Raw genomic sequence first — 72,089 nt, forward strand, 5'->3', positions numbered from 1 at the left:
GTAGTGTTTGTGGTGGCTACAATGATTCTTAATGTATACTACTACATGTATTTCTCCAAGGCTACTGCACCTCAGGCACCACCCCACAAGGCTAACCGCACTAGTTCAAATGTTGGAATCTTTGGCTTCGCATAGAAATTTATCAATGGCATCAATCCGGATACCTAAGTTTTGCTTGCTCATTATATTATACACATCGCATGATTTAATTTAGTGATACATAGTGCATTGTTTATTATGAATGCAACTAATCTTTCTCAACATCAAAAATCAGAATGCTACTGATTAGTACAAATTGAGCATCTAGAACAAGTATCAGAAGAAGAAATCGAAAACATAGGTCATGGAATGCCAGCAAGCATTATTGCATCATACATATTCCATTAAAAATTAAAAAACAAACAGTTGTGGACAAGGTCATGGAATACTAACTGGTTAATATTTGCCATTTGGTACTTTTTGCATCGTGAATATTGAATGTCCCTCAAACTATGAGATAAAGAGCAAAAGAATAACATGCTAACAAGTGCAGCAAAAGAATTTCCTAACCAATTTGGATTCAGTGATACTGAGTTAGCCAAATATTTTACTTCAGAGAGAATCTTGTTTTGGGTTTCATGGGATTCCAACATGATCTTCCAGGTATGAGTTAGTATGCATATTCAGGAGGATAGATGAAAAAGACACAAAAAATTAGAATGAAAATGAAACATAATCAATCGTGTTTGATTTTTGAAGGAAGCTTCCTTACCCTTTTAACAGTTCTACTATTTGAGGCTGTAGTTCTTCATCTCTTAGTTTCTCAATTCTCTTTGAGATGGACTCAACACTTCCAATTGCAACCAAGATCCTAGCATATAAATCTTTTACTGCAGCTCTGGTCTTATCCACGGTAAGTTCATCTCCTCCGACATGTTATTCTTTTGGCACAGACAAATACCTATTATTTATTGGCAGAAGAAACTCTATTATTGCATCAAGGAAAACCTTTAAAACTCAATCCTGAAACCTTAAGAAAAGGAATACAACATCTTTAGTTGAGGATGCAATAAACATTGAAACAAGAAATGATATGGATCGCCAGTGTATGTAGCTTGTGAACTTCATGATATGATCTAGTTTGCTCTTTGTGGCTAAATTTACTCTGCTTTCTCATTATTAGAAGAAATCTGTATCAAGTTAACAATTGGGAAGTTTGCATATCCAATCTGTGATTTAGGATTTGACAATTCAAGGACTAGCTATATATGTAAAACATTAAGTCATTGACGAAATAGTATTGTTATCTATGCTAGGAAGGCATAGCAGAGCATCACAGGGTAGTCATTTGTAAAAATCAAGCCTAGAGCATTGAATACTTTTTCTCACTAAATAGTCCACAAAGTTGCAAAAGTAGATGAATTCAAGCAATTTAATAAACCTTGACTTCTTCCTAGAGCTTCTTTTCCCAAGCATGTTATTCTTTTGGCATAGACAAATACCAAACCTACAAACTCTTACAGGGAATTCAGTTAAGTGAATAAGGGCCATTTGGTTAATCTTATTCTTTTGCTGTACTTGTTACCTTGTTCGATTGATAGATGTTGATCACTCTCCCTTCAGTGTTCTCGCACCTAGCTTATAAGAGACTAAAGGTTCGTACTGGTCGAGGGCAGTTATACAAGTTGACTACCACCCAGTTCTGCCATGTGTATTGGGAGTATAATGTTCTACGTGTGAATGATCTCTCAAAGACATTTAGCGGGCTTAAATGTCATTACAGGTAAGAAGGCATGGGTACATTTACTTTAGAATTGCATACAAAGGAGAAAAACAAATCCTTATTCTAGAACAAGGCATAGGCATTTCCAATTTATATCATCTGATTTGGGTAATTTGCATCTTGTTTTTCTTGTGTGATATATGTTCTTTCCTTTAACATAAGAAATTTTTATAAAATTTTGTCATTAACCTTAGCAAGTTGGAGCAATTTTGGCCTAGACAAGGATACATGGAGCAATTTTTGGTTCAGTTGGCCTAGATAAAATTCACAGATTCTACAGAGTTTAGAATGCAATAAAATTACCTCCGAAGGAAAATCAAAAGCAGAAAGGAGAAAATTGAAGAGAAAGTGGGTTTTTGTACCCATAGAGTCTAGGAGAAAGAGGTTGAAGAAATGACTGAAACACCAGTTTGTAAAATGGGGTCTGCTGTTAATGTTTGTAATGTTGGCGTGTGATCATCAAAATCTCAAATATGCATATATTGAAAAGAATAAATGCCTAATAATTATGCCCTATACGCCCAATAAACAACTTGAGCTTAGATGAATGATCATAGGAAAAAATAATAATAATATGAGAACTAGTCCTCTTGAAGTATACCAAAAGGTGTTTAAGCAAATTAAAAGGTATTTGCCTATGCTGTACCAAAAAAAATGTATGTCCTACATTAAAGGGGCATGTGAAGAACTGAACATCACAATCGGGGAAAAAGTCAGCATAATGATGCAATTTAAAGATAAATTAACTAGGCTTTCTTATAATAGGCTTGAGCTACATATGGATAGGCTACTAAATTGTATGGAACCTATGGCCAAAATTCAGCTCTCTTCCCTGTGCTCTTCACTTTCTTTAGTATCTTGTTTGGCTCTATATACCTACTCACTATTGATTTGCTTTGCTTTCTGTTCACATCCACTATCATTAAGAAAAAAAATTCATGAACTGTGTGCAATTAGTTCCTTAATGTACCAATTCAACTAATATAATTAAGTAGCTATTAACATTTAATAGAGGTAACTAGATTAGCCAATTGGCTCATTCACAATCTTTAGTTAGAGGTTGTGTTTGGTTTGGTGCATTTATGCTACAAATTGATGGATATTCTTAACAAGCAGGATAAAATAGATGTCTTTTTTACTATTCTCAATAACTAGATTACATATCAGTTTCTGTTGAAATAAAACTATACAAAGTCATTAAGTTGATAGCAACTTAGTAGAAGTCAAATTCATTGTTCATGGAGTATAGTGTTTCCTTAAATAATTGTGACAAAATATAAATAGAAACCGAATAGAAATGGCATTAATCCACTAAGATTAACCCATTAAATAGCATATTTACTTTCCTTCAAACCTTTAATTATCACAAATCTGAAAAATGAAGCCCAGATGCGTCAAAATTTTAGAAACCCAAATTTTATAATAATTGCAAATGGATACGAGAGGTTGAATCCAAAAAAGAAAAACACTAACCACGAGATAGAAAAAATGAGCTGCAATAATCGAAAACAGAATCAAGGCGGTAGGTGTTACCTCTTTCCGAGAGAATCCAACTGAGAAAGAACCAACCCAAACATCATTATTCGAAATACAAGTTTCAAATAGAACTCAGAAAAAATATAAGCAACAACCAGAAACAAGGGACAACAGGAATTTTAACTCACCATATTTGAAGCGAAGAGAAGGAACGAGAGGCGACATTGAGTTTTAGGGCTTTTTGAAATACGAAGCCTGAAGATGGAATCAGACTTTGAACCATGAAGCTCGTCGTAGTAGGAGTGTTGTTAGAGAGAACCATGAAGCGGCCGCAGTATGAGTGTTGAGAGAGTTAGGTTTAGAAAGAGAAGACACTGGGTTGTCCGAGAGAAAGAAGTCCTGGCAATGAATAAGTGAAGTGAGTACGGAAGTGAGCTAAGGATAAGGATAGGCATTATTTTGGTGGGAATTTTTGGAGATTTTTTTTTTTTTTTGACGAGGTTGGAGCCAAAAGTTTTAAAAAATTATTAAGAGGGCTTTTTAAAGTTTTCATTTTTTATCAATTTTTGTTTTTTTTTTTTGTTATTGTTAATTAAGTTTTACGCATGATTTTTTTTTATGAAATTTAATCATAAATTTTAATAGCTTTTATTATAATCATTAGAAAAAGTTTGGAGGAAGTGAATTAATTAGTGGAAAATTTTGCAAAAATCAATATAATTTTTAGTAGTACATAAAGTTTTGGCGCGAAATTTTGGAGCTAAAAATTTGAACATTAATAATAATGTTTTTAGGGAACAAATCTTATTTATTTAGTAATTGTATTTTTTAATTTTTATTTCAGATAAGGTGTAAAAATACTCCTAACGTTTGGTTAGTGTTTTTACTATTAACAAATATTTAGTCTTCAATTATATGTTTTATTTTGTTTGTATTTTAATTAATTAGGACCCTAAACTATCAAAATCATCAATTAAGTCATTGAACTAAGCAAAAATCATAAATTGAGTCATCATCCTACCTTAAAATTGGAAACTATGACTATTTGATATAGACTATAATAATCTATGTGTTGGTTCAAAATGGGTTTGAGAAAAAAGGTATGAAAATGTTCAATCGAATGATTTTCGAATGGGGACTCAATTGATGATTTTTAGCTAGTTCATGGACCTGATTGATGATTTTGATAGTTTAGGGTCCTAATTGATTTTGAAGCCTTAGTTTAGGGAGCCAAATGGGTATTATGCCTAATTTTTAATATATTAATTAATTGGAATACAATTTATTTTTTTAGTTGTTTTTTAAATTAGTTTTTTCTATTATTTAAGAAATATTATTATACTACTTTACACTATTTTTAGTCAATAAATACAATTATTTACAAACTATATACAAAACCCTTAATTAACAAGTGTTGAAAATAATTTACCAAATTAATTTGTATTTTTATTAAATGCAACGTTGGAATAGTATTTTTACATGGTATACCGTTGCTTTAACTAATTATCAAGTTAATTAAGGCAACGACATGTCGTAAATGTCATATTATTGTTGCCTTAGTTAAAATTAAAGAATAAAAGTAGATCAAAGGCAACAGTTAATACATAGTCGTTGCATTTGACTTTCATAAACATAAGCAATTAAAAGATATTGGATAATGAAACGATTTACAGCAACGATTTTTGAAAATTGGTTGCTATAGGCAATCTATGGTGTAGTAATGGTTAGGCCAAAATTCAAATAAACATGAGTTGTCACGAGAAATTTTTTGAACAGACAGAAGGGATTTAGTGAGTTTAGGAACAAGCAAGGCATCATTAATTTTCAGGCTATTTATATGTGAGTTTCCAAAGTGAGAAATTTGCAGACCTTGACCGTTGCCAAATTGAACCGTGTCATATCCTTGATATGGTTGCATCTGTTGAAGCTGAGCCGGATTGGCTGTCATGTGGTTTGTGGCTCCAGTGTCAGGATACCACGACTGATGAGGACCCATGAATGGATTCTGCGGTTATTGCCATGCCATGTGTGCTTGCGGTCCATGATTGTAGTTTAGATGTGAAAAGTTCTTCGGTCGTTTGCACTTATCAGCCCAGTGACTTGGATCTCCACAGTTGTAGCACTTGCCACTCATTCTCTTCTTTGAATTCTGTTTCTTTGACTGTGTTGATGCAAATATGGAGACATTGGCTTCACGGTGCGTAGGTATACCATCAGATGGAAGCAAAACTGTCTTTCTTGTTGATTGGATCATGCCTTCAACAGTCTTCAAACTATTCAGAAGCTCCTGATAATTGATATTGGTACCGCGCTGGGTGACAAGATTCTGAACAGTGGAGCGATACTCTTCTCCCAAGCCCTTGTAAAGCACTGACGGTAGTAAATGTTGAGGATAAGGATTCCCTGAGGCAGCCAGATCATCAAGAATAGACTTTACTTTTTGCATGTAAGCAGTTACCGACATCCCCCCTTGCTTAAGCTCATGTAACTCAATACCTAACTGAAACTGTTTGGTTCTTATGATAAGGCCATAGGCATCTTCCAAAGCTACCCAAATGTCATGTGAATATTTGAGATATGCTATATCAGGAAAAAAAATTCGGTGATGGAATTTAGGAGCAAAGTCCTAACCATATTTTCTAAATCATTCCATTGGGAAAAAGATGGATTTATGATTAAATCCGCAGCAGATGTCATAAAACCTGTTCGGGAAAGAAATTGAGGTGGAAGAGGTGTGATACTAATAATATGAGAAAAAAGATGATAGGTTTTGAGGGTAGATTCCATAGACATTCTCCAGGCTTTGTAATTGTGAGGGGTTAATTTGATGTTAATGGTAATATTTATGGGAGGTTGTCTTGGTAGGATGACAGAGGAAGAAACAGGTCCCGTATAGACAGGATTAACTGTATGAGAGGGATTGGAAGAAGGAATAAAATTAGGTTGAAAATTGGTGGAAGGAGGAACAAAATTAGGTTGAAAATTGGTGGAGGGTGCATCTAAAGTATTATGAAAAGAATTTGAGAAAAAAGATGAGGATGGATCACGGGTTGTTTGAGTATGAGAATTGTAAACAAACGCAGAGGTATTGGATTCAGAATTAACCTGATGGTGATTACTGGTTTCGGCTGCTTGATAAGCGACTAGGGCAGCAAGAACAGACGGGGAAAACAGTGTATGTGTTGTTGTGGAGGTCGGCGGCTGCGGTGGAGGAGCCTGCGTCTGTGGAGGGGCGGCTGCCGCAAAAGCAGTCATTACCGCGGCGTCAGGAGCAACGGCTGGTGGAGCTTGCGGAATTGCACCGTTCTGCGTATGCTGGACGTTGTCGCGGCTGGAGGCCTGGTGAGCTGCGATCGCCATGATGATCGAAGGTGGAAGATCAGCGGCAGCGACAGAAAGAAGCGGACCAGCTGCTGTCGGAGGTGGGCCTGTCGGTGGAACAGGGTCTGCGGCAGGCGGCGGCTGTTCGGTTGCAAAGGGAGAAGTAAAACGCCATCCAAAACTTGGGTATATGGAGTTTCTCGAGTCCGGTTCAGCAGCAACGGAGGTCGATATTCCAGCAGCGGCGGGTTGAGCGGCGGCGTCGGCGAAAGCGGGATTGTAAGAGGTTGATTGCGGATTATCAGAGGATTCGAAAGAAGCGGAAGTTGAGACTACTGATACCATGTTGAATGTATAGTTTGATATACAGAGATAATATAGAGATAGAGAGAGAAGTAATATACACAATAATGTTTGAATCACCTTGAATGGTATTAGCTCTAAGGCCTTGTATTTATAGTGAGACAATTGGAGTTTGTATAAGAATACAATATGTAAGTATAAGAGTATTGAAACTCTACCTAGCTAGTAATATAGACAAATTAAGACTCTAACTAGATAGGAATCTATTTACAGGATAATAGGAATATTATCTCTAACAAAAGTAACTAGATCTATTTCAAAGAGGAAAAATGAAGCTTGTTTTCTTTCTTATTCATATCATCTATGTGCATATCCCTACACTTTTGATGGTTACATTTTGATTGAAATTCATGTATTTTATCAAAAAAAAAAATTCTGTCTGATTGCATCTATTAACTATAATTTTTTTATTTATACCTTTTTCGAGTTTAGCAAAAACAAAAGCATTTTATCGATCTACATGATTGCAGAAGAAATAATCCGGGTTTGACTTTCTAGAAGAAGCTAAATGATAAAGATTGAATTGCAGCTGCTTTTTTGCGTTTGGATTTACGAGGAATGTGATTTGTGGTTTTTATTTTTACTTCTTCCATTTATAGCTTTTATTGTCCTTTATGCTCTTTTTTCTTCGATTCATGGATTTTATACCAACTTTAGTCTATATTTGTGTGAGCTTTTATTCCTCGTTTTCATGTCATATATTATTCTATTAAAAAAACATGCTAAATTAATGTTTAAAAGATCTGATATGACAGTTAAATAAAAATCAAATCAGTATTTTTAAATTTTGAGTAATATAATACTAAAATGAATCTTTGTTAGAATTAAAATGATAGTATTGTGAAGCTACACCTCAAAAACGCCTTGAAAATGGAGAAATTTTACGGTACTTCAGGAGTAATACTCCCGACCAATCAAAATTGGTTTTAATCCCACTACATGAGCATGATTGGTGGTAAAAAAAAAAAAATATATATATATATATATATACATGTGTCATGCATTGATTGGTAGGGAGTATTACTCCAGGAATACTCTAAAATTACTCTTGAAAATGAGCCATGAAGCAATGACATTTAAGGTTTTAGTTTGGATGTATGACTAGACCTATACATTGTACTCCCTTTCTCAAGCCTCATTTATCAAGCACTGGAGGAGGAGGACCCATTAGATAGCAACTTGTTATTTGATTAATACAATACCACATGTACTTAGGCAACATAATGTCCCAATCGGACCACATCCCATGGCTACTGTTCATTTTACAAAACAACAAAACTTGATACATCTCACCAAAAATTAAACTCTTAACTAATATTTTGTACGCCCACGACTTACTTAAAATATTATAATAACCTCCTCAATTTATTTAAAATATATTCAATTAATCACTTAATTAAATATATAAAAAATATATTATACAAATCACTAAATATTATTACATAATTCACAGAATAAATTACTACATATTAAAACTAAAGTTATTACTTACCCGCTCTAAATATTAGATTCTTATACTCTTGGTCATTTGATTTTTTTAAAACAAGTGCAACACAAAACTCACATACAACTTACTTCATTGCAACCAAATAATTAATTATATTTTAAAAAAAATAATAGAATTTTAAACAAATTAAAAAAACTATCGAAATATTTTAAAAATTTAAATAGCTAATCAACCTTTTCAAACAAATTTAAAGGACAAATGATATACTTTAACAGTTTACAAAACAATTAATTGTATTTTAATATATATATCGATTTGACCATTTCTATCTGATTTAACAAAAAAAAAAAAAAAAAAAAGAATTTATTAATTTTATATTTATTTTAACAAAAACGACAAGCTTAAAGTCTAAAAGATTTGGCCTAAAATGATAAAATTTTACCCAACATTCAAATCACTTTGAATTAAAAACTAATTTATTTAAATTCTTTACACGACATATACTACTGATTTAATATTTTTTCAACATAAATTTAATATGTAAAAAACAAAAAATTAATTTTTTTCTTATTTACCTACATATTAAATCTATGTAAAAAAAAAAAATTAAAAATCTTATTATATTTACATACCACAATGTGACAAAATTTAATAACAAAAAATTAATTTTTTCCTTATTTACCTACATATTAAATCTATGTAGAAAAAAAAAATTAAAAATCTTATTATATTTACATACCAAAATGTGACAAAAAAAAATTAATAAACCGGTTAATTTTCCATCCAAAATGGATTAAATATCAACTATGTGAATACTCTAAGGACAAATGTTATCAAATAACATCACATGGGCCAAATGACAAAATTTAGGATGCCACATGAGCCGAATAGAGATTTAATCCAAGACTATATCAATACCTAATGAACCAATTACTAAGAAAGCAAGTTCAAAAACCAAATAAAGCCTTTGTCCAGCAATTTATTCCAAGCGATTATAAAATTTACCATCTCAATAGACAAGTACAGCTACAAAATCCTATTTTGAAATAAATAGTAATTCTCAAACCAAGTCGAAACCACCAATAATATATACTACAATAGCATGAACAATTAGTGAAATTGGTGCATACTCCATCCTAGGATTAGTGTGCGTACTTGGCAACTACCAACCTGCCAAGATATGATACAGAGAGCACCACACAGTTCAACCTCGAATTAAGGATCAAATGACATCTGAAATTCACAGGCAGGATACGTTTAGCTCAAATGGAAGTATGAACTTAGCCCTACAGTTAACTATATTCAGTCAAATGTAATACCTAAAACTTTGTCAAATTCAGACTAATTTGTAAAATATTGCCTAACTTCCATTTGGCTTAAACTGGTCCTGACTGCCAACTTCAAAAGTCATTTTGACCCTCCAACTCAAAATGATCAATGGTGTACAAACATTTTTTAAGTAAAGTCAAGGCAGAGGGGGGAGTCTCCCAATTATTTTACGAGCCAAAATTCAATCATAACACAAACATAAGTGCATTAACGGGTATAATTTTGTAGACAGAAGCAGAGTATATTATGAGTTAGTATCCTTTTTCATTGAACATCAATTCCGGTGATGAAAAGTGCTTTAACTGAGAGGAGGAATAACTCTCATTCAAAGGAAGAAACAAAAAAATTTCCTCAATATGGGGACACCCCCCTCCCGAAAGCACGACAAAACGTTATTTTTTTTTTTTTTTGGAATTATATGATTGATACCTAGCTGTTATGTGATGCACAAGTGAATGCATGCGCTTGTATTCCTATTGATGCTAATGTAAGTAAAATCAATCTCCCTTATAAAGCAAAAGGAGGAGGATACAATTCCATTCCGTCCAGTATTCTAAACTCTCCATACAAAAAGAGGCAGTTTCCCCCCCTTTTGCATAGGAGACGCTCGATCTTACCTTCCCCTCGTACTCCTTTTTTTCTGTTCTTTCTAATCAAATGACCAAAGCGACTGTACATCTGCCGGAAATAAACCCCCGATATTGGGCCTTGCCCCAGATGACTTCCCAACACCTCCTGATCCTTGCACACTCCAATCCTTCCTGCCAGCACAAAAAAAAGGAAATGTTATTAGATATCGGTTACGATTACTAAATTCAGAATACGAATGCAAATTCAAATTCAAATAGAAGGCACAAATCAAACATCCCTACAGAGGGTGATGGATGGAAAGACTTGGAAACTATCAAATTATGACTATAATAGAACCAAGAGGTGATCTATAAACAAAACCAATGCAACCTCTGTAGACAATCTTTTGAATCACAAGTCAAAAAAGGTTGTGCAACTCTCACTTTCACATCCTTGTACTATGAGCAACCCATGCATAAACTGTGCGTGACAACATTTGTTTCACATCCAAATTAATAACAAACAAACAAAAAATGGGGGAAACCTCGTTATATTACTCATTCAAAAGCTATACAGTTAAACATTCAGAGAAAATGAACACAAAATGGTCAACAAAACTTCCGTATACTATAAAGACTGCCCTTTTTTCCTTCCATGAGCAACCACTTATCTATTTAATATTAATGAAAACAATGGCAATTTTGAACAGAAAATGAAGTTGCACTGCGCAAGTTCAAAGAGTAATTAATCACAATATAAAATATCATCATTTGAATTGCATTGCATAAATACTTTGTGCCTCCACAGACTTCAACTATGTCAATAACATTTTTCAACTTTATCAAACTTAATCAATAACTTCTAAGAGCATCTCCGATAGAGGTTGCTCTAAAGAGTGCCAAAAATTGACACATCATAGTAAAATATAATATTTTATTAATTTAGTAATCCACATCACTCTTGCCAACTTTTATTTAAAAATGTTCCAATAGTAAAGCAACTTTAAAAGTTGCCACAATGGCCCCACAAATCATTATTTAATATATAATTTATTTAATTATAAATATTGTCAACCAATAGTGAAATGAGAGAGAAATTCATCAAAAAGATGAACCAATAGTATTCAAGTAAATCAACTTTTTTTATATTGAAAAATGTTTGGCAACCTTTTGGCAACTTTTTTGGCACCCACCTTCACTCCAATAGTAGGCACCCTTTAAAAGTTGTCAAACTAAATGTCACATCAGCTTGGCACTCTTTTGGGCACCCTCTATTGGAGATGCTCTAAACTAATCTAGACTATTTTTTCTTTCAGCCAATGAAATGATCAGCTACAATCATTAAGTCATCCATTGTGATTCTCACATTACATTCATGTTCTACTTCTAGTCTTGAGCACGAGAACAAAAGGCAAACTGATCAGAATAATTAATAGGGTTAATTTCAAATTAAACCATGTGGTTACAAGTTTTTGCTGGGTTTTTTTGTTACAAACGGAACATTGTGGTTTGCAAAATTTTCATTTTGGGTTGACTTTGCCAAATTTGGCTGATAACGACCTCAAAATGAACATTTTCAAGAAGTAAAGTTGTTTAGTATCATCATTTTTGGAGTTTTCTCTCTCTAAAAGTTAACTTTCTCTCATAAAAAACCAACACCTAAATGGCCTCAAACCTAAAAAGTTGAAGAATTATAGTTGCTTAAAATATCATTTCTTGAAAATTTTCATTTTGAGGCCGTTATCGGCCAAATTTGGCAAAGTCAACCCTAATTAATAATAACAGGATATGTAAAAACTTGTAACCACATGGTTTAATTTGAAATTAACCCTAATTAATAATAACAGGTATAGCTGAAAAAATTAAAATAGAAGAAATGATTGGTCAAGATTATACAAAATATTCCAAATTAACTAGTACTTAGTGATCCAAATATTTACAAAGTGTACAATGACACTGTACTAATGTTATGATCACAAAAAGAGTGAAGAAACTCAGGTTGTATTAAGCAATAATAGAAGGAAAAATTAAGGGTCTGCTTGGATGAAGGTTTCACAAGGTTCATTAAAGGGAGGGGAGGGAAGGGGAAGGGAAGGGAAGGGAGGGGAGGGGAGATTATTTATAGAACCTCCAGATCCCACCAATTTGGTGGGACTGAAATTGAGGTTATTTCAAGGTTTTTGAACCTCCATTTAACCCTCATTTAACCTTCATTTAAACTTAAACTCCTAGCCAAGCAAGGTTAGAAAGATAACCTCCATTTAAACTCCTTCCCAAGCAGGGTTAGGAAAATAACCTCCCTTTAATGAACCTCCTCTAACCCCCATCCAAGCACTGATAATGATAGTGAAGCAGCAATCAGGTGTTCAAAATAAAATCTTTAGAATGTACTATATAGGTGACAACCAGCACCCTCAATAAACACTGAGCATAAAATAAGCATCATGTCAGTCATATGACCAACATGAGCATCTCAACTCATTACCTACCGAGTTCAGTAAAGTCAATCCAACTAGCTCGTGCCTAAAGCTTTATTATGATCATTTCATAGACTATCAGCATAATCAGTTGGGTAAAATGGCCACATCTCTACAATGAGGAGAATAAATCGCAAATGTATATATTGGCATAAAAAAATTTATGGTCGTTTTAAGGTACTTATTAGGATTTGTATCAGAGCACTATACTCACCAAGATAATTAAGAGTACAATTATATACAGAAATAAAGAGAGGACAGAGGTTAATAGAAGTTTGGACTAGAATTCAACAAAAATGATGGGGAAGAAAAGAGGGTAAGCATAAGACACATGCATCAGAGTCAGAATACAGAGATATATGGGGAAAAAGAGGATCAGTGAAGATGTGAATCTTTCATAGTTCAGGATTTCCAGAGCACAATAATGCATCAAAAGCTAGTACTATATTCCAAACCATCACAAAGATGTAACTTTGAGATATCCATTCCCATTCAATTATGGAGTACCATAATTGATCTTTTTAACAATCTCTAAATGTTTTAATCAATTTCAGATAGAACTTTTTATGTACCATACGACAATAAACATCCCTAGTAAATTTTTTGACATAAAGAAGAGTCAGCATAATGCACTCACTTGGACCAACCACTAGCTGGAGACATGTCAAAGGAACGGTTGGATACAGCTCCTGTGGGACTCCCATAAATAACTTCATTCTGGGCGATCTCCTCCCGAGATTTCACAGGGAAATGGTTATCATTGCCTGATAAAGGTGGAAAAAAAGTATTCCGTAACCAAGGATCATTTTCCTTTGCACCAGAGATTGGACTAAATGCCCCACCATTCTGACCATTACCAAGAAAAACCTTCTGCGGAGAATGGGTACCAGAAAGGATTTGATCCTCTTTAGTGAAAAGGGACGCCATGGTTTTCTGAGATGAAGGGTGCAAGACATCTTCCTTGATAGATCTGCCGAGTTCTGGAGGTAAAAGCCAGCTTCCTGGACTGCCTATCAAACCTATGCTGTCTTGACCAAGAGGTGCAGTATCCCACATTTGCCATGTTCTGTTATCATTCAGATGTACATCGTCTGTAGACATATTATGCTGCATATCTTGAGCCTTGGGAGTAGTAGAGAAACGATTAGACCCATTATGTTTTTCATCAGCAATTCGTAGTCGTGATAATGGAGACTCAATAGGAGAAGGCTTGCTAACTTCAGGAGATGCAGACAAGTTCTTCAAAACATGAGGCCTTTCAACTCCTACATCTGATGCAAAACCCATTCCCAGGTCCAATTGAAAATTATCAAGCGACTCCGAAACAGGCCCAAGCAATGATATTGGGTCAGGAACATAACATGGATCTTCAAAATGCTCTGGTTCCTCAGGCATAAAGTCATGGGGTCCTTCAACGCCACGAGCAAAAATGGGTTCAATGGGAGGTGAAAAGCCTAAACTAATGCTACTGGATACATTTGGATATGTAGAGAGAGTAAATGGTGATGGCAGCCCAAAACTGATTGGATTATCAAATGATTGTAATGTTGATAGTTGCCTATGTAACTGAGGACTTTGAACTTCTGCTTGGGGCTTTGAATTCGGCCTACTAATGACATTTGTGTTTGATGATGCAAGTGATGATGAACGTGTAAATAATTGCTGCCATGATTTTTTAGGTGCTATTCTTGGTGGTTGTTCAGAGAGCACCTGTTACAAAAATAACATCACATTGATTTTCTTCCACAAGCAGCACCAATGCAAAGGTAAATTAGTTTCCCAAGCATGGACAGCAAACCCATAATGTAGAAAACTTTCAATAATAAGCTAAAACTGTGCAAAGCTTGACTAGAGTGCCAATTAACATAATTGAGAAAGGCATTATATTCTTTTATAATCACTTTGAAAACAGATCATATAAAAAATTCCTATGAAGGGCCATACAAGTATATTATAAGATTACGTGAGGATAGCACATAATAGCATGGTTCCTGCATACCTTACTCCGGCCAACATGAACATAATAAAAAAAGGATTACCATAGGGAACACGATACTTACAGGACGGTTCACATGCTTATCATCTCCATTCATGTGTGATTTCCCAGCTACACGCTCAGGTGGATATGCATCCCTCCTATGACCAGAAATATGACCATAATCTACAGAAGTGTTGAATTTATTTTCTTTTGCAACATTAGTAGTATTAACAGTCTTCCCAAAGAAACCACTTCCAGTAAAAGCTCTAGAAGAAGACAAAAATGTACCCCTCATTCTATCCAGATATCTAGTTCCAGCATTTCCACGGCTATAACTCGCAGATGAATGCTTCATCCCATGACCTGACTCAGTATTATGGCCTTTCACATTGTCTGAACCAGATCGCTGATGTTCCCTACGTTCAGTCTCACTCTTCTTATCAAACTCCCGTTTCCGCTCACCTTCTTTACCAGCTTTCTTTTCCAATTCTTCAACATCAGAATTACTCTTACTAGACCCTTTGTCTTTCTCTTTCCTTCTTTCCTGACGCTTCTTCTCCGCTTCCTTCTTGGTATCTTTCTCCCTGGTGGATGGAGAAGATTTGTTTCTATCTTTTTCAGCATCCATTTTCTCATCCCTTAGCCTCCTTCGCTCCTCTACCAACCTTGCAACCTCCTCCCTTTGCTTTCTTTCTTCCTCCTCCAAAAGCTCCTTCTCTAACCGAGCTTGCCTTTTCTCCTCGGCTTTTCTGCGTGCTTTTTCTCCTCTACTCTCATGATAGATTGCCCCATTCTCACCCCTCTTAGTCAACATTCCCCTATGATCTGAATCCGAAGAAGCATCCTCAGATGAACTAATCCTAAAAATCTTTCTCCAAATCCATCTAATGCTCAAGAAAAAAGAAGTCAGCAACTTACAAGCAAAAATTGCAAAACCTGAATAAGATTTCTCAGCCAAACAATTCTCATCACCTCCAAAAATCCCACTTCCATTCTTCCTCCAGTAATTAGATTTCCCAGCAATGGAACTACCAGCCCAGTTACCATGTTCTAACCAATCTTGACTACATATCCATCCATTATCAGACCATGCCTTGCCATTCAAAATCTTTCCACCCTTTCCAACCAGATCCTTAATAATCCCGGAATTAGACATTCCCAATCCTGGGGGTACAGGCAAGTCCAAAACTGGCCTCTTTGAAATATGGCCACAATATGAACACATAAATTTACCACCACCTGGATTCTGATCTCTATAAGGAGTCAAGCAATTTCTACACCTCCTTGTAGCAGTCTTCCGAAGCTTCTGCAATTCAATTGCTTCAGACCTTTTTCTCTCCCTCAACCTAGCATTTCTACGAACTCGCCATGCTGACAGCTGAGGCATCAAAATCTCATACCAAAAGAGAGTAACTAAAAGCACAAAAACACAAGCGAGCCTGGGTGAGGTTATCTCAAATCGAAAAGCAGGTGGCAGAAGCTGAGAGAGCGCCCACAATCCTATAAGAGGAATAACTAACCAAGGCAGCATAGTAGCAACCCGGCGAGACCACTTCTGGATCACACACAATATACACATTATCCTCTTAGCCCACACCTATCTTCCCCGTGTTGGAATCGGAGAAAAAAACAAACCCTAAAAGATGGGAAGAAAATTTTGCACCACCGAAAATAATGCTCCAAATTGAAAACCCTAATCTGTTTATCCCCTTGTAAAATCGAGTATCAATGGAGAGCGATCCCTCAAAATGTCAAGAACCCTAAAAACCAAATAAAAAAATAAAGATTACCGAATCCGTCAAGTGAAAAACAAAAACAAATTGCTTAACCGGCATTACCGCTTCATCCATTAAAGATAAATCATAAACGACGAGGGTAGATAAACAAAAATTGTATTCAGGTATCCAAAAATTCGGTGGCGTACGGAGGTGGGAAAAAATGTATAATAAGATTTGAAGACTTACAGATTGGGAGTCCATGGCCGATTGCTATTTTGTGTATAGGAATAAATGGGAGGAAAAATATTTGAACAGAAAGTCGGACAGTGCGGCGGAATCGGGTCGAAGGCGGTGGCTGCGGCTCGTTCGTCCGTTCTTATCAGCGAAGAAACTGTGAGAATATGTGAGAGAAAGATAGATTGTGAAAAAAGATAAGAGAGATGGAGAAGAAAATGAGGAATTGTAATGGAAGTTAATTATATACTTGGCATTTTATCAGATTAGACAATCCTTTTAACCGGCAATTTTGGTTGGACCGTGTGGGTCCGGTCAGACCCATTCTTTGTTTTATCAAATAATTAATTAAACTAAGTTTAACTCATAATATCTATTTATATTACCCATATTCACATTACACCATTCCATAAAGTTATAGATAATAATGATACTACGGGGTGTTTGGTTGCTCCTTTTCACGCTCCTTTTGCCTTTTCACTTCAAAAAAGAGAGTTTCAAGTGTTTGGTTAGTAACATCATGTTTGCCTTTTACAATTGAAAAGCAGCATTAGGTGTTTGGTTAACGGTCTCCTGTTTGCCTTTTACACCCGAAAAGCAGCCTTTTACACCCGAAAAGCAGCCTTTTACAAAAGCAGAGAATCTCTGCTTTTTGGAAAAGCAGCTTTTTCCAACAGCAAACCGTAACAGCAACAGCAAACCGTAACAGCAAACAGCAAACCGCAACAGCAAACAGTAGGTAAAACAAACGGACCCTACTTGTTCATGGTTTTTGTTTATTTAATAAAATTCTATTTGAATAATTCTTTTTAAACTGCTTTAATTGTTTCGTTGAAGGAAGACAACTGCATAATAATGATATCACGATTTAAAAACTTATATATTCTGTGCGTATCAAAAGGGAAAAATGATTTATAGCAATTAAAATTGATTTAGAAAAAACGTGTGACAGATTACGATGAGATTCCATAGTCGACATATGGATAAAAAAAGGAGGAAAATGGATTTACAGCAATTAAGATTGATCTAGAAAAAACATATGATAGATTACGATGAGATTCCATAGTCGACATGTGGATAAAAATTGGGGGAAAAGGGTTTATGGCAATTAAGATTGATTTAGAAAATGAGTATGACAGATTACAATATGATTTTACAGTCAACGCATTACAAAGCATTAGCGTACCAGACAATTGGGTTTCATACTTATTGATACTTGTTTATTTAATAAAGTTCTATTTGAAGGTTCTAATTTTTTTGGAGTGTTTTAATTGTTTCATCGAAGGAATACAACTACATGACAATGTTATCATGGTGCAAGAAGCTATAAATTTTATGTGCACAAAAAAGGGAGGAAAATGGTTTATAGCAATCAAGATTGATCTATAAAAGGAATATGACATACTACGATGGGATTTTACAGTCGACACGTTACAAAGTATTGGGGTACCAGACAATTAGGCTATCCTAATTCACCAACGTTTTAATACTTCATCATTTCGTATTTCTTTTAATGGGGACTTGACAAACAACTTCACACCCTTAAGAGGCATCAGACAGGGTGACCCGCTATAGTCATTCTTATTCGTCCTAGCATGGATAGATGTCGCACCCTGATTCCTGGTCGGGGCATGTGGTCAGCTCGCTCCACCTTTTGCTCTTTTTTAGGTTTCAAGTCACCACCAATCATCTTTTGAAAATGTGTGTGTGGACGTAATTGGACGCCCTATTTATTTGGATTGATTCTGTATGGTTTAACTTTGGTAAGGATGGTCTGTGAAGATATTTAGGTTCGTTTTTTCGGTTACATGTAGGAAAGGGATGCAGTCTCACCCTACCCCATCCCAATATATTGGTACTATCATGATATCATGTGTTTTGCTATTTGTTATTATTCTGATTGAAATAGGAGCCACACAGTTTTACAGTCTGAATCTCGTGCATATTATATTTTAGGTTTTAATTTATTTTAATTTGGAATTATGCATATAAAATATGCATAATATTATATTAAAATTCAATTCAATTTGCATATATAACATCTATGGTAAAAGAAATCTGGATTTCGATAATAGGTACTTTAAGTGTGTTATAAGTGTTGTTTTCGCGTATTTGAGATTTGGGATTTAGAATTTGGATTTCTTTTAATTTGGAATTATACGTATAACATACACATGATTGTATTTCTTGAATTAAAATCCAATTTTTTACTTCACGCATATCACATATATAATAAAGTCTGAATTTTAATAAGGTATATTTTTATGTATATTATTAAAGTTAAATAATATTTTCATATCAATTTGAATTAATTTGATTTTATTGACTCAAAATTACATATTTTTTATTTTGAATCATGTATATAACATACATATAATCCTATTTATCAAATTAAAATTTAATTTAATTTTATGTTTATCACATATATGGTGAGCAAAAATATGAATTTCAGTGAGAAATATTTCTTTTTATTATGTTATCAATTCGAATGGTATTTCCATATCAATTTGAATTAAGTTGATTATTTTAATTGATTTGAAATAGTATTTCGAATTGATTTATTTTTATTCTGGAACTATACATATAGTATATACACAATTATATTTTGATCAAATTAAAATTACTTTTACATATGGTTTCAAAAAAAATTACTTTTACATATACCATATATATGCTAAATACAAACATGAATTAATAAAAAAAATATTGCAAATGTATAATTAAATTCAAATGAGAATTTTTATATTAATTCGAAGGTTAAATTATTCAGGACAACATCTCAAATTGATTTGAAACTACGAATATAACATACACGTAATTTGTATTTTATCAAATAAAATCCAATTTAATTTTTTATATATCACATATACGTTTAATGAAAATATAAATTTTGATAAAGAATATTATTAATATATTATTAAATTCAAATGACTTTTTTATCATTTTGAATTAAATCGATTAATTTTGTTGGTTCGAGATAACATATTGAGTCGATTTATTTTGTTTTAGAACTACATGTATAATATACATGTATGTTAAATAAAATATGAATTTTAACAAAAAAAAATATTTTGAATATATTATTAAACTTAAATGACATTTTCATATCTGATTAATTTAAGATACTACCTCGAATTGATTCAATTAACATACATAACATGCATGTTAAGAAAATAAATTTTATTACACATGATAATTTTTATATACAGGGATGGACATATTCATGAAACGAGTCTAAATGATAATTAATCAATTAATTTATACATAATAAAATTAAGCTAGTTGATTTAAATTATGTAAAAATAAAAATATGCTTTTAACTAGTTATTACAAGAAAAAAGAAAATGTGTAAAACGAAATAATATTGATAACACGGGGAAAAATCCTTGATCAGAGCACGTCCCTGTGAGGCGCCGTTGGGATCGGCCGGGGACATTCCGATGCCAAAGTCAGTAAGGAAGATCAAGAGAGCAAACTGAATTGACAAAGAATAAGTGAATGTGTGTACCTTGATAGCCTAGGGATGTAGGCTATATATAGTTGGGGAATTCGTAACCTCTAGGTAACTAGAAAGTCTCTATTAATGCTCATTTAATGACGGTTACAAGTTACTCTTAACCTGGTGGTTTAAGACTATTAATGATTCATTTAATGATCTTTATGGCCGAGTTGGCGGTTAGCCGTTACTGTGATAAATCAGGTGAAAGAGGAGATTCGCCTCATAGGTTCGCCAGCGGATCTCACTGAGCTGAACCGTGGAGATCCGCCATCTGGTTCTTCTTGCGGCGTTCTTAAGGTGAATATCCCTTTTGGTCCTTGGGATAATATTCTTTGATCCGTCAAGGCATATGTACGCTCTCCTTGAGAGATATGACGGGTCTCTGCTACTTGCTCTCATTGGGCGTATCTCGTTATGGCGTATCTCGCCATGGTCCACGTGGCGTGGCATAGTGCTAGAAACTCCTTCTTTTTCCTCATTATTTGCATATTCTCCCCTGCATTAATTATCATTAATGCCACATTAATCATGTATAAATATCTCTTTTAGAAGGAATAATGGTTTGCCAGAACTATTTGGAGATGAAGACGAGGCTTCATTACTTGGAGATGAAGACGAGGCTTCATTATTTGGAGATGAATCCCTTTGCTTTCCAGAACTATTTTTACTAATGCATTATATCTTTTAGCAAGTAATTTTCTAGAATCTGGTTTACGATTTCTCCGATTGTTTAGGGTAGGTGGCCAGCCGTACCCCAATGTGTGAACCTTTGTGAAGGTTTAGAAGCTGTTCTATTCCTTCTAGAGGAAGTAAAGCTGCCCAGGGGATTAACTTGCTACCTATCTTTGAGGTGAAGCGATCCGCCCGTAGGACTTGTGAACCCTTCTTTGGGAAGGGAGTGAGAGAGTGTAAAGTCCTTGCGTCCAAGGAATGTTTTAACTCGTTTATGGTGTCCGACCGAATGGTGTCCGACCGAATGGTGTCCGACCGAATGGTGTCCGACCGAATGGTGATCATCTAAAGATGGATCCGCCCATGAGAGTGTTCTCCTATCTTTGAGGAGAAAGTTGAGGGTGTAATGATCTCATGTTTGAGACGATTTTAACCTGCTTTTGATGGTGGTCAATCCTTTTCCTGTCTTTGAGGAGAGAGTTGAGCTTATTTGAAAGCTCCTGAGGGAGTGCTTCTTACCTTTATGGAAAGGGGATCCGCCCGTGATGGGATCAATTGTCCTATCTTTGAGGTAATTGATCCACTTGTGGAACTTATGATTCGCCAGCCACTGGACGTATATCAGCACTAAAAGCTAGGCAAGTGAATATAAGAAGTATGGCGAGAAAGAATAAATTATAAAATATAGGATACTATAACAGTTTAATGCACATATAAGAATATGTAAAAATACTGATTTTAGGCCTATGGTTCCGTCTTTTCTGAGCAACTAGAACCACATCCTTAATGATGTTTAACTTATGAGTGATCATATCTGGGCTTATTCCTGTACGGATCTCATTCTCCTATGCAAATAGGCTTTCAGACTCAATGATGTTTAATCCTTTGGCGATTCGTACCCGCTTTCCATCAGCAATAAGGAGCGTTTCTGTGTCGCCCAAAGCTGTAGTGACAAGTTTATATTTCTCACCTTCGTCCTCTTTGGATTGTGGGCGAATTGATAGTGACGCTGAGTAGGTCTCTTGAACCGTCTTTTGGTTCCCGCTAATCATTACTCCTCCTTTGTTGGTGAGAATGTACCTATGGTGATGATATTGCAAGAACTGCCCGTGTCTACCATTACCCGCCTCATTTCATCTTCCATCCTTCAATTGTCAACGCATCTGTATGTGGAGAGATTACTGGACCTGTTTTTGCAAAAGGAGCAATGGAGGGATGTTTTATCTAGAGCGGATATTTTTTGCTTTTTCCACGGGTGGCTGATACCCTGGTCCATCCGCCATGACATTAATGACACTTTTGAATTTATTTTTGGGATCTGTCTTCTGCTTGTCATCTTGTTATTTGTTATTCTGGACAAAGCTATCTAGTTTGCCAGCTCCCAGCAAGCTTCAGTGTGGTGGCCAACCAAAGGGTGGTAATAATCTTAGATTGGGTACCCCCTCAAATTTGACCACTGGAATATTTATATTACTTGTACTAAAGTCTTGTTTATGGAGGAAGAACCCCGATTTTTGTCTTTCTCACGATCTCGATTGTGAGATTCGCCTTTGGTTTTATGTGATGGAGATAACGATTTGCGGCGTATGTCATCTACCTCCCTGAATGCTTTGCATCGTTCAATTAGATTCGCCATATTGCGGGGTTTTCTCCGGATCAGATCCTCCTGTAAGCTTTTACATGTTGTATTTTTGGCCAATGCTTCTGCAGCTGATCCACCGCCGCCTGAACCGCCTATATGTAATCGGTCATGACCTCCTTGGTTTCCTACGGGGACATGACCAATGTCTCCTGGTCGGGAGGATGATGGTGGTGGGCCGGTACTCCGGGGTGTATCAATAGGCCTCTTACTACGTCAGCGTATTGGAGAGGGAGGTGACCTACCTCTGCGAGAAGAGCCCTGTCTTTGTGGCGAAGATGTTTTACGATGCTTCTCATTCGAAACTGACATTTGCACAGTTTTGTAGTTAGCTCAAGACATGAAAGTTTTGTTTATCCAATTTGGCAATTCATCAACCCATAATGGCCTTAATAGTTAGGGACAGTTACATGATGATCACAAATTGATTTAATATGTTCAATTCTCTTACGTCGGTAAAAGAAATTCTAATAATGTCAGATAAACAGTTTTTATATGAATAAACACATCCTTGTAAAAAAGGGAATGAAATAACTGTTTGACAAAACAATATTAAAAAATATGAATTTTTGATATTAAAAGTACTAAATAGGAGAAAAGCCATATATAGATGGTGAATTGTACAAGGAAAACCAAATATGATTTTTTGCAATTTCTTCTAATAGTTATATGCATGTTCACCCAAAAGACCGACTAGATCTAAATCCTTTGCAATTACATGAGCAATTTTATGATATTTTAATATCAAATGACAAAATCACATTGAATGGATGATTTTTTCCTTTTGTAAATCCCAAGATCACGGGTCTTATACATGCGTTTGTACTGGTTCAATGATAATATCATATTACACTTGTCATGCATAAAAATATGAGGGCATAGTAAGCATGCAAGGTTTAATGAAAGATTTGCGTCTATGACTTCACCTTTTACAATTTATTAGATTTATCATAATAACATGTAACGATATTCATAGCACTTTATAAGAGTGAGGGATCTCAATTTTCTTTAATAAAAAATGGAATAAGAAATGGGAGGAAACTTATCTTTTTCATCATAAAATTCCAGATTTAATGTAGAAAACTTTTTCCCACCAATATATGGAGAACCGTATCTTTGGATAGATTTGTTGTACTGATTGAGCCAAAGTTGGAGATTGTGATTTATATTCTGTTGACTCCATTGTTTTGTTCTTTGTGAAACTCTATACAATCAAGATTTTGTGATCTTCTGTTTGTTAGAGATCCACGCTCACCGCACCAATTGATAACACGGGGAAAAATCCTTGATCAGAGCACGTCCTTGTGAGGCGCCGTTGGGATCGGCCGGGGACACTCCGATGCCAAAGTCAGTAAGGAAGATCAAGAGAGCAAACTGAATTGACAAAGAATAAGTGAATGTGTGTACCTTGATAGCCTAGGGATGTAGGCTATATATAGTTGGGGAATTCGTAACCTCTAGGTAACTAGAAAGTCTCCATTAATGCTCATTTAATGACGGTTACAAGTTACTCTTAACCTGGTGGTTTAAGACTATTAATGATTCATTTAATGATCTTTATGGCCGAGTTGGCGGTTAGCCGTTACTGTGATGAATCAGGTGAAAGAGGAGATTCGCCTCATAGGTTCGCCAGCGGATCTCACTGAGCTGAACCGTGGAGATCCGCCATCTGGTTCTTCTTGCGGCGTTCTTAAGGTGAATATCCCTTTTGGTCCTTGGGATAATATTCTTTGATCCGTCAAGGCATATGTACGCTCTCCTTGAGAGATATGGCGGGTCTCTGCTACTTGCTCTCATTGGGCGTATCTCGTTATGGCGTATCTCGCCATGGTCCACGTGGCGTGGCGTAGTGCTAGAAACTCCTTCTTTTTCCTCATTATTTGCATATTCTCCCCTGCATTAATTATCATTAATGCCACATTAATCATGTATAAATATCTCTTTTAGAAGGAATAATGGTTTGCCATTATTTCTATTAATTTTCCCTTATTCTTTATTCAAGAATAATTTGGTTTGTTATCAAATATAATTTTAACTAATTAATTTATGTTTTTTTGACTTAATGAATTATAAGAATCTATCTATATATAATATAAAACATTAACAATGGAGCTTCCTTTGGCTGGGTATCAAAGACAGGCTCCTTACGAATGCGGATAGGCACAGAAGGCACTTGACTGAGTCTAGTGCCTGTAGTAGATGCAGAGGCAATGTGGAAACCTTATGCCATGCCTTGAGGGATTACCCAAATAGTAAGAAGATCTGGGAAGGGATCCTCCCTCATCACATCCTCCCTTCCTTCATGGCCTTTTCTGAAGGGGACTGGTTCTCTCAAGGAGCCAAGGGGAACTTGCTGGCCAACATGGAGCACGGTGCCATCCTCTTTGCTATTACTTGTCACCAAATCTGGAAGTGGAGGAATGAAGAATTATTTGCGGGTAAGGCTGTCCTTATTCCTGATTTACTGTTTTTCTTCTCGAAGAAGCTCTTTGTTATTACTAAAAGCTTTGAAAGAGATTCTCTTGTTCGCCCCTCCCCGGATAAAGAGATCCTGCTAGTTGGCTGGAGTAAGCCTAGAGAAGGGTTTGCTAAGTTGAATACTGATGGCTCCTGCCTTAGCAATGGCAGAATTGCTGCTGGAGGAGTTCTTCGGGATGCTGGTGGCAATTGGATGGCGGGGTTTACCCATAACTTGGGGACGGGCTCCTCCTTTTCTGCGGAGCTCTGGGGTATCTTGTCAGGTATTAAACTCGCCATTCGCATGGGTGTTAAAAAGCTCTCGGTGGAATCTGATAATCTGGAGGCTATTAACAGGATTTCAGATAGCCAGGTTGTTTGTCTGAAGAGCCAGAATCTCATCAAAGCTATTTTGAGGCTTCGTCCTGCCTTTGAGTATCTTAATTTCTCCCATATTTTTAGGGAGCAAAACCGCGTGGCGGATCGCTTAGCAGCTGCTGGGCATGGGAGAATGTTAGGTGTTTCTACCATATCTGTTCCTCCTTCTTTTCTTTTGCCTTCTCTCCTAGAGGATAGGATTGGAGTCAGCCTTCCTAGACTGATCCCGGTGTAGGTTTTTTGTTGGTTTTGTTTTTTTCCTTTCCTTTCTTACCAAAAAAAACAATGGAGCTGAGGTGTTAACTCCTCCTTATTTTACTGATTAAAAACTAATTAATTATGTTTATTAATATAAAATTAATTAGTTTGTTTTTTTTGAAGCAAAATTAATTAGTTTGTTGGTTTATTACTCTTAGTTTGTTGAACTTATCTTTTTACATTTTATTTCTTTTATTTCTTTTTTTGATTTATAAGCGTTTGTTTTTTTACTCTTTTCTCAAACTTTCTATCTTTTCACTCATCTTTATTAGCTGGTAGTCTTATTAAGCTAAACGAATTCATATCTTTCTCAAGCGAACGATATTTACAAGGTAATAATCTCCTTATTCTTTCTCAATAATATACATGGTAATCTCTGTTAAATATGTCAATATTATCTATATTCATTTCAGTTATGTAAATATTTTGTGTATCTCCTAGACATATCTTTCCTATTTTATAGCCTTAGATTAAGTTTGTAAATATGTTATTTATACTCATCAAATCAATGAGAATCTCAAACACAATTGCTTTCAATCTCCTCAATCTACCTTAATAGGTTTTCATTCTATGAATCTTTTTACCGGTTACTATCAATCTCATGCATTAGGCCATTTTCTATCTTCTTTCTTATTTGTTCCATGGCTTGGGGCTAGGGTTCTTTCGACTCTTTTTTGCTTCTTAACAAAGTTAATTTTTTATTCCTTTTTTCATATGGCATTTTTGTTAATTATTTTCATTTCTTCTCTCCTTTTTCTCATGGATTGTTGTTTTCATTTGGATATTCAAGCTAGCTGACATGATTAATAGGATTTTGGAATTATTTATTGACAATTTCATGGACTATTTAATGCTTTTGCAAGTAATCTATTTATTGAGATGCCTGTTGTAGACACTAGGGTTGGAGGATCTATGAAGCAAACCTTTCGATAAGTGATCCAAATCAGTCTCCAAATGAACGATAAGTCGATAAAAATAAAAGAAAAGTCTCAGTAAACTCTAATGACGTAATTAATTGATCGAACGATTAATTAACTGTTATCGTGACATGCACAGTTAATTTCAAAATTAATCGAACGATGATTAAATTCGTGCAACACCAAATTATTAGATGGTAGAATTATGAAAATTCTTGCGGGATTTCTATTTTGTTTCGTTCCTGTTTTTAATTATATTTTATTTTTATTTCTAAAAATCATTCCTTTTTGTTGCTATTTCTATTTCTAAAAATTCTAAATTTCTTCTAAAACCCATTTTATTCTAAAATCCATTGAAAACTTTTATTTTTTTGTTATTTATTTTTTTTATCAAAATGCGGGCTCAGTCGGGTGCTCGCAAAATTCTTCACGGGTCAGTGGGGGACCCATGACAGGCTAGGCTCGGGCTCGGGTCACCCGAGCCCAGTCTGCTGGGCCTTACACCTGGCTTGAGTGTAAGGCCTTGGGCTCTGTGCCTAAAAATAGGCACGGAGCCCAAAGCACGAGGAGGACGAAATTTTAGACCCCAAACCTCTGTCGAATTTTTTTACACCCGAAATCACATCGAAACACGACCAAAACGGACTGAAAACACATTCTAAACGACTGATTTGGATCGACGGTACCTCTAACATGTATTAATCCGAGGAACTAGACCCGATTAAATTCATTTCGTATTATTTTACACGTTTCTGATTTTCATTAAAGTATTTGGTTCGATTTTAAAATAAAAACTACGTTTTTATAATCCCTTTACATGAACCGTGGCCCGATTTGGGTAGTTCGGGATTTAAATGTTGATTTAGTATAGATTTAAACAAAAATAGAACAAATAAAGGACTGTTTTGGATATTTGAATTTATTTGTTACTAATTCATTTTAACCAATCTGTATGTTATATTTTATGTGTTATAACTTTCTAACTTTATCGTTATTATACAAGTGTTTTAGATATATATATGTATATTTTTTTGACTTTATATTCATTATGTTTGTAGTTTTTTTTTTTTTTTTTGAGAAACAAAACTTCTATTCATTATCAAAATTTGTGGCATCATTACAGATCAAACTCCAAACAATAGTGGGGCATTCTCAATTAAATAAATTGGGTTCGTTAAGCCTTTTGTCCATTTTGCAACGACGCCAGCTACCGAATTGCAGACTCTAGGTATATGCACAAAAGAACAACTATTAAAACTTAAAGCTATTGTAGTTATGTCTATGTAGAGTTCCTGAAGAGCCGTGTTTGGGAAGGAATCGGAGTTAATTGTATCAATAACCACTTTCGCATCAGATTCAATAATGATGGCAGAAAAACCACAACCACGCGCCTAGATTAAGGATTCAAGAACAGCACGGGCTTCAGCTGCTGTTAATGAAGCATTCGGGCCGATGGAAACACATGCATAAGCCATAACTGATCCGTTTGAGTCTCTTGCGATCAACCCGACCCTGCAATCTCGGCCATTATCCCCTATAGAGGCATCACAATTAATTTTTATGACACCAAGCGGGGGGCGACACCAATATTTTTTAGGATCAAGAGTTTGTTCGTGTGAGACACTATTGTTGGACGAATCATTAGCAACAGGCGCTCTTGTCTGATGCCAATCAGTGAGGAATTGCTGGGCTGTTCAGATGTGTTTATCGGTTCGGTTTAAACTGCTTACCAAATTCAACCGATTGAATTCGGGTTTTATTTTACAATTCAATTGAATATTGATTTCAATTTTAGGTTATTTCAGTATTTGGTTTGTTTTGATAAAAAAAATGTAAAAAAAATCAAATCGCACCAAATTATATATTTTTTATATATACACATATATTTAATTTTAGGGATAAGGTACAAAAATAACCATAACGTTTACAATCAGGAGCAATTTTACCTCTAACATCTAAAATGGTGTAATTTTATTTCTAACGTTTGCAGCGAAGATCAAGTTTACCCCAAACGTTGTAAAGTTGGGTTAATTTTAGAAATAATTCATCAAATTGTCTTCTCGATCATGAATCTTATCATCTACATTTCACATACGAGTCATTTTATCACTCATTAGTGACAAATCATAAACATATGATTAGATGTGAAAAAAATTAAAAAAACATACTGTCTATTTTACGAGTTGGACAAAAAAATCAAAATAGTTCACTAAATTAGTAAATATTAACCTCCAATTCTAGTATTAAATCACAGAAAATACGAATTCTTTTTTTAAACGAACCTATATGCAATTGGTGTAGAATAAGGAACAAAATACATGTGTTTTACAGTAATATCTGAAATCGATCCAATTTGTCAATGTTAGGGGTAAAATTGCTCTTTGCTGCCATCGCTAAGGGTAAAATTGTACCATTTTAGACGTTAAGGATAAAATTGCTCTTGTCTATAAACATTAGGGGTATTTTTGCACTTTATCTGTTAATTTTAGAATTTTTTTTATTGTTAAAATATAGAAATATTTTGAAAGTATTGTTTTTTTCTTTTTGTTGTGTTGAGGTAAATTTGATAAGGAAATATATAGTGATTTTATGTATTGTTTTTTATTTTTAACTTTCGGTTTTAAACCGAATTGAATATTTCGATTCAGTTATATTTTGATTTTACATATTATTCGATTCGGTATTGGTATCAATTATTTTAATGATTTCGGTATTCAGTTTTGAACCGATGCAAACCCTACCATACTTTTGTATTTTTTAGTGAAATAAAGAAAAAAAATTACTTAAAACTGTAGTGATAAATATATTTAAATTTTTGAAAAAAAAAGAACACCAATTAAAATTAAAATACTGTGGTTGATAAATTTTGTGCCCGTTTGGTTTACTTGCGGTTGCTGTTTGTTGTTACAGTTTGCTGTTTGTTATTGAGAAAAGCTGATTTTCCAAAAAGTAAGAATTTTCTGCTTCAGTTTTTGGTATAAAAGGCAAAAATGAGATTTCGAACCAAATACCTAAAAATCTCACTTTTTTTTTTTTTGCAATAAAAAGTCTCACTTTTAAAATGAAAAAGCAAACAAGAGTAGAAAAATGATTAACCAAACACTCATTTATTAATTATAGATAAAATTATTAAGAATGTTAAGAATATGTAATATAATTTGAATATATTAAATCTTATTTAACGGGTAAATAAACTCCAAAAATAATACTTTAGTCAACTGAGCCTATTTTTTGGTCTCTTCTCCGTAAGAGACTCTCTTCTTTGTAAGAGTGATGGCTAGGGTTTCGATTGTGTTCTTTACGTTCTCTTCCTTTCTCATTCTTAATTAATCGGAATTTGCATCTCGTGGTGCAGTTAGACACATCAACCACGAGTTAGACATGTATGATATGATGATTTGTTGGTATATAGTCAATGCAACATTCCAATAAACGTATGGTTGTAAATGTGAGCGGCTCAGCATTCGACTCTATAAAAGCTCGACTGTGTTCGGCTTGATCTATTAATAAGTCAAGTTTGAGCACGACAAAACTCCAGCCGCAAGCTCACGAACAGACTTGGTTATAGGTTCATGAACAAACTCGATTATAATGTTCATGAATACACTCGTGAGTAATCTTAGTTTTTTGGATAAATTCCAAAAAAAAACCCTGTGGTTTGATGTTATTCCAAAAAAACTCTTGTGGTTTGTTAATACAAAAAAAAGGACTGTGGTTTGCGCCGTTACCCGAAAAACGGAGAATGACTTAACAGTGTTAAAATGCTGACGTGGCACAGGGGTAAAGTTGGAAATTCGATTTTTTTATATTTTTTTATATTTTTTATATTTTTATCCCTCTCTCTCTCCTCTTCTTCTTCTTCCTTCTTCTTCTCCTTCCTCCTTCTTCTTCCTCCTTCTCCTTCTTCTTCTCCCTCCTACTTCTTCTTCTTCCTTCTTCTTCTCTCCTCCTCTTTCTTCTTCTTCCTCCTTCTTCTTCCTCCTTCTTCTTTTTCCTTTTTTTTTTCTTTTTTTTTAAGTTTCGGAAATTTCCAGATTTCTAGAAATTTTCGAGAGATCTGGAAATTTTCCAGATTTCCGACGGAAATCTGGAATCTTCTGGAAATTTTCCAGAAATCTGGAATCTGGATTTCAGTCATATGTAGTTTGTCACAAAATTGGAATTTAACCAGTCTCACAGTCCAAGGCTAATAAAAATTCTGAAAACTATTACCAGAAGAGATGATGACTGCTTAAGCAGTGTAATTGAGATTTGCTTTTGCCCAGGGTACCATGCGATTTCTTATCTTAGGGCTGAGTTTAATGTTTTAATTGTAACGCTAGTATAAGTAGCCTTTTTACTATTGAAAAGAATTATCAATTGAAAGCAAACACTTGCCGTTATTCTTCAATTCTACTTTAGTCCATAGTTCTTTTTTCCTTTAATTTTCTCCTGTACCTACTCTATCATTTGGTACTAATTTATTTTGAGGTTTGATACTGTTCTTTTGTCATGGCTGGACGAGGTATAGGACGATGAAGGTCAATCAAGCCTGACACGCAGAATTGGCTGAAGAATGATGTATGATTAAAGATTTATCTCGGAGTGTCCCTGTTATGCAGGGACAGATGCCGATGGGAGCCCATATGGATAATCCGGAAGGAAACCCTGCTTAGAATTTCCAGAAGAAGGACTTGAGGATGAACTTGATGAACCAGGCGATGTTTTCCAAATTTCCAAAATCTGGATTTCCAGATTTCTTCGGAAATCGGAAATTAAAAAAAAAAAAGAATAGAAGAAAAAAAGAAGAAGGAAGAAGAGAAGAGAGGAAGAAGGAGGAGAGAAGAAGAAGAAGGAGGAGAGAGAGAAAAAAAAAATAAAAAAAAATCGAATTTCCAACTTTACCCTTGTGCCACGTCAGCATTTTAATACTGTTAAGCCATTCTCCGTTTTTCGGGTAACGGCGCACCACAGTCCTTTTTTTTGTATTAACAAACCACAAGGGTTTTTTTGGAATAACATTAAACCACATGGGTTTTTTTTGGAATTTACCCTAGTTTTTTTAATAATAGTATTTTTTTTATAAATATAAAACTACGAGCTTTTGTGTAAACTTTAGTTTTTTTAGTTTCAAACTATAGTTTTGTGTTAAAAAAATTCACTTGAATATAATTAATGAGTTTTTCGTTAGCAAAGTTCATGAACATAATTAATAAGTCGTTCGCTAGCAAAACTCGCAAACAAATAAACTATCAGTTCACTAATAGGATATTAAGCTCGAGCTCGTCAATTTTCTGACAAGCCAATTGTAAATACTTATTGACTATGTGAAATGCCGATAAATCCTACTTCTTGAAGAGTCATGTTAGTAACCTCAAAATTATGGGGCCTTCATATTAGTAAAGGATTGTGATCTAGCCGCATTTTACGTGTTCAACCGGTGTTTATACTGATCAACTGTCATTTGGACTTTTGACTTCTATGTTAGTATACGTCAAATTCAAAGAGTTTTATGTCTGATTTTGGAAGTTAACTAACTATCAACACAAAAATTAGGGACCATATGTGTATTTTGCACAAAATCAAATGTGAAGTTGAGTCTCAAACTTTAATCACAGTTGGTGTATTTTAACTAGGTGTAGTCGAGCCGTTAAGCCGAACCGAGATGCTCCTAACGGGTGTTTAGAAAATTGATGAGTTGGAGCTCAATGATTTGTTCATAAGCTTCTCGTTTATTTGTTCAAGATTTTTGCTCACGATCTACTCGTTAATTTTGTTCATGAATGTTGCTTGCGAACAACTCATTAATCATTTTCATTTGAATTTTTTTAACACAAATCAACATAGTTTTGAAACCTATAAAACTAAAAATTCACATAAAACTATATATTTTTTTACATTTCCCACTTTATAGAAATAATAAAAATGGATAAAACATGGAAACGGACACAGAAACTCACACAAATCAACATAGTTTTGATCTATAAAACTAAAAGTTCACATAAACCTACATGTTTTTACATTTCTCACTTTATAGAAATAATAAAACGGACAAAACATGGAAACGGACACATAACTGAAAACTCGCACGGGTAACGTTATTTCTAAAGCATAAACTTTGTAAAATAGCCTCCTACAAACGAAAACAGACACAAATATAAAATGAACACAGGCACGAAACGTGAAAACGATACTAAAGTGACGTCGAAACGGACATAATTGGAAACTCACACATGAAACAATATTTCTAAAACATAACCGTTATAAAATAGCCTGAAACAGATTTGAAACGGATACGAATACAAATGCTACTAAATAGGAGTGTCCATGCAACATAGTTCATCTCAAACTTTAATCACAGTTGGTGTATTTTAACATTCATGAGCAAGAAAGATAACATTTTGATTTCACATCTATTCTCATCAAATTTCAAATAAATAAAAGTGCATTTTTTTTTAAATTGTGGAAAGTAAATGAGAACCCATTTTGGTGAAATCGCCTCTCTCCAATTATGTAAATCCAACACTCAAATGGTCAGCGTTGGAGACGCTCAGCATTGACAATTTGGATCGATTTTTGACGTAAACGATATTTTTTCTTAATTATAAATCTATTATTTTTTCTCCACATGTATGTCATGATATCATTCAGTTATAAATCAAAAACATGTAAAGTAATATTAATCAATGTCATATATACATATTTTTTTCCGTTACACTGATTATCTCCCATAAAGTGGTATATAGTATTATTTTAATTCCTTATAAAATTTCTCTGTAAAAACACACAATATCGTTTTCATTTCATTTTGTTCGAATTTTTACCATATCATCTGTATCTCTAGGAAGAAAATAATTAAAACTCGAATATTTTATAAATTTAAAGACATTTCATTTCTAGGGTAAACTACACCAATGGTATCTGAACTTTACCTAGTTTACACTTTGGTACCTAGATTACATTTTGTCCCAAAAATATACTTGAAGTAACGATGACCGGACAATTTAGTATATTTTTACCGGTTATGACCGGTCAACGCGAGTTTCATGAGTTAATTACATTAATGGTACTCGAACTTTACCATAATTCACACTACGGTACCTGAATTTTATTTTATCCTAAAAACATAACACAAGTAAAGGTGGCTGAAAGGTTTAGTTCATTTGATCGGTTAGTGACCGGGTAACATGAACTAAACATTGGTACTCACTATACACTCAATTAACATAAAATTATAATATTGTCATTTATGAGCTAAATTACAGTATTATAATTTTATGTTAATTCAGTGTATGATGGGTCTCAATTTTTAATTTAAAATGGTCAAACTCGGGTTGATCAATCACTGATCGGTCAAATATACTAAAATATTGAGTCATCTTTACTTGAAGTGTATTTTTTGGACAAAATGAAATCTAGGTACCAAAATGTGAATTCGGGTAAAATTCAGGTACCATCAGTGTAATTTACTCGTCAAAATCGCATTGACCGGCCATTTACCGGTAAAATATACTTAATTGTCCGGTCATCGTTACTTCGGGTATATTTTTGAGACAAAATGTAATCTAGGTACCAAAGTGTGAATTAGGGTAAAGTTCATGTACCATTGGTGTAATTTACTCTTCATTTCTAAGGGTAGCCAAAACATAAAATTACACTTAAAAAATACATATCTTCAGTTAAATTGTGCTTAAAATTACACCATCAAATAAACGTTAATTTAAACTTGCATTTTTCAAATTCGTTCCTTCTAAATTTATAACTTATCATTGTTCTTTTCTTCTATATAATATTGTAACAGTTTCATATTATGTTTTTTTGAAAGTAACATTGGTATTATAATACATGCTTTGATTAAATTTCATTTAATCAAATAATAATAACGGTAATTCATAGTTTCTATACTATCAAGCCTTATTAATATTGTAAACGTAAAATTTACATTATTATAATATCAAAGCCCAAATAAAAAAATCGTTCAAAATTTAAATAATGATCCGAACAACTTTAACTATACGGTATAAACTATCATAAAAAAAATGTATATACAAAACCAAAAAACATAAACTAATGTAGTAAATACCTATCCAATTATAACAATGTACTATGTTTATATACAGTTTCGGTTTTCACTAAATACATCTAAACTCCGAACAAAATTATCCCAATGAGAATACTACTGCAAAGGCTCTAGACAACTCTCTGCCAAGAAGATGCGGACTTAACTTTAAATCTATCCTCCAAATCAGAAATGATAATTTTTAGAGAAGAAATCTTTAGTTGTAGAAGATGCTTCTTTGAATCTTCCGTCACCATCTCTGAAAGTTTCAATAATCGTTGCACTACTAAATCAGTCGTCGTCGTCGTCATCTTATCGATTTCAGCAATTTCTTGTTCCAGTTTTGCTTTTCTTGCATCAGAATCTGCAACTGAAGTTTGATATCTCTTCGATCGATTGTCGAGCTGTTCTTTCTGTTCTTTGAGAACCCACAACTCGTTAACACGATCAGCCATTACCTTAACATCGAATCCAATCACTTCAAGCATGGCAAGAGCATCCACATAGCTGTCAAAACGACTTCTTGGATCGTCAATCTGTAACTTGGTTACCTTCTCCGCCATGGAAGCAAATGTCAGCATAAGACCGAAAGCTGATCCTTTGCGAGTCTCCTCGTTGCTATCCGATAAGAAACTAAAGTGTGGGTTCTGTGGTAGGATTCTGAAGATTTCTAGAGCATCAATGTGCTTCCACATATATAAGCTTTTCACGAAAGGCTGCTCATTCGTCGTGTCATCTACAGCAGCAAAACATCGGTTTTTCAATAAGTAAAACGAAACTAACACGCATCAGGTAAATATATGTGCAATGTGCTTACCTGCAGTAGGAATCTGATACCCCGGAACTTCAGCACTCGGTTCTCTTTTCCTCTTTTTCGATGACTCTGTCATTCCATCTTCCGATAGAGCTTCTTGTCGATGAGGACCCTGCATTCATAAACAAAAGCAATCATATCAATTTTTTTTGAAACTAATAGATATTCAAGAAGGATTGGATTGCCTGAGGTGTGCGGGAGCACTTACAGGACTAGTTTTGGGTGCTGGGATCTTGAGGTTTGTACTTGCTAATGTTGCACAGGAAGGGCTTGAATCCCATACCGGATTCTTCCTCGACTTCTTAACAGAAGATTTATCCTCAGCATGATTGTCTGCTGTGCTTGAATCCACAAATAAGGAAAAATCTGCTGATTGTTCATCAGCATGAGTTCTGCTCGGTAATACCTGAAACAAAGCCAAGTTTCTCAGTTGTCTAGATATAATTATGCTAAAGCAAATTATACAAATAATGCAAAAATCCAATGAGTTCCGTTCTGTTCATTATTTTCACTAGGGGTAGAGGTGTAAACTAGCCGAGTCAGTATTGGCTTGTTAATATCTCGACCCTAGCTCTCTCAAATCGAGATTTGAGAGAATCTGTCCGAGTTTAACCGAGCCGAACTTCAGATTCATTAGTGCTTGAACTGATCTCGACTCGAATAAAACTCTATCGAACAGTTTGTGAACTACCAAAACCAGAAAGACATAAATCGTGAGAGCAGTTGGCATTACAACCTATATCAAATATAACAGATGCAATTAAACCTTTCTTTCCAAATGAGCAGAAGCAGAGATCAAGAAGCATAAAGCCAAAAGGAAAAACATGTCATATATTCCACCTAATCAAGCTGCTGGATCCTTGACCTTGAATACATAATACATAATAAAAAAAAGGCGGCCCAGTGCATTACGTGTCCCTAAGCGAGGGTCCGGGGAGGGGTCTCACCACAAGGGTGCCCTGGAGCAAACCTTCCCCTGTCAATTTTTGACAAGAGGCCGCTCCTAGAACGGGAACCCATGACCTCTCCGTCACACTACAACAAGGTTTTAACAGAATAAAATTCTAATTGCCATTTCATTTCAGGATGGATCAGTCTCAGATTTAGGATGAAGCTTCCTTAAGATCAGAGATCAGAATTCAAAGTTCCATCAAAGAAGAAGCAGAATTCAAAGAACAAACATGATACTGACAAGTGCAAATGTTGCTTCATTCAAAGGAGCAAAGTTTGAAATGGGTCTGACCAAAAAAAGAAAACCTAATCTTCTCATTATGAGAAAAAGAAATGAACAAACCACCTTAAAAATTGATCTCCGCAGAGTGGAATCGCTCCCAACGGGAACGGCCAAGGAAACCTGCAAAATACAATATTATATCAACTTCATCAAAAATCAACACTTGCAAGAGTCTATCAGACATGAGTCCATCAAAAATCAAATTGAAACCTCAGAAAATCTCCATTAAAATTGAATGGTTCAAATGAGTTTGAAACCACCAATTAGATTACACGCAAATGAAATTGCAAATTTAAGATAGAAAATTCACCTTTTGTTTACGGCTTCGAATCCATTTTCTCCCAATCCAATCATGGTGAAACCTCAAAGCATTTCCATTATAATTGAATACATCACTTGGATTTTCAAATTCCACACTATACCTTCTCCTTAACTTCCCCCAACACATTCGCAACTCAACATTCCTCACCACTCCTTTCCACCACCCGTCGCGATGAAACACATCAACGACGTCGTCCACCTCATATATCTGATCAGCCTCAGACGGCGGAGGAAGAGGCCTGATGAAAGAAAGGTCGACAGTCTCTTTCAACAGCTCATTCGAATCCTTCTCGGAAACTAAATTCTTGTATTGGATTAAGAGTTTACGTTTCCGATTGAGATACGATTTGAGGATTTTAGCTTCGAACCAAGCTCCTTTAAACCCTTCTTCATCGCTGGTTACCTCCATGAGTGAATGGACGGCTAAAAATGGAAATTTCTTCTTCCTTTGCTCTTTGCCAATGTTCGGTGTGGATTTGGGACGTTGAGGGTCTGTTCTTCCCATCGGTGCCGGAAGAGAGGGAAGAAGATCGATGTCGGAAGAGAGGAAGAAGAAGAAGATCAGTAAAAACGCTGCTTTGCTTTACTCTAATGGTAAGTGAGTGAATTATGCCTAAGTTTTCCACTTATTTTTCTTATATAATAGCTTGAATATATAAACGTTTAGCCGTTACATGTAATTAAGAATCGTTAATTTCTTTTTTTTGGTAGAAGAATCGTTAATTTCTTAATTGCATTGTTTGTTGAATATATAAACGTTTAGCTGAATACTTAGTATTACATATAATTAAGAATCATTAATTTCTTAATTGCACTGTTTATTGAATATATAAACGTTTAGTCGAATACTTAGCGTTACATGTAATTAAGAATCATTAATTTCTTAATTGCACTATTTGTTGAATATATAAACGTTTAGCCGAATACTTAGCGTTACAGGTAATTAAGAATCATTAATTTCTTAATTGCATTGTTTGTTGAATATATAAACGTTTAGCCGAATACTTAGCGTTACATGTAATTAAGAATCATTAATTTCTTAATTGCACTGTTTGTTGAATATATAAACGTTTAGTCGAATATTTAGCGTTACATGTAATTAAGAATCATTAATTTCTATGTTTTTCTCTCCTTCTTTCATTAGAGAAGTTTTCTCCTTCTCATGGGAGCTATGGTTTTCTCCTTCTCGTGGGAGCTACGGCTTGTGGTTTGGTTATTTTGAGGTTTGTTTTCTCTCTCTCAGAACTGTCTTCTCTCTCTCAGATCTATCTTCATTCTATCTCGGATCTATTCTCTCTCTCTCAGATCGATCTTCTCTCTCTCAGATCTGTCTTCATTCGATCTCAGATCTATTTTCTCTCTCTCAGATCTGTCTTCTCTTTCTCAGATCTGTCTTCTCTCTCTCTCGGATTCGTCTTCTCTCTCTCAGATCTGTCTTCATTCGATCTCATATCTGTTTTGTCTTTCTCAGATCTATCTTATCTCTCTCAGATCTGTCTTCTCTCTCGCAGATCTGATGGCGAAAGACAGAGAGAGAGAGAGACCTAGGGTTAGGCGGACCTTGGAGGGGGACGGTTGTAGACACCGAGTCGGAGGACCTGTGACGAAAACTAGGGGTGAGCATCGGTTCGGTTCGGTTACTAACCGAACCGAATTGTCGGTTAACCGAACCGAAATTTGCTCTATTTTCATAACCGAACCGAAAAAGTTTGGTAACCGAATTTGATTTAACCGAAAATTTTCGGTTCGGTTCGATTACCGACAGAATAACCGAAAACTCGAAATATTTAAATTTTTGTATATTTTTATTTAATTAGTTTTCTTGTACAAAAGTTACAATTGAATAAATTAAAGGCTATCAAACATAAATATATATATACAAAGATAAAAATGTATTTTTTAGGATTGAACTTTTTATTTATATATATATGATAACACTAGTGAAACTTCTGACCGGATCACGTCCCTGTGAGGCGCCGTTGGGATCGGCCGGGGACACTCCGATGCCAAAGTCAGTAACAAATATGGTGAATAAACTGAATGGACAAAGCTTAGCGAAAAGTAAGTATGAGTGAATGTACCTTGATAGCCTAGATGTAGGCTATTTATAGTAGATAGATTTGTAACTTCTAGGTAACTAGAGAGTCTCCGTTAATGCTCATTTAATGGCGGTTACAAGTTACTCTTAACCTGGCGGGTTAAGACTATTAATGATTCATTTAATGATCAGTATGGCCGAGTTGACGGTTAGCCGTTACTTAAGTAAGTGGAGAGATTCGCCTTAGAGACCCGCCAGCGGATCTCTTAGAGCTAACCCAGGGGGATCCGCCAGGCGGTTTCCTATGCCACGTGGCATATTTGAGGCGATTATCTCTTTTAGTCCTTGCGATAATATCCCGATGTTATCAGAAGCCCCCCCCCCCCCCAAAATGCCTTTAAAGTCCTTTAGGGCTTTTAGACTTCTGCGCGCCGTCACACGCTTCCGCATTAATGAGCACTCTGTTCGAGGTTCTTTGATGGTTGACACGTGTAATCACACTGCCCTAGGAGCGTTTTAAAAAGCCGTCTTCCTTCTCCAGAGTTCTCTTTCTCCCTTGCTTTCCATTTTCTTCTGCTTTTCGGAGCTTTTTCTCAGAAACCTCAAGCTTCTGCATTTCCATGTAAGTGTTCGTTACATCATTTTTTGAATGTTTAGAAGTTCATCTTCGTCTTCGGGGTCAACTTCAGAACTTTTTAATTTGCCATCTTCTCCTCGCATTGAAGTAGATTTTAGTTGGTCCTCGTCTTCGTCTCCGTCGGAGGATTCCCAATCTCTCGCCGGAGAAATTAATTCCGGTTTAGCTGAGTTCAATAACTCGGCGCAGAGCCATTATCGGACTCGTTCCTCTGGAAATCCTTCTTTTCCTTCTAGTTTCGCTTCGGCCGGTGCCCGTAACCGGTTTCTGGGTTCAATGGCTTCTTCTTCTGTTCCTGTTAGGAAGAAGAAACCTCGAGCAGAATCCACTTCGTCTCGCATGAGTGCCGCGGATTTGGCGAACCTATCAGATCGCTTTCCGTGGATTAAAAACTACGAAACCCAACTCCCTGCTTCACATCAACGCCCTTCCAATCCGCCGACAGGCTTTTTTACTGTTTTTTGTAGTCATGTTGAGAGAGGGTTTCGCCTTCCTCTTCCCAAGATGTTGGCGGATATCCTCTCGTATTTTGACATCGCTGTCAGCCAATTACATCCTAATGGTTGGCTTGATATGGCCTTGGATTGTTATCTGGCGTCGAATTTAGGCGTAACGTATAATGGCCGTATCTTCAGAGCCTTTCACAAACCTTCTAAGAGGAAGTTAGAGTCCTATCTTACATTCGCCAAATTTGGTGTCTATTCGCCCTTCTACCACAAAATGTCTAACGTGCACAGCTGGGATGAGAGTTTCTTCTATGTGAGGATAAAGGAGGACGAGCCATTGGACTTTCCTTTAGTCTGGAACTCTCGTCCACTACACATGGCGGGAGACATGCGAATCTTAACGCTTGGTGATGAGGCTGTGGCGGATCTCATGAAGCAAATTAAGGCGGATGCCTGGACCTATGAGGATGCCTTAGCCTTCATGATGAGCGACATTCCTTTGATCCGCCGAGTGGAGGATCAACTTGTTTACTCGAAAATAACTCAATTTGATCAAGGTACCTTATTTATTTTTGGAGCTTTAATTTATTTTGATATCTTCTTTTGGCAGGGCTGCATCTAAGGCAAATCGTGCTCTTGCAGAGACGCGCAGGCAATTTCGAGAAGAGGAAGCCCGCAAGAAAAATCAAGAGGCTATCCCTCAAACTGATACGGGCAAACGCCCTATGGAGACGACTGCTGACCCGCCACTAAAGAAGAGGCGGCCCAATACCGTTGGGAGTACCAAGATAATGGCGGATGCCATTAAATCTGCCAAGACTACTGAAAAAACGGTTCAGGTAATGCATCTCTTAATTCTTTTTCCTGCTTGTCGGATTTTGAAGTGGCATATGGTCTTTCTTACTTGTGCAGACGGCGAAGCCCAGTACTGGCGAATCTTGGTCCGCCAAGTTGGCTGGACGAACTTTCGAGGATGAATCGCTTTTGAATAACCTGGACGAAGCTCTAGGACAAGTAGGAGAAGTACAAAGGGGCTATGACCAAATCCCCAGATCGATCCACGTCCAAAAGGGAAAATCGGAGCTTCTTTCAGTAAGTTTTTTGGAAGAGTGTGATGATTTCTTTGTTTCTGCTTTTTGGCTAACTTGTTTTGCTTTTCTCAGCTGTACGCCCGCCTACGTACCTTGGAGAACGGGCTGCTTCAGGATAGGGTTACTGTTGAGAAGCTGGAGAAAGAGTTGGCAAATGCCAATTCTTCTTTTGCCGTTGCCAATGCCAACCTTTCTTCTGCTAATGCGAACTTGGCCTCTGCCACAGCTGCTTTGATTCTCCGAGACGAGGAGATACAGAAGTTAAAGGCAAAGATAGCCTCCGATGCTAAAAATCATGAAGATGCTCTCGGGGAGGCGGAATACACGGCAGGCGAACAAGCATTCTTTTATGGAGAGATGCTTATGGCGTATTTCTCCTTAGCTCATCCCGGAATCGATTTCACAGATCCTGAGTTCGCCGTTCCTGAGCCGGAGGATGTGGCGAGGTTCAAGAAGATGCCTGATGCCAAGGGGTATCTCCGTGATTATGTAAGAAGATGGATGAAAGGAACCTTGCCTGAGGCTAAGCCTTCTACCATAGCTGTGGAGGATGATCTTCAGGAGATACCGTCTAAGGCTGATTCAGAACCAAAAGGGGACAAGGAGGTATCCCTTGGTGGCGAATCTACAACTGTGGAGAAAAAGGATCCTCCGGTGTGCCCTGCGGGTGAGGGAAGCGCAAAAGGGGATGCCCCTGCTATCATTTAGTTTTTGTTTGTATAAGTTTTTGTAAAAACCAGTATGATTCCAAACATTGCTATTTAATTCACTTTTACACTTTGTGCCCGATAGTGTTTTGAATGTGAATATGTTCAGGATTTTTGTTTGAAGTAGGTGGCCAGCCATACTTCACCATATGAACCTTTGTGAAGGTTTGAAGCTATTCTATTCCTCCTTAGAGGAAGTAAAGCTGCCCAGGGGTTCGTTTTGCCACCTATCTTTGAGGTGAAACGATCCGCCCGCAGGACTTGTAAGTCCTTCTTAGGGAAGGATAAGAGAGTGTAAAGACCTTGCGTCCAAGGATCGTTTTAACTCTATTGGTGACCATGATCTGCCAAGTGGCGGATCTGTTGTGATTGTGAGGAGCGTTGGATGCCTCCTTTTTATGACTGGAATATTGATATTGCAGTAGTGAATCATAAAAAAGAAAATGGATAATAAAACCAACAATCTTTATTAATGGAAGAAACACCTTATTACAGGAAATAGGTCTTTGCAAATGAGCCTCATTAAAACCTTTAACAAGAAAAACCTCGTGGGAAAAAGCTTGTTAAAGAAAAAAGAGTACTCAAGACCATAGGTGCATTTCATTCTCTGACCAAGTGTTTATGTCGGCTCAAGAGATTCGCCATGTGTGGTAATGTATTGTCCTCCGCATCATCCTTATCCACTGCTATTGTAGTGCATTCCTCTTCTGTTTCCTTTTTAGATTGAGGGCGAATCATTAACGAAGCCGAATAAGTTTCTTGAGCCACTTTTTGACAACCTCTAACCATCACTCCCCCCTTGACCGTAGGAATGTAAAGTGTTAGATGGCGAATAGAGATAAGGGCTGCAACTTCGGAGATAAATGGTCGTCCGAGAATAATATTGTAGGCCAATTGTCTATCTAGGACTGAGAACTCCAGATCTCCTTTCCAAACTTGATCATCCCTAGCAAGTTCGCACTCCAAAATAACTTGGCCTTTCGTCTGAATGGTATGACCAGTGACTCCCAGAATATCGACCATAGTTGGTTCCACTTGGACAGGATCAACTTTGAGTTTGATGAATGCTTTTCGAGTGATGACGTTACATGAACTTCCCGTATCAATCATCACCCGTCTAATTTCCCAGCCTTCAACTATCATTGTGACGACCAGTGCATCCGCATGGGGTGCAATCTCCAGACCTGCGTCTGAGAAAGGGCGATTTAACGATATCCTATCAAGGTTGATCATTTTTGCCTTTTTTGATGCTGGCTGATAACCAGGTCCGCCAGCTATGACATTAATAGTGCCCTTTCCTTTCTTCTTTGAATCCTCCTTGGATCTATCATCGTCTTTTCCTTCCGTTTGGATGAACCGATCCAATTTACCTCTTTCAATGAGTCGTTCAATTTCTCGAGCTAACTCCCAGCAAGCATCCGTATCATGGCCATTTTTCCTGTGATATTTGCAATAATTTTTAGGATCCTTGCCTTTATTGGTATACTCCCCCCCTTTTGGCTCGGGGTATGAAATGCTCCGTTTGTGCTGGCTGTTCTCGATCCACATAAGAACCTCACTTTTAGAAGCATTAAGAGGTGTGAAGGAGGTGACGAATGTTGATTTGTTCCTGGAATCTCTTCGTTTGTTTCGAGGAGAATCTTGTCGTTTCTCTCTGTCCCGATCTCGGTCTCGGGAGCGGGATTCGCCCTGATCCTTCTTTGGCGATGATGGTGAGCCTCGGCGAATATCATCTACCTCTATAAAATCTTTGCAACGTTCCATTAACTCTGCCATACTGGTTGGTTTCTTGCGGATGAGGTCTTCTTGCAAACTTTTACAAGTAGTGTTTCTCACAAAGCATTCCACAGCTACGGAGATATCTACGTCGACAATCTGTATACACAATTGATTAAAAGTGTCTACATAGTCTCGGAGGGATTCATTCGCCTTTTGTTTTAACTCAAAAAGCTTTCCGGATTTCACCACTGCAGGAATGCAACCGACGAATTTAGCACAAAATTCCCTGCTCAATTGATCGAAGCTGTTTATTGAGCCTGGAGGTAGGGACTGAAACCATAAATAAGCCGGGCCTCCTAACGTGGTGATAAACATTTTGCAAAGTACAGGTTCGGTGGCTCGATTGAGTCTGGCCATGATTCTGTATTTTCGAACATGAGCCTCCGGGTTGTCTTTACCTGTATAAATTGCCAGATTAGGGATTTTAAACGCTCTTTCGGTTTCCTCTGCTTCAATCCAAGCCGCAAAAGGCGAATCCCTGTTGGCGAATGGATTATGCCTAGCATTTTCTTCATTCATTTGAAGCACTAGGGCTCTGACTCTGTCATCGAAATTCTCCGGCTCCACCCTGGGATGATCTTTTCGTGGCGATCTGCTCGGAGAAGATGAAGAACTTGATTCGGACGATGAATCCGATGGCGAATGTCCTCCTCGCCCGCCTCCCCTTCCTCTTCCATTGCCTCCTCCCCCACTTCCTTTGTTTGGAGGATTCAGCTCGTTTCCTCCTTGTTGACCTCCTGCCAGAGTGTGTCCAACAGTTTCCGAAGATGGATGGGGTGGCGGTCCTCCTAAATGAGACGTTTTTTCTGGTCTCCTACTCCTTTTACGACCAGTAGATGGAGGAGATCTGCCACGGCGTGAAGATTTTGTTCGCCGGGGCGAAGGAGATCTTGGCTGCTTCTCTTTGTTCTTTCTGTGCTTTTTGCGAATGGGCTCTTTAAATCCCCCAAGGGACGAATTCGTCCGTGGTCGTCTGGGTACATTCGGCCCATCAAGATTAAACCTTGGGACTTCTGATCCGCCAGGGGGGACCACGTCATTCCTGCGGCTTCCTTCACCAGGGAACAGTTCCCTCATAACTGGTCATGATCCACTTGGCGCCGTGGTAGTTACCATAGAGTCAACGTTATGAGCTTGAAGGAATGAAGAGCTACGAGCCCCTGGTCCCAGATCAAAGTTTAACGGAGGTAGAGACGAGACTACCGACGTAGAAACCGTACTACTATGAGGAATAGTCGTGAACGCTCGAAGGCGGTTTCCAATTTCAATCCCATATCGCGCCTCGATATCCAGAGCGCACATATCAAGGAAGGATGCTGGAGGCATATTTCCATCGATATTCATTGTGGGAGCGGTCATACTCGTGTGCCCAGCACTGGATGGTGTGATTACTGGCGACTCGATCCCTGAGGAGGGATTTAGTGTTTCATCATTCATGATGTTTCAATGTGACCGAAAAATCCTTTATTGGGTTAAAGATTTCACCTTCACCGCTCCAATTGATAACACTAGTGAAACTTCTGACCGGATCACGTCCCTGTGAGACGCCGTTGGGATCGGCCGGGGACACTCCGATGCCAAAGTCAGTAACAAATATGGTGAATAAACTGAATGGACAAAGCTTAACGAAAAGTAAGTATGAGTGAATGTACCTTGATAGCCTAGATGTAGGCTATTTATAGTAGATAGATTTGTAACTTCTAGGTAACTAGAGAGTCTCCATTAATGCTCATTTAATAGCGGTTACAAGTTACTCTTAACCTGGCGGGTTAAGACTATTAATGATTCATTTAATGATCAGTATGGCCGAGTTGACGGTTAGCCGTTACTTAAGTAAGTGGAGAGATTCGCCTTAGAGATCCGCCATCGGATCTCTTAGAGCTAACCCAGGGGGATCCGCCAGGCGGTTTCCTATGCCACGTGGCATATTTGAGGCGATTATCTCTTTTGGTCCTTGCGATAATATCCCGATGTTATCAATATATAAAGATAAAATTATATTTTTTATATTTATATATTAAGTTCGGTCGGTTATCGGTTATACCGATATTTTTTTTCAATAACCGAACCGATAATCGATTGCCAAATTAAGCTAAAATTAAAACCGAACCGAACCAGAATATTAAAATAACCGAACCAAACTAAGATTTCGGTTCGGTTAAATAACCGAAGCAGCCGACGCGTGTCCGACGACAGTTGGACGCACGCCCGGTAGCGCGGGGCGCACGCTCGACGTCCGCTGGACTTGCACGCCCGGCAGCGCGGAGCGCGCGCCCGACAGCGCGGGGCGCACGCCCGACGGCCGCTGGGCGAGCGCGCCCGGCAGCCACTGGGCGAGCGCCCAGCGACGTTGGGCGAACGCCCAACATCAGTTGGGCGCGCGCCCAACTGAGGTTGGGCGTACGCCCAACGATAGTTGGGCGTTCGCCCAACGGAAGTTGGGCGTTCGCCCAACCGGCTTTGGGCGACGCCCAATGTTATTTGGGCGTCGCCTAAAGCTTCCGGGATCAGTTGCCTATTTAAGGCACGGATCCCCATGCATTTGAGGGGGGAGGGGATTTTTGGAGACCTTCTCACTCTAAGACATTTTTTAGTGAGAGAAAGTTATTTTTTTGGGAAAAAACATTTTTTTATCCTAAAAATTCCGAATTTCCTAAAAGTTAAAATTTTACCAAAAATACAAAAAACACCGGAAAAGCACGATTCGTGAAATCAACCGACTTCAACCATCAATACCGAACTTGAGGTATTATCCGAGGACTAGACTCGTTTTATTTTATTTAATTTATTTCCTTTATTTATTTATTTTTATGTTATAATTTTATTTATTTATTTATTTATTTATTTATTTATCACGTTTTATTTAATTTTTCGTATTTATTTAATTTTCGTCTCGTATTAGATAATCGTTCAGTTTTGTTTTAAAATAAAAACCTCGTTTTAATATCCCAATACGAACCATGATCCGATCCAAAGGTAGTTCGGGTATTAAAAAACTTTGTAATTATAAGTTTTGAAAATATTTCGAAATAACGTTTTAAAATAAAACATTGTTTTAGGATTCTCCATCATATACTATGATCCTATTTGGGTAGTTCGGAAATCCAAAACAATAGAATAGATCTAATTTAAAGTATTTGAACAAATCTGGAAACTGTTGGAGCAGTTCTGTAATTTTCCATTTTCTGTCACTAAAGGCTGTTTACCGACGGATTTTCCGTCGGTAAAGCTGCTGAAATGTAAAAAATGCTGTTTTGGTCCCTTTTTCTCCACTTTTAGACTTTTGGTCCTTTATATATATATGTTTATAGTTATGTAATATATACATTCAAATCATTTTCAATTATATAGTATCTATTTAATCAACATATTTATATATTGTTTTTCATTGATTTGACTTAATAAGGTTATATGTAGATTTATAAATTTTCTCTTTAATTCATTTTAAATTATACATATTAGTTATTTTGGGAGTATTTGGGATTATTTTCTATACATACTTATCATAAATCATTTTAGGAGGGATTAAATACTAATTTCTTATTCATGAATCTTATTCATTTTTTGTGCTTTTGATTAGGATAAAAATTTATTATACTTATTAGTATTTTCATCACCATTTTTACTTATTAATGTATATTATTTTCTCTATTTTATTTTGATCGGTATTATTACTTATTTTTGTACACATGTATATCTATATATATTCACTCTATTTTTCTACTTATATGTATATTCTTTCAAATGCATTTGGTTGGGTAAATTTTGGTTTAGTTGGTTTATTGTTGTAATTATGATAATGTTCAAGTAAGGTTCAATTGAGTGATAAAAGGGGAAAGTAAAATCACAAAAAGAGAGTTTAATTTGCTTATTTAAACTTAAAGTTCTCTAGATATTCCTAAAGTGTAAATAACGTTTTCTTGACATTTTTAAACCATTTTTTAAAACATCACGTTTTAAAACCTTAATTCGTTCCAACGACGGATTAAGCGAACCTTGTAATTAAAATTGCTTTTAATTGTAAATAATAGAGTTTTTGAATTGTTTTCCTAACTAAATGGTTTTTGAACAAAATAAATTGACTTGTATGTTTAATCACGTTTTCTTGTTAAAAGCTTTTATCTCAACGTTTTCAAACGCTCGAGTCGTTCCAACGGCGGTTCGAGTGAATGCCATTAACGGGGTTTTGAAACGTACCTAAATCGTTCCAACGACGATTAAGGTACGAACCATGTAAATAAACTCATTTTTGGGAAGTGAGCCTAGTTTAGAGTTGGTGTGTAGTACGAATCATAAATCACGTTGTAAACAAATCAATTCTTTCTTCTCACCCTCTCTCTCCTACATACTTTAAATTTATGCAAAATGGGTGACTCTTTACTAAAATGGCTTTCAAATAACATGCTCAAAACGGTTTTCAAAGCGAGAAAGAAAAGGTTTCAAATGAATTTTAAACTTAAAGAAATATGCGATTAGTCCGTTATCGCCTAACATGCTGAGTAGGAGGCCGGTGGTTCATAACCGGGCGATGTCAGGGTGCCTAGTAGCCTTTCTCCGGAAAGGAGCTAGCCTTCTCAGCTCGTACCTAAGTTTCCCGAACCCTCACCGGTCTCCCGCAAGGGATCGGTCTTCATTTTCCCATTCGTGGGTGGCGACTCTTCCATACTCCGAGCTCCAGTCCTACCGAGCAGCTTGATTCCACGATTGGTTACTTTCGGCGCCAATCACCGCTTACGTCGCCATGAGGTGTCCACCCCCCGGTCCGCCCGGGAGATTAGGCCGCGGCACCTTGTCTAACAAGTGGCGACTCTGTTGGGGAAGCGAGAAATTTGATTCCGAAAGGCGTGTATTAAGCCCTTAACGGGGACGGATCGTATTATTTCTTTTCGTATGCATTCATACGCATTATTGCAAACCTTTTGGGTAATTTCCGCGAAACCTCTAGCGAGAGTCCATTCGTCGCTCGAAAGAGGCTAGTGTAAGTTCCCCCTTACAGTAAGGCGCCAAAGGGTCCCCATCCATTCGTTAGGGGTGAATTTGTGCGGTCCTGTGAGGTCCCGCGATCAGCCGTGTCAACATATAGTAGCCTTAGAAGTTGCCATAGGATTACCCGTTACTATTTTTGATGTGATAAATGAATCAGTTTGTGTTTTCAAATTGCCATGATACGTGTCTAATCCTAAAATATGTAAAGGAAATGAAGCGATGCATTAATATAGACTCTTAAATCGATATACAAACTACTCCAAAACATCGAAACAATGCGAACTGAAGATGACTTAGTCATCTCGTATGAATGGACTTGTGCGACCCGCCTGGTCCCTTTCCGTGTCCCGAAGAAGGCACATGTTCAGGAAATACGTTATGACGTAAGCACGTATTAGTATGAATCGTTTTGATATTAAGGATAGTTATATCTCGATTCAAAAGATTATATTAACGATAGCCGTTATTCACATTCTTTAAATACGTTGGGATAAAACGAGATTATGACGAAACGAAAATGAAGAACATTTCTGTTTTGAACGACCCCGTTGTAACGTAAAGAGTTTCACAAACGTGGCCCGTCCCTTCCGAATAAAAGATGAACTCTTACGTTACGGCTTGTGTTGTTCTTAAGAGAAATGGACGTGTCCGCAAAAGTGACTAAGAAAAACAAAAGATAAAAATGACCAAAATCATTCTGTATCTACGATATATATCCATCCCGAGGGTAGTTAAAGAAAATAAACCCATGCCGTTAAATACGTGCCTCGAGCCGGTATGTACGCCGTTTAAAATCATAAAGCCGAATTAAGCTAAACCGCATGATTGCACCATATGGACGAGACTGTGGGTTTGACTAATGGCTCGATCATTTTGACCGTTACCGAAACTACAAGAAGTATGGCCCGATCTGCGTGTTTTCTTAACTCGTGCCTAAATGAAAAAGAACGGTAATATCCCTGCTTCGAATAAGCATGCGATTCAATGAAACATTGATTTTCTATAACCACGCTAGGATGGTATATCCCGTAAATTAGAAAGAAATAAAAGTTGTTAATAGCCAAAACATTATCGTGCGCTCAAATAAGACTCGCCGTCTTTTCACGTAGCTAAAACGAGCAAACAGATTCTTAACGCTAAAAACAAACACGTTACACGATGAGTCCGTTCCCTAAAACAAAATCCAAAAGTGATTTCATCACTAAATAAACGCGTGGTTACATCTCTCGATAGATCCAAAAGATCCCATCGTAATCCAAAAGTCGAGACACGAACCCACGCGAATAAAAGGGAATGAGTCATTGTCAATAACGAACGATTGAACCAGAAGAATAACTCGTACCACGTCTAAATCCGAGATACGCTCAAAAGGAAGTCAAAACCCGAACTAATGCGTTTCGCAAAATGACAAAAGATGAGTTATTCAAAAGGGCAATCCATTTGGTCAATATCTTAGTCACTGAATGCTGATACGTTAAAACGAACTGTATTGTCTGATGGATGATTTACTTTTCCGTAATAATCGACGGCATCACGCGTCCCCTGGACCGCAATGTGAGCCCCAAACTAAAATCCTAAGAAAGGGACTTGGACCATCGAGTGTGTGGAGGAATAAGGGTGGAAGAGAGATGATGTGATACATGTAATTAGACTGACATTTGTTCTTCTTATCTTATATATCCGTAAATAAATAAACGCACACACCACGAATCATGCATATAAAATCATGCATACATACTAATGGACGCCGTTCATGCAGACTTCATCATTAAGCGGTTGTGGTTCTGCGAGAGTAATCGGCTAGTCAGGCAGTTTGATCAGTTATGGATCGTCAGTTCCGAATTAGCAGTTGTAACGTCCGAATCATCGTTGTCCGAATCAGCTCAGTCTTCGGTCAGTATGTCTACGCCAGATGAGAGAATATCAGGGTTAGAAAGAGTGGTAAACAACCTCAACGATCAGTTAACCGCAATTTTAGTCCAGCTAGACGAGCTTGCAATTAAGAGTAACAAGAGTGGCAGTAAACCAGCTAAGAGCATTGTGAGCACGGGTCCCCGTTTTGGAAATAACTATCAGGATTGCGTAACAAGCAGTTTGGGAAAGAGAAAACAAAGGGAAGAGGAATGGAAGCAGCACATCATTCAGGAAGTGCATGATCTATGCGGGGTAGGCTCTGGGAGTCAGGATTTTTATAACTTGAAGAACTGCTTATCGGCGACTGCTTTGCCTTTGAAATTCCAGCTCCCGAACATGAAGAAGTTCGATGGAACTGGGGATCCTACCGCCCATGTAAACCAATATGTGGCAGCAATGAAACACATAATTCTGACGGAGGAACAAATCCTAGGGTTGTTCAGCGCCTATCTGGAAGGAGTTGCCCTCATGTGGTTTCATGCATTGCCACTAGGAACGAAGAGAGATTGGAAAGAACTAGCGAAGGTATTCATCACCCAATATAGCTTCAACACTACGTTTGAGGTTATTTTGAGGGAGCTAGAGAGCACCAAGCAGCAGGCTGGGGAGTCTTTGTCCGACTTTGTGAGTAGGTGGAGAGCTAAGGCAGCAGTTATAAAACAAAATCCGTCGGAGCAGGATCAGATCCGGGTGGTAATCATTTGCCGTATGTTAAGAATGAGTTGCGGTGCATGCCTTTCACCAATTTTAATCAGATGTATGGCTATGCTTTGACAGTTGAGGGGGATAAAGAGCCGAAAAGATCTTGTACTAACTGGACGAAGTCGGGGTATAGTGTCGGAGGGCCAAGTACTAATATAGAACCTACCGCAATGAAAGTGCTTGAACTTAACGCTATCGGGAAAAGGCAGTTCGCTCAATTTGATCTGACCTATGCAAAAGTTTTCGAACGATTGCAGAAAAAGGAGTTGCTGAAAGCCCTTACTCCCAAGAACAAGACAGGACCCACACCACGGATGATAACCAGGGGGTATTGCGAGTTCCATAGTAACTACGGGCACACCATTGAAAATTGTGAGAGGCTAAAGCATGAGATCCAGGATCTGATTGATAAAAAGAAAATAGTCGACCCATCGTCAGCAAACCCTCCCCTTAGGATGAGCGCAATTGGATCTGGGTTGGAAGAGAGCTTTGTGGTGGAGTCATTCTGCGAGTTTAAGGAGGAGCTGTTGGACTCCAATGAGAAAAGAAATGTGGGAAATGGTTTATACGTGTCTGTTTTGGAGGAAGAGCCAACAGAAGAAGTGATGGACGATAGAACTAAAACTGAGGAAACCGAGGAAGTATCATCTCGGAGGATCATGCCTGTGTTGAAATCGTTTAGTGGGGTAGAAGACCCCGAAGCTCATTTGTATGGATACGTATGTGCTATGTTTGGGGAGTCATACAAAGTGGAAAAGGTCGCTCCATGGTTCTATCTTTCGCTGGTGGGCGAACCTTTGAAGTGGTTTCAATCGCTACCTGACTCGACTACGCATGATTGGTCACTGATGTCAAGCTTGTTTTTGATGAAGTACCGAAGAGATAAAACACAGGCAGGGGAACATAGCGCGATGCAAATTGGGCCTATCAAACGTCCGTTTCCGACTGTCAGCAAGTATAATGAAGGCAAGGACCCCATGGAGCACTTGTATTTTTACCTATCCGCTATGGGTCCTTTAGGCTTCAAAGAGGACGAAATCACGAGTTTGTTTTGCAACTCGTTGGTGGGAGAGTCACTAGTGTGGTATATGTCTCTTTCGATGAACGTTAAAGTGAATTGGGCTGAAATGACTAAGAGATTCATCAAGAAGTACACCGTAGGGGGATACCCAGAGGAAGTGCCGATGTTACCCGATGAGGAGACACCTGAGGCGGTGTTAACCATGGCTAAGTACAAAGGAGGTGAGAACCCCATCGACCACATAAACTGTTTCCGTGTCTACATGTTTGACGCAGGACTCTATTAGTCTAGCATTTTCCAAAGACACTCATAGGAGAAGCTTTGATGTGGCACCGAATACTCTCGGTAAAGACAAAAGGGGACTGGGGATCCCTCATGGAGGCCTTTGTGCGGAGGTATGAGATGTACATTCCGTGGACAAGGTCGTTGGAAGATTTAGAAAGGATCAAGCAATTTCCCGAGGAAGCATTCGTGGATTATGCTAGAAGATGGAGGTTCAAGTATGCCTCATGTCGGGTCACCTTGAGCGATCAGGAGCAACTCATGTGGATCCGGAAGGGTACTATTCCACTCGTGGCTAGAAGAATGAATGGAGTGTTCCTCAGGGACTATGAAGAACTGATAGGTTGGGCTCGGTATGGATCGTTGGACCCTTCCTACGTGAATCCGAACGTCCCTCACATAATGGATCTGATGGTCGTGGATATTTGGGGAAGTTCCTCCGATGAGGATAGTATCAATCAGAGAGTTCTGATCAACATCTGGGATGAGTCTGATGATGAGCTGGAAATGGCTGCTAGCACCGAAGGAAAGATTCTGCCAGGTTTTGAGATCTTCAATGATGTTACCGACTGGGGCAAAGAAGAAGCAAGTTGTTTCATCGAGGAGATCATGATGTTAGATCTTAATGTCGAGGAACAGGTGATCACTATTGAGGCCACTGTGGGAGCGGTGGATGAGCCCAGTACCTCCTAGACTTATGAGAAACCCGAGAACCCTGTTGATAACAACTAGATTACCGCTTTGTTTGAATCTGATGATGTACTCACCAATACTATCAATGAAATGAATTCTGATTTTGCTTACTTGCTTGATGTTGATTCTGATCATTCCATGCATTCTCATTCATATAACATGCCTACATTTGAAATCAATACAATAGAAATGTCAACTTTCAATCTTGGCACGGATGAAAATCCTAAACTTATACAAATTGCTCAAGAATTAACTACTGAAGAGAGGAAAAAATTTGAGAGAATAATTAAAAAATACGAAATAGTGTTTGTTTGGACATACGAAGACATGCCAGGAATTGATCAATCAATCGTAACTCACCGTATTCCAACATACCCCGACACAAAGCCCGTGAAGCAGAAACTCCGACGCATGAGACCTGATAGGGGTAAAAAACCCCTATCTTTGGGTACGGTTTTAGGACGGTTTTTAGGGTCATTTGGCTAATAAGCGAGCAATTCTCGCATTTAAATGCTTTTGTGTGAGTAAGTTAGGAATTGAGAACATTCTATTTACTTTTCGTCGTTTAGGCTTGTTTTGTAATCAATTTAGGCAAATACGGCCGAAATAGCATGCATATTAGAATTCCGTTATCTTTTGAAGCTAATTGGTCCGTCAAAAGTCGCACCGAACGAAGCGTTTGCTCAAAATAAGCGATTGACGGATCAATTTGGCTTTTGGACTAATGTTTTCCGGAGTTTTTATGCGTGTGCAGGTGTGAAGTCGGACGAAAAAGGTCGCGGAACTCATCGATCTTGGATCGAGCACGCTTCGGGCGAAAACGCTCGGCGAGCAGGGCCCTACGGGCCATTTCTGCTCGCCGAGCAGGCCGCCAGAGGCCTGCTCGGCGAGCAGGGGGCTGCTCGGCGCGAGCAGCCCTGCTCGCCGAGCAGCCTTTCCTGCTCAGCGAGCAGCCCTGCGGGAATTGGTCAAAAAGACCAATTCTGCCCCCACGAAGCCACGTTCGGCCCCACGTCTTCCTACACCAACTAGGACACGAAAATAGGTCAAAACGAGGCCCGAGACGCGTCTATAAATAGGAATTTTCAATTGTAAATTATGATCTTTCGTTTTTGTAAATTGTTTTAGCTTTCCCCTTGTAATTTCTCTCCATCTTCTCCATCTTCCTCAAACTCCATTGAAGCTCCTTCAAAGCTTTCTACCGAGGAATTACTAAGGTTCGTCCTTAAGATCAAGTCGCCGGCTGCAGAGTAAACAGGTTCCCTGAAAGGGATTTTTGTATCTTCTTTCATCTTTCTATGTTTGTACTCTTTGATACAGTTGCCGAACTTGTCTTATTGTATCTTGTGACAATTACCTTCACCTTTAATAATAATTTAGCTCTTGTTTTGTTCTATGTTTATTGTCTAATTCTTGTCTTACGCTTTATTCAATTGGTTTAACTCATTCAAAAGCCCCAAAATCTAGTAGGCACATATTGCGAGCTGAATCTGACCTAGTCAGAGCCTAGGAGATTGACAACCTCTTAGTTGATTAAGCGCCAATTTACTGAGCCTTAGACCTAGTTTCGGCCTTAGGGAATCACGCGCTAGGAACCTCAGGAGGGTAAGTAGGGTTAATCGCCTTGAATACAAGTGACTCAGGCTAGGTTTTTACTCAGTAGACTTGATAATCTATCTTAATTATTATCGTTCATTCCATGTTCCTTCGAATAGTTTCATTAATGAAAGATCAATTAGGGGTAGAGTAATTTAGTTAGGGTTAGAATAACTTAGTTAGAATTAGATAACTTAGTTAAGATTAGCATAATTCAACCTAGGAGTAGATTAATTAAACAACCAAACTCAAAACCCCCCAAGCCTAGATAACATCCGAGATCGAGTAGCTTGATACTTGCAGAAATAAATCCTGTGGACGATAACCTGGACTTAAACCAGAAATTTATTACTTGATAACGACGGGGTACACTTATCCCTTAGTGAGTCCTCATCTCTAACCTTAGGTGGGGACGCATCAAGTTTTTGGCGCCGTTGCCGGGGATTTATTTCTTCTGCAATATCGAACCAAAGGTCGACTTGTTAGTTTAGGCATTCTTTGTGAATACTTTCCTTGTTAATATCATTTATATTTGTATACATATATATACTTGTTGATACACTATTACTTAAAATTGGATCGTTCTTCCAGAAATTATGGACAACAGAGCATCAAACCCGTCCATGAACGATCTTAACACAAAAATGGACTTCCTGGTGGCTTCGTACAACCAAAATAACCAACCAAGGATACCATTCTGCGAGAGATGCGGCCAGAATCACCCCGGTAGGGTATGCCACATCAACTATTACGTACCCAGAGGTGAGAATGTAAGCTATTTGGGTAATCATCAAAGGTATAATTCTGAACCCTCAACTTACAACTACTACGATCAGGAGCATACACGATATCCACCGGCGCCCTACATGGCACCCATGGATACCCTTCCATGTCCTCATTCTAACTCTGATTTTTATGGCAGGCAGACAGGGTACTCAGAAGGAATAATGACTCTCCTAAAAGAGATATCCGTCCGACTGGCAGCCAACGAGGAGGCTTGCAAGACCCTGAGTAACCAGCTCGCCACAATCAGACAAGAAGAAAGGGAATGCCACGAGGCGTTCCTCTTGCAAGAAGAGGCGGTTCAAGCCATCGCCCTAAGGAGCGGCAAGGAAGTGGACACACTCGTGGCCTCTCCATCGCAAATATCTCCGTCACCTCAGGTAAGTAGGGAACCGGAAGTGGTAAGCAACCCCGGTCCTGCATCTGAAACTTCAGCCTCTGAAAAAGCTGTAGAAAAAGCGGTTAGGCCTTATGCACCAAAACTGTCATTCCCTCAGAAGCAGAAAAAGGCCAACCTAGATAAGAAATTTGCCTGGTTCTCGGAAATCCTTAGTAGATTAGAAATAAACATTCCATTAATGGAAGCACTAGAGGAGATGCCGAACTATGCAAAATTTCTTAAAGATATGTTGTCAAAAAAGAAAAAGTTTGGGGAAAATGAGATAGTGGCTTTAACAGAACAATGCTCGGCCATAATCACCCATAAATTACCCCCCAAGCTTAAAGATCAAGGGAGCTTTACCATCCCATGTAGGATAGGCAACATGCACATAGATAGGGCATTATGCGATTTAGGAGCAAGTATTAATCTTATGCCTCTATCAATTTTCAAGAAATTGGGGCTCGGAGAACCTAAACCAACAAACATGACACTGCAGCTAGCGGATAGGTCAATTGCACGGCCTAGAGGTATAGTTGAAGATGTGCTGGTGAAGGTGGACAAACTAATCTTCCCGGTCGATTTTGTGGTCCTCGACATGGAAGAAGATGACTCCGTCCCCATTCTCCTCGGGAGACTGTTTCTTGCAACCGGTAGGACACTAATAGACGTCCATGGAGGTAAATTGGTCCTAAGGGTGCAGGACGAAGAGGTAACATTTAACGTTTACGAGTCCATGAAATTTCCTCAAGAACGCTCTAAAAGTTGTAACTTTGTGGATGCACTTATAGATGAATGTGTTGAGGAAGTTGACCTTGATATAAGAAATGCCTCTTTAGAACTCGGTCTAGGTGGTGAGGAATGTGAAAACTCAAGTGAGCCATTTGAAGATCTCCCACCTGAAAAATGTTATTGGGTTAAGGGTAGAAAAGAGGACCTTGATCGTGAGATCAAACCTAAACCTAAAACCTCGTTAGAGGAACCTCCAAAATTGGAGCTTAAACCCTTACCCAACAACCTGAAATATGTTTTTCTTCAACCTCCCTCAGATTTACTCGTTATTATTTCTTCTTTGTTGACAGTTGAACAGGAAGAAAAATTGGTGGAGGTGCTGATGGAACATAAAGGGGCCTTTGGATGGTCAATCCACGACATCAAAGGTATCGACCCCAAAATCTGCACGCATAGAATTTTTCTTGAGGAGGAGATCAAGCCATCTGCCCAACCTCAACGACGGCTCAACCCTAACATGAAAGAGGTGGTAAAAGTCGAGGTTATAAAACTCCTCGACGCAGGTATCATCTTTCCAATTTCTGATAGCCAATGGGTAAGCCCCGTTCAATGCGTGCCCAAAAAAGGGGGAACAACGGTAATGGAAAATGACAAAGGGGAATTAATCCCAACTAGAAAGGTTACGGGTTGGCGTGTATGAATAGATTATAGGAAATTAAACGAGGCCACCCGTAAAGACCACTTTCCCTTACCATTTATTGATCAAATGTTGGAACGTTTGGCAGGGCATGAATTTTTCTGTACCTTAGATGGGCTATCTGGCTATATGCAAATTCCTGTGGACCCTTTGGATCAAGAGAAAACAACATTCACTTGCCCCTATGGGACTTTTGCATATAGACGAATGCCTTTCGGATTATGTAATGCCCCTGCCACGTTCCAACGTTGTATGATGGCTATGTTTTCTGACATGGTCGAGGAGTTCCTAGAAATTTTCATGGATGATTTTAATGTTGTAGGACCTACTTTCGACCAATGTCTTGAAAACTTGGACCGAGTCTTAGAACGTTGTGAAGATAAGAACTTGGCACTTAATTGGGAAAAGTGCCAGTTCATGGTCCAAAACTGTATAGTATTAGGACACAAGGTGTCGGGGAAGGGGATCGAGGTCGATCCGGCAAAAATTGAGGTGATTGAAAAACTCCCACCTCCTACTAATGTGAAATTGGTTAGGAGCTTTCTAGGACATGCGGGGTTTTATAGACGGTTTATAAAAGACTTTTCAAAAATCACTAAACCCCTCACTCAATTATTACTGAAAGATGCTGATTTTAATTTCAATGAAGAATGTATGTTTGCATTTAAATTACTGAAAAAGAAATTAATTGAAGCACCCATTATGGTAAGCCCGGATTGGTCCCTTCCCTTTGAGTTGATGTGCGATGCCAGTGATCTGGCCGTAGGAGCCTGTCTTGGGCAGAGGGTAGATAAACTGTTCCGCCCAATCTTCTATGCTAGCAAAACCTTAAATGATGCACAGCAGAATTATTCAATAACCGAAAAGGAATTGCTAGCTGTAGTGTTTGCCTTTGATAAGTTTATATCCTATTTGGTGTTATCTAAGGTAATTGTTTTTACTGACCATGCAGCCTTGAGATATCTGATGAGCAAATAGGATGCAAAACCTAGGCTGATCCGTTGGATCTTACTACTCCAAGAATTTGACATCGAGATCAGAGACAAGAAAGGGGTGGAAAACGTAATAGCAGACCACCTATCCAGGTTAGAGTCAGATCAACAAACCTTAGAACATGAGACAATCAAAGAGGTATTTCCAGACGAAACATTGTATTCGGTACGATCTCTCCCCTGGTTTGCAGACATCGCAAATTACAAAGTCGGTAACATTCTTCCCCCTGATTTAGATGCAAGCAAGAAACGTAAGTTCATGTTTGAAAACAAACAATATTTTTGGGAAGAACCATATTTATTTCGATTCTGCACTGATGGCATAATTAGGAGATGTGTACCTGAAGAGGAGGTAGATTCAGTGATTAATATGTGTCATTCTAGGGAACCAGATGGCCACTTCGGGCCAGATAGGACAGTGGTAAAAATCCTCCAAAGTGGGTTTTGGTGGCCACAAATGCATAAAGATGTTAATAGCTATATTAAATATTGTGATGCATGTCAGAGAGTAGGAAATATCTCTAGGAGAAATGAGATGCTTCAACAAGGTATACTCGTGTGTGAGCTATTTGATGTTTAGGGCATAGACTTCATGGGACCTTTTCCCATGTCACATAAAAACCAATACATTCTTGTGGCGGTTGATTATGTTTCCAAATGGGTAGAAGCAGAAGCTCTACCCACAAATGATGCTCGAGTAGTGATGAGATTTCTGAGAAAGAATATTTTTACCAGATTCGGGACCCCCCGGACCATAATCAGTGATGGGGGATCCCATTTTTGCAATAAGCAATTTGACATGTTGCTCCAGAAGTATGTTGTAGCTCATAGGGTTGCAACACCTTACCACCCTCAGACGAGTGGCCAGGTAGAAGTGTCAAATAGGGCATTAAAACGTATTCTTGAGAAAACAGTAGGGAATGCTAGAAAAGACTGGAGCCTTAAGCTGGATGATGCTCTTTGGGCATATCGGACAGCTTTCAAGACTCCAATAGGAATGTCCCCCTATCGTTTAGTTTTCGGAAAATCTTGTCATTTACCGGTTGAACTAGAGCATAAGGCTTATTGGGCGCTGAAATATTTGAATTTTGACCCAAAACTTTCAGGTGAACTACGACTAACTCAGCTGCACAAACTGGATGAGCTCCGGTACAACTCTTACGAAAATGCCAAGCTGTACAAAGAACGAACCAAGAGGGTGCATGATAGGAAAGTACAAAAGAAAACCTTTGAAGTAGGTGACCAAGTACTCCTATACAACTCCCGACTGAGATTTTTCCCGGGCAAACTCAAAAGTAGATGGCACGGACCATTCTCGGTCATCAACGCACACCCTTCCGGAATGGTTGAAATCAAAGGGAGGGATGGAGCCACCCAAAAGGTAAATGGGCACCGCCTAAAGCTTTATCTTGGCAAGAACGATTCGGACGTGCAAGTTCTGCGCCTACAGACAAGCACAGAATGGGCGGCCGATCAGTAAGTTGTCTTCTCCACCCTAACTTTTTACACTCGTACTTCATGGTTTATGATGCAATGTTGGAACTTATTGCATATTTTTAGTGTGAGGAGGAGGGGTAGACAAACTTAACAAAAATTGTATAAATTTTTAAATTTTTGTTGCGTCGTGTCTAGTTTAGGTTTGCGTTTTGGTGTTTTATTTTTTCTTTATTTAGGTTTTGCATGTTTAGGACCTAAAACCGTGAACCTCCTTCGAATCTAAACTTCGTTATTTGTCTTTGAGGGCTGAAACCCGAATCTAAAATTGCATGACAACTAGTTTAGGCGTAGGACACAACTCTTGTATCTGTAAAAGCATGAGCTACAGTTTGCATTTAGACCCTACTTTTGAAGAAATGCTAAAATCATTACTTAGGTAGATAACTTAAGAATTGAAGGCATGTGATATTAAACTTGAGTTTGGGGAAAACTAGTAAACACAAAATTGAAACCCAAAGAATTGTGAGCTGAATTTGAGCCTAAGAGCGAACATCAAAAAGCTCTTTTTCTTGACATTTTTGTGTGAATGCTTTGGCTTGTGGAAGATTACAGATTTTGCACCTAATACTGTGTTGAACCTACATGCAATGATTTGAGATGATAAACGATGAATCAGCCTCATTAGAATTAACCCTTTTCTTTACCTTGTTTTTCTTTTTCATCCACTTTAGGAAGCCCCTTTGAGCCGACATTTTTATAGTTTGTAGATCTTCTTTCGTTCTAACCCGTTTTTGCGAACCACAACTTGGTTCGCCACTTGACCCTTGTTTTTGCAAAGCTCGAACTGAGCCTTTATTTTCTTCTAGCGCTTTATCTTTGTTTATGGCATTACAGTAGCAAGCCAAAAGGCTAAGAAGTGAATGAGCATCACTATCCCAAAAAAAAAGGAAAAAAAAAGAGGGGGAAGAAAAACAGAAAAAAAAAGAGAAAAGAAAAGAGACGAACAAAAGGGAAACAAAACTTCATTCCCCAGTTCCTAAAAATCAAAAACGTCTCAAGAAAGCATCCCAAAAGAAAACAAAAATAATAAGGGATGAATAAAAAGCTCAGTCACTTCATATTTGCTAAAGCCACTTTAACTCTGTTTTTGTAGCGCTAGAATATTTAACCTTTGTTGTACCTTTAACCCTCTAACCACATTACAACCCCAATTAGAGGCTGTTTTTTATATCATCGGAGTCATATAGCATAGTAGAGGAACTCGGATGAACGTGCAAAATCAACGTAATCCTAAGCAAGAACATAAGCCGAGAGTAAACACCTTAGCCACCAAAAAATTGTGTGAATGAGTGAACTACCTATGGTGAGGTGTTTTACTTAGCGATCCCCTCAAGCTCGTTTAATTGAACATGTGTCCTTTTTGCTTAAAACTATGACCTAATGTAATTGAAATGCGGCTTTTGGATATCGTGTCTCTACTTTGTACTTCCGAATGCATGTAATTACAGATGCTCGAAATTATGTCAAGCACCTAGTCAAACTGGGAAGTTTTCTAGCTTGCTTGTGATGGCGAGTTTAGTTTTTTAGTTTACTTGGGGACAAGTAAAGTTTTAAGTGCGAGGAGGTTTGATAGGGGTCAAAAACCCCTATCTTTGGGTACGGTTTTAGGACGGTTTTTAGGGTCATTTGGCTAATAAGCGAGCAATTCTCGCATTTAAATGCTTTTGTGTGAGTAAGTTAGGAATTGAGAACATTCTATTTACTTTTCGTCGTTTAGGCTTGTTTTGTAATCAATTTAGGCAAATACGGCCGAAATAGCATGCGTATTAGAATTCCGTTATCTTTTGAAGCTAATTGGTCCGTCAAAAGTCGCACCGAACGAAGCGTTTGCTCAAAATAAGCGATTGACGGATCAATTTGGCTTTTGGACTACTGTTTTTCGGAATTTTTATGCGTGTGCAGGTGTGAAGTCGGACGAAAAAGGTCGCGAAACTCATCGAGCTTGGATCGAGCGCGCTTCGGGCGAAAACGCTCAGCGAGCAGGGCCCTACGGGCCATTTCTGCTCGCCGAGCAGGGCGCCCGGCGCCTGCTCAGCGAGCAGGGGGCTGCTCGGCGCGAGCAGCCCTGCTCGTCGAGCAGCCTTTCCTGCTCGGCGAGCAGCCCTGCGGGAATTGGTCAAAAAGACCAATTCTGCCCCCACGAAGCCACGTTCGGCCCCACGTCTTCCTACACCAACTAGGATATGAAAATAGGTCAAAACGAGGCCCGAGACGCGTCTATAAATAGGAATTTTCAATTGTAAATTATGATCTTTCGTTTTTGTAAATTGTTTTAGCTTTCCCCTTGTAATTTCTCTCCATCTTCTCCATCTTCCTCAAACTCCATTGAAGCTCCTTCAAAGCTTTCTACCGAGGAATTACTAAGGTTCGTCCTTAAGATCAAGTCGCCGGCTGCAGAGTAAACAGGTTCCCTGAAAGGGATTTTTGTATCTTCTTTCATCTTTCTATGTTTGTACTCTTTGATACAGTTGCCGAACTTGTCTTATTGTATCTTGTGACAATTACCTTCACCTTTAATAATAATTTAGCTCTTGTTTTGTTCTATGTTTATTGTCTAATTCTTGTCTTACGCTTTATTCAATTGGTTTAACTCATTCAAAAGCCCCAAAATCTAGTAGGCACATATTGCGAGCTGAATCTGACCTAGTCAGAGCCTAGGAGATTGACAACCTCTTAGTTGATTAAGCGCCAATTTACTGAGCCTTAGACCTAGTTTCGGCCTTAGGGAATCACGCGCTAGGAACCTCAGGAGGGTAAGTAGGGTTAATCGCCTTGAATACAAGTGACTCAGACTAGGTTTTTACTCAGTAGACTTGATAATCTATCTTAATTATTATCGTTCATTCCATGTTCCTTCGAATAGTTTCATTAATGAAAGATCAATTAGGGGTAGAGTAATTTAGTTAGGGTTAGAATAACTTAGTTAGAATTAGATAACTTAGTTAAGATTAGCATAATTCAACTTAGGAGTAGATTAATTAAACAACCAAACTCAAAACCCCCCAAGCCTAGATAACATCCGAGATCGAGTAGCTTGATACTTGCAGAAATAAATCCTGTGGACGATAACCTGGACTTAAACCAGAAATTTATTACTTGATAACGACGGGGTACACTTATCCCTTAGTGAGTCCTCATCTCTAACCTTAGGTGGGGACGCATCAAGACCGGAATGGGCAGATAAGATCAGAGAAGAAGTGAAGAAGTAGTTAGAAGCAGGGTTCATCGAAGTAATCGACTATCCCCCTTGGGTCACAAATGTAGTACCCATCGTAAAGAAGGACGGCAAAGTGAGAATGTGCGTCGATTATAGAGATCTTAACAAGGCGTGCCCCAAAGATGAATTCGCGTTGCCTCATATTGACGTGTTGATCGACAGTACATCATCAAGCGTCTTACACACGAATGTGGATGGTTTCATGGGCTACATGCAAGTTCAGATGGCTGAGAAACACAAAGCGAAAACCTCATTCACAACTGAGTGGGGAACATACTGCTATAGGGTGATGCCGTTTGGTTTGAAAAATGTCGGGGCAACTTACCAGCGAATGGCTACGGCACTGTTCCATGATATGATACACAAAGAGGTAGAAGTTTATGTGGATGACATGATGGTCAAGTCGGAGATAAGAGAGGGGCATTTCGCTGCACTTGAGAAGTTTTTGGCCCGAATTGCAGAATTCAAACTAAGGTTAAACCCGAAGAAGTGCTTCTTCGGCGTTTCGTCGGGGAAAATCTTAGGCTATATAATCGGAAACAAGGGAATTGAGGTAGATCCCGACAAAGTGAAGGCCATACGAGAAATGCCGGTACCAAAGAATGAGAAGGAAGTGAGGGGGTTTCTGGGACAGGTCCAGTATATCAGTCGGTTCATAGCAAGACTCACTGCAATCTGCGAGCCGATCTTTAAGTTGCTACGGAAGGATCAACCCACGATTTGGAATGATAAGTGTCAACAAGCCTTAGAGAACGTCCGGAACTACTTGTCTAATCCACCAGTTCTGAGACCGCCTAAACTTGGAAAACCGCTTCTCCTCTATGTAGCGATCGAGGAGCGATCTATTGGGGCAATGCTGGCCCAAGAAGGGGACACCGGTGTGGAGCACGCGGTGTATTATCTGAGTAAGTAGTTCTTGGAATACGAGCTTAAGTATAACATGATCGAAAAGACGTGTGTGGCAGTAGTATGGCTAACCAAGAAACTACGGCACTATTTCCAATCTTACAAAGTGATCATTATTTCCCGGATGGATCCCGTGAAATATATGTACCAAACTCCGTCTCTAACAGGGAAGCTAGCCCGATGGTTGTTGCTTTTATCCGAATTTGATATCGAATATGTAACGAAGAAGGTTATCAAGGGGAGAGCCATAGCAGAATTCCTGGCCAACCAACCTCTGAACGCAGAAGAGGAAGAGATAAACTATGATTTCCCCGATGAGCACTTGAACGCAATAGAAGTTATACCGTGGAAAATGTTCTTCGATGGAGCAGTTAACTCGAATGGAGCCGGAGTAGGAGTGCTACTTATCTCACCGGAAGGAGAAAGGATACCAATGGCGAAGAAGTTATCATTCCCTCTTACTAACAATATGGCCGAGTATGAAGCATGCATCTATGGGTTGGAGTCATTAGCAGCACTGGGAGCATCATATGTTGAAATCTGGGGCGACTCAATACTGATTATCGAACAAGCGCAGGGAAACTGGGAAGTAAGGGAAGAAAGGTTGCGTCCATACCTAGACCAGTTGGAGGGATTGGCGCAGAGATTCAGCGAGTGTCGTTTTTATCATATTCCTCGAGCACAGAACCAGGCAGCGGATGCTTTGGCCACTTTGGTGTCAGTTTGGGACAACCCTCGGAATCTTGCCTCGAAGCCTTTGGTATTGAAGAGATCTCACAAACCATGCTACGAAGATGTAATGCTGTTAGGGGCAGATGAAAAGCTGTGGTATTTCGATATCGTAAACTTCATGAAAAGTGAAACATACCCGGCAGAATCAGAACTTAGGGATCAAGTTGTGATTAGAAGGTTAGCTCAGCAGTTCGTCATCCACAACGACTTGCTTTACAAAAGGCACACCGATGGGTTACAACTGAGGTGCTTGGATGCAAGAGAAGCCCGTGAAGCGATGGAGTCAGTACACTTGGGAATCTGCGGGGCCCATATGAGAGGGGCGGTATTGGCAAAGAAAATCATAAGGCAAGGCTTCTATTGGCTCACCATGGAAAGAGATTGTAACGAATATGCGAAGAAATGCCATGATTGTCAAATCCACGGAGATTATAATCATTTACCAGCTATGGAACTGCACGTGTTAGCACCCATTTGGCCGTTTGCAGCTTGGGGCATTGACATCATCGGTGAGGTGAGACCTAACGCGTCAAATGGACACAAATTCATCGCAGTTGCCATTGATTACTTCACCAAGTGGGTAGAGGCAGAGTCGTTCGGCAAGTTGGGGTCCAAGCAGATGAGGAAGTTCATCGAAAAACACTTAATCACCAGATTCGGAGTGCCTCATCACATAATCACAGATAATGGGGTCCAGTTTCAAGGGGAAATGAAAAGTCTCTTCCAAGAGTACGATATTGAGCATCATAGATCGTCTCCATATCGCCCACAAGCTAACGGGGCAGTAGAAGCGGCCAATAAGAACCTTAAGAGGATTCCCGTAAAGACAGTAGCATCGCATCGGAATTGGCACGAGCAGCTTCCGCTCGCTTTATGGGCTTATCGCACGACGGTTAGAGCGTCAACTGGGGCAAAGCCGTTCTCCTTAGTATATGGGGCAGAAGCAGTTCTGCCTATTGAGGTTGAGAAGCGATCGCTGAGGATCGCGGCAGAAGTAGAGATTCCTAAAGCGGAATGGGTGAAGAAGCGTTATGAACAGCTGGCATTGGTAGACGAGAAGAGGATGGAGGCCCTTTACCACATACAGCTATATCAAAGGAGGATGGCCCGAGCTTTCAACAAAAGGGTTAAGGTCAGTCCTATCAAAGAAGGAGACATGGTGTTGAAACAGATCCGAATGACGCGCACCGACCCTAGGGGCAAGTTTAGGCCAAACTGGGAAGGACCGTTTCTCATGAAGAAGATCCTAAGCAAAGGGGCGGTGAAACTAACCACGATGGATGGCATTGAGTTCTCCAAACCTACCAATCTGGATAGGCTTAAAAAATACTTTTCGTAAAAAAAAAAAAGAGAGAAAGAAATAAAAATTCTCGATAGGTCGAAAACCCGCAAAGGACGACCTATGCAACAATAAGGGACATCCCAATGGGTGAAAACCCGACAGGACGCTCATTTGAAAATTCCGGGATAATAAAAGGAGAGTTGAAAAATCGCTGGGATCTGAAAACCGAAAAAAGGCAGGTCCTGGTAACAGTAGTTGTATCTTGAGCAATTATAAAAATAATGTATAAGCGGCTAAGTATTTCTGTTGTTTGTAAATAAATAAAGGCATGAATATATTTGAAGAGAATGATTGGAATTATTATGATCGACTGAATGCATGGTATTGTAAGTCATGAGTTATACATTTCTTTTCCCCACCACCAAATAAAAAGCCTACCCAAATATCTTTTTCACATATACCTGCCATACATCACGGTAGTACTAATAAAGTTGTAAACCGAAATAATGACGGGACTATCAATGAGAAGGAATCCCAAAGTCCCAAAAGCCCTCAAATGAATCAAAGCCTTCGAAGTAAGGTTCCCACTCCTCGGCAACTCGGCGGCTCTCCACCGCAATCCGCAAACTCCCCTCAGTAGCTCGCTGGGCTACCATATCCACACGGCTCCTCTCATCGGTTGCTCGGCCTCGCTCCTCCCAGTTGGAGCGCTCATCCTCCCTATTCCGACTACGATGTCCGATCTGAGCGTCAGCATCCAGTAGCCACTCCCCTTGCCCAACCGACATGTTCTCCTGTAATCTTCGGTCAATAGAATGGAGGTCTCCCTGTAAAGAAAATAGGAGGGAAGCAATGTAAAAAAAAAAAAAAAGAGAAAAAGAGAGAAAAATATTCATTCATAATCATGTGCATACATATCACTACACTAGGTCATACCATAAAAATATTCACCAGGTGATGGGCGTGACTCAAGTCAAGCCGCATGCAGACATACTCGGATAGCTCCAAGAAATCCGTGCGAGTTTAGGCAGGCTCCGATAGGTAAATTAAAATTCGATCAATGGGCACAGGCCCCGCTACGGGCTGCGGTCTACGGCATCATCAATGGGCACAAGCCCCGCTACGGACTGCGGTCTACGGCATTATCAATGGGCACAGGCCCCGCTACGGACTGCGGTCTATAGCATCATCAATAGGCACAGGCCCTGCTACGGACTTCGGTCTACGGCATCATCGACTCCGGTCAAACGCAGACGATCCTGGTAAAAAGAAGCGACTGCGGTTACAAACTCTCGGACGAGTGATAAAGCCCAAATATCAAAGCGACTGCGGTAAAAAAAAACTCTCGGACGAGTGATAAAGCCCAAATATCAAAGCGACTGCGGTCAAAAACTCTCGGACGAGTGATAAAGCCCAGTTATCATCAACAAAGGACGCCTGCAATCGATGTAGAGATTAGGGTCGAACAGTTGATTTGGAGATGTGCAAACGAAAGGACGCCTACGATCGATGTATAGATTAGGGTCGAATGTTCGATTTGGAGATCTATAATACAAGAAAACGCCTGCGATCGATGTAGAGATTAGGGTAGAACGATGGATTTTGAGATATGAAAAACGAGAGGACGCCCGCAATCGATGTATAGATTAAGGTCGAACAGTTGATTTGGAGATATACAAACGAAAGGACGCCTACGATCGATGTATAGATTAGGGTCGAATGTTCGATTTGGAGATCTACAATACAAGAAAACGCCTACGATCGATGTAGAGATTAGGGTAGAACGATGGATTTTGAGATATGCAAAACGAAAGAGTACCTGCGGTCGAGATAAAGACTAGGGTCGCTAGAAAAAGCAACTTTACCTGCGGTCCAGATAAAGACTAGGGTCGCTAGAAAAAACAACTTTACATGCGGTCGAGATAAAGACTAGGGTCGCTAGAAAAAGCAACTTTACCTGCGGTCGAGATAAAGACTAGGGTAGTTGGAAAGAGCAATTTTACCTGCGGTTGATTTCGAGACTAGGGTAGCTGGAAAGAGCAATTTTACATGCGGTTGATTTAGAAACTAGGGTAGCTGGAAAGAGCAATTTTACCTGCAGTTGATTTAGAGACTAGGGTAGCTGGAAAGAGCAATTTTACCTGCGGTTGATTTAGAAACTAGGGTAGCTGGAAAGAGCAATTTTACCTGCGATTGATTTTGAGACTAGGGTAGCTAGAAAGAGCAACTTTACTTGCGGTCGATTTAGGCTAGGGTCGCTAGATAGAGCTATATACATGCGGTCGATTTAGAGACTAGGGTCGCCGGAAGGAGCGTTCATCTGTAGTCGATTCAAAGGCAAGGGTGGGACAACCGACGCGAAGATCGAAGACGAAGCCGGAGCATGCGGCGTGGAGATCAGGTATTCTTCCTCCTACTCTATATGTGTCTTTCACTTTAATATATTTCCATTGCATGTGCCGTGTTAGCAAAAAACGTTTTCAAAACACACACATCACTGTCAAAATAGAAAAGTAGGGGCAACTGTAGACACCGAGTCGGAGAACCTGTGACGAAAACCTATAACAAGACGGTCGAAGCGGTTGGTTCCGGAAATTTTAAAAAAGAGAAGAAAAAATATATAATAAAAAAAGAAAGGAAAAGTTGATGGCAGTCGCGGTCATCAAGTGGACGGCTCGCTAGTGCTCAACGACGTGGCGCGAGCGTCTAGCGGCAGCCGACGCGTGTCCGATGACAGTTGGACGCACGCCCGGCAGCGCGGGGCGCACGCTCGACGTCCGCTGGACGTGCACGCCTGGCAGCGCGGAGCGCGCGCTCGACGACCGTTGGGCGTGTGCGCCCGACAGCGCGGGGCGCACGTCCGACGACCGCTGGGCGAGCGCGCCCGGTAGCCGCTGGGCGAGTGCCCAGCGACGTTAGGCGGACGCCCAACATCAGTTGGGCACGCGCGCCCAACGCTGGTTGGGCGTACGCCCAACCGGCTTTGGGCGACGCCCAATTTTATTTGGGCGTCGCCCAAAGCTTCCGGGATCCGTTGCCTATTTAAGGCACGGATCCCCATGCATTTGAGGGGGGGAGGGGATTTTTGGAGACCTTCTCACTCTAAGACATTTTTTAGAGAGAGAAAGTTATTTTTTTGGGAAAAAACATTTTTTTTCCTAAAAATTCCGAATTTCCTAAAAGTTAAAATTTTACCAAAAATACAAAAAACACCGGAAAAGCACGATTCGTGGAATCAACCGACTTCAACCGTCAATACCGAACTTGAGGTATTATCCGAGGACTAGACTCGTTTTATTTTATTTAATTTATTTCCTTTATTTATTTATTTTTATGTTATAATTTTATTTATTTAGTTATTTATTTATTTATCACGTTTTATTTAATTTTTCGTATTTATTTAATTTTCGTCTCGTATTAGATAAACGTTCGGTTTCGTTTTAAAATAAAAACCTCGTTTTAATATCCCAATACGAACCATGATCCGATCCAAAGGTAGTTCGGGTATTAAAAAACTTTATAATTATAAGTTTTGAAAATATTTCGAAATAACGTTTTAAAATAAAACATTGTTTTAGGATTCTCCATCATATACTATGATCCTATTTGGGTAGTTCGGAAATCCAAAACAATAGAATAGATCTAATTTAAAGTATTTGAACAAATCTGGAAACTGATGGAGCAGTTCTGTAATTTTCCGTTTTCTGTCACTAAAGGCTGTTTACCGACGGATTTTCCGTCGGTAAAGCTGCTGAAATGTAAAAAATGCTGTTTTGGTCTCTTTTTCTCCACTTTTAGACTTTTGGTCCTTTATACATATATGTTTATAGTTATGTAATATATACATTCAAATCATTTTCAATTATATAGTATCTATTTAATCAACATATTTATATATTGTTTTTCATTAATTTGACTTAATAAGGTTATATGTAGATTTATAGATTTTCTCTTTAATTCATTTTAAATTATACATATTGGTTATTTTGGGAGTATTTGGGATTATTTTCTATACATACTTATCATAAGTCATTTTGGGAGAGATTAAATACTAATTTCTTATTCATGAATCTTATTCATTTTTTGTGCTTTTGATTAGGATAAAAATTTATTATACTTATTAGTATTTTCATCACCATTTTTACTTATTAATGTATATTATTTTCTCTATTTTATTTTGATGGGTATTATTACTTATTTTTGTACACATGTATATCTATATATATTCACTCTATTTTTCTACTTATATGTATATTCTTTCAAATGCATTTGGTTGGGTAAATTTTGGTTTAGTTGGTTTATTGTTGTAATTATGATAATGTTCAAGTAAGGTTCAATTGAGTGATAAAAGGGGAAAGTAAAATCACAAAAAGAGAGTTTAATTTGCTTATTTAAACTTAAAGTTCTCTAGATATTCCTAAAGTGTAAATAACGTTTTCTTGACATTTTTAAACCATTTTTTAAAACATCACGTTTTAAAACCTTAATTCGTTCCAACGACGGATTAAGCGAACCTTGTAATTAAAATTGCTTTTAATTGTAAATAATAGAGTTTTTGAATTGTTTTCCTAACTAAATGGTTTTTGAACAAAATAAATTGACTTGTATGTTTAATCACGTTTTCTTGTTAAAAGCTTTTATCTCAACGTTTTCAAACGCTCGAGTCGTTCCAACGGCGGTTCGAGTGAACGCCATTAACAGGGTTTTGAAACGTACCTAAATCGTTCCAACGGCGATTAAGGTATGAACCATGTAAATAAACTCATTTTTGGGAAGTGAGCCTAGTTTAGAGTTGGTGTGTAGTACGAATCATAAATCACATTGTAAACAAATCAATTCTTTCTTCTCACCCTCTCTCTCCTACATACTTTAAATTTATGCAAAATGGGTGACTCTTTACTAAAATGGCTTTCAAATAACATGCTCAAAATGGTTTTCAAAGCGAGAAAGAAAAGGTTTCAAATGAATTTTAAACTTAAAGAAATATGCGATTAGTCCGTTATCGCCTAACACGCTGAGTAGGAGGCCGGTGGTTCATAACCGGGCGATGTCGGGGTGCCTAGTAGCCTTTCTCCGGAAAGGAGCTAGCCTTCTCGGCTCGTACCTAAGTTTTCCGAACCCTCACCGGTCTCCCGCAAGGGATCGGTGTTCATTTTCCCATTCGTGGGTGGCGACTCTTCCATATTCCGAGCTCCGGTCCTGCCGAGCAGCTTGATTCCACGATTGGTTGCTTTCGGCGCCAATCACCGCTTACGTCGCCATGAGGTGTCCACCCCCCGATCCGCCCGGGAGATTAGGCCGCGGCACCTTGTCTAACAACGGTGATGGCGGCAATTCCGATCTTGGTGAGGCGGATCGGGCGGCTGGGGTAGGGCGGGCGTCGGATCTGGTGCAGGATGGAGTGTCGGCTGGCGGCGTTGTGGCTTCGGCAGGGGATGCAAGGAAGAAGAGGGGGCATGGCGAGCGGGTGAGGGATCGCTCCCGGGAGCGGGGTCGGGGGGCTTGGCAAGGGTCCGATGGGTTAGATCCGGCAGGATGCGGCGCCGGTTTAGGGGATTGGGGGGCTGGAGGGGCCTGGGATCGTGGGGACAGGGGCGTGGCGCCTGGATCGGTTGCCTTGCTTGCGGTTGCGGCTGGGACGCAGGCGGCGCCGCTGGAGGGGGATTCATCGGCAGGGAGGTTGGACGAGCGGTGCCCTGTGCCTAGGGCAGTGGTTGTAGGATGTTTGGGGGGTGGGCGCATGGGATCGGGTGACGCGGTTGCCCGCCCCTTTCTCCCCGCGATCCCGGATGGACGGGTGGGCAAGTTGCCGCCTGCGGACTGTGCGGAGCCTGTCCTCCCTGTCGATGGCGCCGGGCACCGCAGGGGGCCTGCCGATGCTGGGGCTGGGCGTTGGCTTGGTTTTTCCGGCATTGTGCCTGGCATTGATTGTCCTATTCCGGTCAGTGCTGGGCAGGCTGAGGCTGCATTTGGGGGGTAGGTTGCCTCGAGTCAGAGCCCTTTTGAGACTGGGCATGATATTCAGGGACAGGGGATCATGGCCTCCCCCAGGACTGCAGTTGGCAATAATGGGATAGGT

The 72,089-nt window shown here is 38.5% G+C and overlaps 2 protein-coding genes and 1 long non-coding RNA gene across 3 annotated transcripts in view; all 3 read right to left on the reverse strand.

Moving 5' to 3' along the window:
- LOC136205150 (uncharacterized) overlaps positions 1–3,648 on the reverse strand; it is a 5,327-nt gene extending 1,679 nt beyond the window's left edge. The window contains exons 1-3 of the long non-coding RNA XR_010675842.1: positions 3,427–3,648; positions 3,296–3,315; positions 752–940 (exon numbers count right to left, since the gene is read on the reverse strand). This is a non-coding gene — a long non-coding RNA (uncharacterized lncRNA). The remainder of the gene's footprint in view (positions 1–751; positions 941–3,295; positions 3,316–3,426) is intronic.
- Positions 3,649–9,315: 5,667 nt separating this feature from the next.
- On the reverse strand, positions 9,316–16,899 carry LOC136205388 (stress response protein nst1-like). The gene is made up of 4 exons (XM_065995954.1): positions 16,687–16,899; positions 14,805–16,482; positions 13,382–14,454; positions 9,316–10,459 (listed from the first exon to the last, which is right to left on the reverse strand). The coding sequence occupies exons 2-4, from the start codon at positions 16,299–16,301 to the stop codon at positions 10,348–10,350; spliced, it is 2,682 nt and encodes an 893-aa protein (XP_065852026.1). The 5' UTR covers positions 16,302–16,482; positions 16,687–16,899; the 3' UTR covers positions 9,316–10,347.
- A 17,547-nt stretch (positions 16,900–34,446) lies between these two features.
- LOC136206198 (DUF724 domain-containing protein 8-like) lies at positions 34,447–37,504 on the reverse strand. Its single transcript, XM_065997160.1, has 5 exons — positions 36,891–37,504; positions 36,644–36,700; positions 35,555–35,752; positions 35,350–35,458; positions 34,447–35,268 (listed from the first exon to the last, which is right to left on the reverse strand). Exons 1-5 carry the CDS (start codon positions 37,404–37,406, stop codon positions 34,664–34,666), a joined length of 1,485 nt encoding a protein of 494 aa, XP_065853232.1. The 5' UTR covers positions 37,407–37,504; the 3' UTR covers positions 34,447–34,663.
- Positions 37,505–72,089: the final 34,585 nt, after the last annotated feature.

This window comes from Euphorbia lathyris, chromosome 9 (assembly GCF_963576675.1).
Source record: "Euphorbia lathyris chromosome 9, ddEupLath1.1, whole genome shotgun sequence".
Classification (NCBI taxonomy): domain Eukaryota; kingdom Viridiplantae; phylum Streptophyta; class Magnoliopsida; order Malpighiales; family Euphorbiaceae; genus Euphorbia; species Euphorbia lathyris.

Excerpts from the sequence above, each read along its gene's own strand:
- LOC136205388 (XM_065995954.1), bottom strand. The coding sequence starts at position 16,301 with ATGTGTATATTGTGTGTGATCCAGAAGTGGTCTCGCCGGGTTGCTACT. Across the intron at positions 14,455-14,804 it reads ATAAGCATGTGAACCGTCCT|GTGCTCTCTGAACAACCACC; the intron begins GTAAGTATCGTG and ends TTTTTGTAACAG. Across the intron at positions 10,460-13,381 it reads CCAGCTAGTGGTTGGTCCAA|GAAGGATTGGAGTGTGCAAG; the intron begins GTGAGTGCATTA and ends TTGTGCTGGCAG.
- LOC136206198 (XM_065997160.1), bottom strand. The coding sequence starts at position 37,406 with ATGGGAAGAACAGACCCTCAACGTCCCAAATCCACACCGAACATTGGC. Across the intron at positions 36,701-36,890 it reads TTCGAAGCCGTAAACAAAAG|GTTTCCTTGGCCGTTCCCGT; the intron begins GTGAATTTTCTA and ends TGTATTTTGCAG. Across the intron at positions 35,269-35,349 it reads GTATCAGATTCCTACTGCAG|ATGACACGACGAATGAGCAG; the intron begins GTAAGCACATTG and ends TTGCTGCTGTAG.